A 71642-nucleotide genomic window follows, 5' to 3' on the forward strand; every position below is an offset into this window, starting at 1 on the left:
GTGAATACATACAGCTTATGAGTACATACAGTTGTGCCCAAATCCAGTGAATACATATAGATAGATTTTGTATGATTATTATGATGATAATTATTATTTTTTTATTATTGTTTTCACCTGCAAAAACATCATCTGCACAGCACTGGCAGCCCCTGTGGTCAGTTAGGCAGGCACATGTAAGGAGTGTAACAAACCACACACAGACCCATTCATGCATTTGGAAGTGATATCTCAAACCCAGACATGTAATGCAGGTTTTAGCTATTTATGGAATATCTGCTATTACTGAACGAGATAGCATGTCACAGACTGCAGCGCACTGTAATGTAATGAAAGGTTATGGTTGCATTTCTGATAGCAAAGACACAGGCAAATCCAACAGTATCTGTGCAAATCACATTTGTTGTTTGCTCGTCCCACAATAGGATTGATAGTATCTCTCCTTGGTCTCTCTCGCTATCATCCTCACTGTTTATTTCCCTCTCTCTCTGTGTCTCTCTCTTTCTCTCTCCTTCAGCTTTCTCTATCACAGATGGCTCTTCCTTATGGCACTTTTAACACCTCCACTGTGCATCTGATGCCAATTTCACACAGCAAATAAATCAGTTTCAGTGTAAAATCATTGTTGTTAATTAATCCCATTAGACAGCACAACCAGCAGTCCTTGTGGTTTGCAGTCCGTGTTTGATTTCTGTTGTGCCTTAACTGCACTGTGAAACTGTGTGACATTATTTCATTCTGCAGAAATGGGAGATATGCACTTGGAGAAGGCTCCTTTGATAGTCAGACTTTTCCACATTGATAATGAGGCTTAGATTCAGTGACGTGAATCTGAAATCAATAGCTGCTTTAGATTCATGCAAAAATCCTTTGTCCTTTCCCCAATCATCCCTATATAATGAGCCACCTGGGATCAAATACAAAATATTATACATATATAGTCTTTTAATTCACCATTACTTTCAACAGATGATACCCAGGCATACAGTACATTCAGTGGATTTCTGCTTGTTTGACAGTTCCCCTTGCTATATTTTACAGCATACTGTATACACTGGGCATAGGTCAGCATGAAACGGACGCACAGTGAGAACACACACGACTGCTGAAGCAGGTCCCAGATGCATGTGACTGGAGACAGTGGATATGTCAGATCCTAGATCTTGTGTTTGGTTCTGCATATATGATTTCAGCTCTGGGGTTGATGAGTTAGTTGTGAATGTCCAACATTAATGTTTGCTTCCACTGAATGTGAACTGTGCAGCAGTCTTTTCCTGACTTGAGATGGAAATGTACATAAATTCCTGCTTCCTGTGCATCTCACATGTGTATTAAATGCATTAGAGCAGGAACTCCTGGAGGGCCAGTGTGAATGCAGGCTTTCGCTTCCAAAATTCAATTAGCGTAGCTGTATGCACCGATTCTGGTGAACTCACAGATTAGACCACAGTAAAACGCTTCATACAGGGACACAAGAACAGTGTTCAGCTGTCAGTCAAGAGCAAATCTGGAAATGGAGCTGAAATGTCAGACCACATAAGTCATTTGGATTAATAAATTGGATATAAAATAATAAAGGGCAGTGATTAGCGTGAAACAGACTCGCCCAACCCCTGCCATAGATGGAATGGAGTGGATGCTGCAGAATTACCAGAAAACATTAGCTGGATAGAAATGGGAACTGTACAGCTGATAAAAAGGTCTTAATCTTTGCAGTGTGTTCCTCCAGTGTTACTCAGGATAGTGTGAGTATTCTGATAGGAGTTGTGTGTGCTTGTGTGCCCTCATACCCATGTTTGTATATTTTGACTGGCAGTACTGTATGTAGGTGTGCCTATGTGGAAGCGTTGTGTGTTCGTCTGAAGTGAATGGCACTGTTCTTTCTTTTGCTTGTTCTCTCAAGCACTCCACCCTTTAACCTCTACTATAGCTCATGTGTAATATACAATGTAATCACACGTGGCTTCTGGTGCTAGAGCGGGTGTTGCTAAGAGGGGCGTTGGGACCCTACAGTTGCCTTGATAGCAGGCTTCAGCAGGTGGAGACCACCAGACTCCTGAGCAGCCTCCCAGCACTGCAGCGTTTCAGCCACTTTCAGCCACCTACTCTTCTTATTCACATCCTCCGACTTGCTCCAGCAAGGGGGTGGGGGGTTGCTCAGAAAAGCTGGAGGAATCTGGATTCACTTCAGCATGCAGTCAGCAGCGATGTCTTGTTTGCCACTCTTGTGATGTGTGCAGTGGAATCTTGCTGAATATTAGCTTCACTATGGATTCACACTGGATTTCTATTGCTTTCAATTCCATCTCGGAAGATCAAAGGCAGACCTGACAGGGGAGCCTCTCCGGTGTTGTGTAGCAGCCATGTTTGAGGAGGTCTTTGCTCTGTGTCTGTTGTCTCTCCACTGAGTCCTGAAAGCCATGCAGGGTGCCCCCTGTCACACACCCCTGTCTGCTCTGCTCCTGTCGGATGTTGCCTGAGCAGTCTCTCATGCCCCCGCGGGGGCAGTGTGTGATCCGCGCGGGGTGTGGCGGGGCAGGTGTGCGAGGCGCCGGGTGGCACGCAGTGCCTAGCAGGGAAGCTGCTTATCAGGGGCGGACACTCCGGGCCGCACGGGCCGTTTCGTTAGCCCCGCTTCTTTTCAAAGGGCCAGCTGTCGCACGAGCAGCCCAACACGGGCGGGGCGGGGCGGGACAGGGGCGCTGCTTTATGCTTGTCGCCGCGGCTCCGTGGCTCCTGCTCTGCGGGGGAGCATCTATGGCGTGTTTGCAAAGCCGCTGTCTTCACCGTAATTACCTGTGAGGGTACTTCCGACCATAAAAGGCATTTCGGCGATCCCAGCCTCGGAGTACATCTTCACGTGGGAAACACAACCGGAGGCAACGTGCTACGGCATGAGCCCTAGTCCTGCTGGGTCCTGCAGGGTGACACAGACCCGCCTGGAGGCAGATACTAATCCTGAGCTCCTCTCTAGGCCAGGGCTCCCTTTGTATTTCATATCAGAAAAATAAGCACAAAGAAAAACATAATCCTTCTCATGCTGTGTGTGTGTGTGTGTGCGCGTATGTGTGTGTGTGCAAGCGAGCGTGTGCTTTTGTCTACCTGTTCAACCGCGGCCATTATGTGCTGACAGGTGAAACCTCAGCATCAGCACTTAATCTAAACCGCTTGCCCTGGGCAATATTTAAATCAGTCTGGGCTCTGAAACTGCTCTCAAGTGTTTATGTATTACCCTGGTTTGCATAATGATGTTGCAACACTGTGGATTATTTCTATAGAAGCTATAATTAAATGTTGCTTTTTATTATTTGCTGTAGAAGGTTCTCAGTAAATATTGATAAAATGCAGATGTTTGGCTGAGGGCCTCGTGGCTTATATATGCAGTGTACGGTATAGATTTGGGACTAGCTGAGATCAGCAGGGGATGAACAGTGGAGGGGAGTAACAGATTACATGTTATGAGTTCCTGTAATCATGCTGTATTTTCCACGACAATATTGTACATTTGATTTACGGGACATGATTCCATCTCACCAAGCTGAATGTAAAATAGAGCATTTGATAGTATGTGATGAAAGCCATGTGAATGATTTTTTTTATTTGAATTGTTTAATAGATTGCTCATTTCACTCTTTGCTGTGATATGGGGACAGAGATGGCACAAATGACATGCTGTGACTCAAACTACAAATCAGTTTAACTATAGTTAAATACTGTTGTGAGCTTTCAGTGAGGGTGATGTGAATGTAAGTTCACCCAGTTATGAAAGGTACGGTTAACTATAAATTATTGCGCAAGAAACTATTAACTCAAGTTAGTATGAAAATTATTATGAGCTTATGCGTTACGCTTTGTGGTTCATGAATTGGCATTAATGTAGTTAGTTAATGTATTTGTACATCATCAATGTATTTGTAATGATGTACAAATACATTAACAGAGCTGTACAAATATGTGGTAGTTAACAACTACATTATTGTTAACTTCTTAGTCGTAGTTAACGATGACATTATTGTAAAGTGTTACACACTTAGTTATTGTAACCCTTTTCATCATACATGCAGCCTTAAAAATGTGTGGACAAGAGCCAGAATCAGCACACTGGCAATGTTTCTCTGTCCATTTATCAGCTGCTGCTTTAGTGAGCTTCAATTGGTCTGGATTGAACTGGATTATACCTTTAACTACAATTATGCCTTTTTGGGACTCTGTACATCTTGGTTTTGCTATTTAGCCTAATTCTTTATCTCTTTGGACAGCTGCTTGTTCTGACAATAGTTACAGGCAGTGCCATGTGTGAATGCTATTGACCGAGTAAGATGCCAGATAGTCCTTGATTGGGTGAACCAGAGAAGCCCCTACACTGCCCCCAAAGTTAATATGCTAATGTTTATGTTCCATATGTGGAACTTATGTTTTTCTTCCCACGAGATGTCTTTGTGTGAAGGGGCCTGAGAACACTGTTGGTTTCTCACCAGCAGGTGGCGCTGTGTTGAAAGATGACAGCTCTCCCCTGGTGCCTGTGGCCGACGCTCCTCTTTGGCACTTTGGCATTTTCTCACAGAACCGAGCCCAGGCCTTGGGACGGCAGGAGGGGCGTGGCGCCGGTGTTCTCAGCCAATCGCGACGCTCACAGCAGCGCGTCACGTCACGGTCGGCACAGCAACGGGCTCGGTCACGCGCCGCCCGGGGATGACGGGATTGGTCGGGCGGGTCTGAGGCTGGACGAGGGCTGGGGTGGAGGGGGGATGGAAGGAACCTCACTGGCCTTCAGAATCCAGTCCCACGGGCCCAAGCACCGCCCCCTCAGGACTGAGCGCGCTCGGAAGAGCGGGAGACGCGGACACCATCCTCAGCGCAGGAAACAGGGCGGCCGCAGGAACAAGGCCCGACGTGCTAAAGGTGAGGCCTCAGGCTCAACCCCAAATATGCTCCTGCTCTCATGCCTTACGTCTGTGTATATCTGCCTCTTTTTATATCTTTTTCTCTTTTTGCATCTCTCTTTCTCTCAATCTCTATGTCTTCCACTACTCTCGCCATCTTTCAGTTAAATTCAGTTTAATTTCATTTTCAACTTTATGGAATAACAGACAATGGGTATTTTCGTGCCAGATGTACAGAAGTGTACAGATATGATTATAGTACATAGTACTGGTATAAAGCTGTTATGTGTTTAGTGATGTTTACAGTGCAAGCTCCGTGAGGGAACGCGACTTTGTGTTTATCTGCGTATCAGTCTCCTCTCCCCCAGTCGAAGTCAATCCAGTTCAATCCAGTCAAATTCAGTTAAATTCAGTTAAATTCATTTAAATTCAATTCAATTGGAAAACAAAAAAAAATTGATGAGCATTGTGTTACCGTGGCTGCATTTATGCTAAAAATGAAACATTTCTCTGTCTCTCCAGGCCAGTTCCGTTATCTGCAGCCATGGTTGGTGCAGCATGGGGATGAGTTTGAGGGGAAACCCTCCGGTGTGGCTCCATCAAAGAGCCCGGCCCAAGCCAGCCCACCTCCATCTCCCACTGACATGGAGTACACTACCAACCCCAGCCCCAACCCCAGCCCCAGCACATCCCTGCTGACCACGGCAAATACTGAGCGGCCTCCCACCTCCACTAATCCCCAGGTACCTGAAACAGGGATGGTGTCTACTCTCACAACAAGAGGAGTGTGTGAGCATGCTCAGACATGTTCAGCCCATCAAAAGGAACCCCACAGGAATGCTAGCTCATGATCATGATCTGAGTTGATAAGCGGTCACGTATCATCGGATAAGCAGACACATAATCTGGTGTGGACTTGTTTTCCCTGTCATTTTGTTTATTCTTTATGTACAGTAAACAACAGACAGAAGCCAGGTAATTCTAGCAATGAATCATTTACATGCCATATCCAAAATACGGCACCAGAACATAAAAATGTAACACTCACCCATTCACTGCAGTTATTGTGTACACTAGATGACCTAGTTACAGTAGCAATATCATGATTCTCAAAATGGGACCATCATGAATCTTTAGAAATGTTTTTGTCTTTGTGAGCTGGTCAGGACACACCATTCTCTTGTTTATGAGAATCTGGGGATAATAATGCAATCATTTAAGATAATCAGAGAAAATCAAGGAAGTGAATGAAACATGAGTTTTTAGTGCATTGAATAATTGGCATGTACTATTGAGCTTGCAGGAAAAGAGAATGAAAAGATCACTAGTCATCCTCCTGTGATTCCCCATACTCTGTCCTCATAAACCCATCTCCCCTGTGTCAAACATGCCTCTTCATCCCCCACACCTCTGTCAGTCCCTGTCCTGAAAGTGTCATCACCCATCAGTTTATCGAAACATTCTGCTCAGCATCCCCAGTCCCCATCAGCCCCAATCCATCGCTCTTCATTTCCCAGCTTCCCACAGTCAACCTATTCTTCCGCCGCTATATCGGTACAGAGTCCCAGCCCAGCCGGAAGGCTTTAATCAGCCTGCTTTATTTACCGCATCGCCCCGCAACCTGCCCGTGGGCCCACAACACACCTCACCGCTCGCTGGCTCACCCCATGCAGAAAATTACTCTGGGCTTCTGTCTGGGACTGAGAGCCGGTTGTCTGTGTGTGTGTGTGTGCACATATGCGTGTGTGTTTCGCAGTGGGAGGGTGGTGGGAGGGTTAAGCCCATGCCTTCCTATCTTCCTCTCTACCATCTGTCCCAGTCGTGTCCCAGTCCCCCCAAGCCCCCAGCCACTGGCTCTCACTAACCGTCTACAATTAATTTGGTACAGACATTGCACTGTACCCTGGGTGAATCACAGTGTTGTTACTCACTTTCGAGTCAAATATACACTCAGTGAGCACTTATTTTTTATTAAGTCTACTTCTGTAGCCTATCCACTTAGAGGTTTGACGTGTTGCATGTTCAGAGATTGTCTGCAGATTAAAGTGTGTGTGTTAAATGTGTTTGTGGATTAGAAATGGAGCAGGAGGAAGCAGCAACATGAGGTGATGCCCACTCTTGACATGACTCTCTTTGACTGGACTGACTACGAGGACATGAGACCAGCAGAAACATGGCCAACCTACAAAAGGAAAGGTGACACTGCCTCATACTAATCTCCAGGTTTACTGTACAATCAAATCAAACCTACCTTCATACAGTGTAGTACCTGAATTTCTAATTTAATAGTACATCCATTTTCACATAAAACACTGTATTCTTCCCTCTTTTAGAAACCTTAAGTTAAAAAACTGTTGTAACAATAAAATGCACTTATCAGTGGTTCACTTCCCTTTCTTCTTGCCCTTGCTTCTCCTGCCTTTCTACTTGGCTACTTTCTGCTTCTCCTTCCTTCTTTCCTTCCTTTCGTTTCCTTTCCTCCTCCTTTTCTTCTCCTCTTGCTTCTCTTTCTCGGTGCACATCTGCGGCCTAGGCAAGTGGCACGGTAAGAATCTGAGTGGTGGAAATACGACAGCGGATACGGACGCCGTAGAAGCATGCGACCACCACCTGGACTGCCTCTCAGGTCAGTCAGCCTCCCTTCACACTAACAGCCCAGTGGAACGATAACATGGATGCTGGGATACGTGTGACCAGAGGAGCTGATTGGTCCTGTGGTTTCTCTCCCTGGTTGTTCTGGCTCCGGCTCTCCTCCCACAGGATCCTGCTGTGACCTGAGGGACCATGAGTGCAGGCCTTACAATCGCGGGCTCAATAACAAATGCTACGATGACTGCATGTGTACCGAGGGTAAGTGCTTCTACACTGTATTCAAAATCAACAGGCAACAGGGCGGCGGGGTGCATCTAATGACCATCTTGATTTACTGGAGTAAGTTTTACTCAGCTTTGCCTCTTTTGGGGGGGGTTATCTATGCATTTCAGGGCTTCGCTGTTATGCCAAATTTCATCGCAAACGTCGGGTGACCAGGCGGAAGGGGCGGTGTGTGGAGCCTGAGTCAGCAAACAGTGACCAAGGGGCATTCATCACGGTGTGAAACAGCTGGGGGACCAAGGAAGAGTGCCATGTCACCCTCCCCCCTGCCCAAATATTAGAGGAGAAAAAGAGCTCACCCCCAGATATCTGCCCCAGTCTGTGTCCTGTACACACACCCAACAGAAACTCTACATACTCCACATGCATCGAATTGCGACCTGGCAAAGAAGCATTCATATGTCTTCTTCCTTTCAGATTGCTGCCCTATCATGTACTTATTCACTGAAATATGTTACAAGAATGGATTCACACGATTCGTTTTCGGAACTGTGCTTTTTACTGTTGTTTATAGATCTCCTTGTTCATATTGACCGTGCTGCAGTGTTTGTGATACTTCATTGACCTCAAATATTTAATTCCCACAGTGCCTTCGAGAGGGCCGATGTGTAGCATGGGGGTAGAGTAGGAACATCTACAGGAGCCTTGGGGGGGTCACGAGTAGGGGTTCATTGTGGGTACAGCAGGTGTCAAGTGGAGATTTTAATGGTACACAGTGAGATTACATCTATTGGGTCTTGTGTGTATACACAGCACCTAACCCCCATAAAACCAGCAGGTGCCAATACGTTATGGTGAAATGTTACTTAAAAATGTAACATTCTTTGAATGTATATTAGTAAATGTATTACAAAGTGTATTAGTTGTTTCCAATTTTGCATGAAATCTTATGTATATGTTGTTGATAATTGTTTTTATGACATTTCATGGCATGCATAAAAATGAAGGCATAGTTAAAAAAGTTTAAATTGTGCACATATTGTTTAATACACAGGTAAATGTGACATTTTAAAAAAGTATTACTTTTTACTATTTTAATATCAGTCACACACATAGGGTAGATGATCTGTTGGATTTTAAAGGGACGGTGGGGTATAGTAATATAGACATGGTCATAGCTCACTTGTAGAAAATTGTGTCATGGTCACAAATTATGATTTGTTAGAGTAATGTATTTGTGAATCTGATTTTATCATTAAAAATGATTCAATTGGTATGCTTTTATTTTTATCATTTACTTACATACAGTAAAGACAGCCTGTCACTGTCATTGCATTAGTAAACACAATTTTACAATGGCGTATAACCACATTGCTATGAAAAGAGATTAAATAGCTGTTAGCGATTGTTTCAAGAGTGATGATGTAATTTTTTTGATGATGCTGTCAATGTAGACACACTAGCCCATGGAATGCCACATCTTCTGAAAGCAGTATCTGCGTTTTACACTAATTCACGTGAGTTTTGCTAAAATAATTTTTTGCCATAATAAGCCAACTCACAAACTCACAATGATAACATAATTAACATTCATAATATTATTATGACAGTTGTAACAGAAACGGGATTAAAAAAGTGGGTTGATAATACATCCATACTTTGATGCAACGTGTTGCTATTCTGATCAAAAAAGAATTGTTGCCAAACTGCCTAATAATATTAAAAACCCTAGGGGTGATTTATGTTTTAATTTAGTCATGTTGAGCCAGCCAGCTAGAGCATAACCTCTTGTTTTCGCCTTTTCATACAATTATTTCATTCAAAGTGTATTTTTCTCCTGCATTTTGGCTCTATTTTCTGAGTACCACTGTGTGATGAAAATGTTTTTCTAATATGTGTGAAGAATAGTGATGAACCGATTTACAAGCTGTTACAATAGCTTACGTTAGTTCAGGTCTGAATATAATCACAGGAGATTTTTTTCACCCATTATCATTTATGGTGTATTGATCAGTTAAATGATTTTGTGAATTCTGGAGAAGGTATTGAATGTATGTCGGAGACTATAATGTTTTATACTTGTTTTATGCTGTTTTTAGTGGAAAAACTAACGATAAAGTTTGTGGCTGTAATGATAACAAGTTTCAACTGGTATTGAATATTATTCAGACTATTTCATGTATGACCTCCACTGTACCTGGTTTTGACAGTTGGCTGTATAGTTAACTGCCAAGATAAAAATTCCTTTCACTCTTCTGATGACTACAGCTAGCACCTCGGTTTGTTCCACTTACGTAATGAAAAGTACAGTACAGGGGCTGCTGCGCCCTGCTGAAACACCAGTATGGTATGTGGAGAAAATCACACTGTGTCACTGCTGCCTGTGCCCAGTTTCCCTTCAGATAAGAGCGTGAGTATCCATCGCATCATTGAGCTGTTGCACCTCATACCAGTGACCTCTTGTGGTCTGCCTTGGCTAGCTATGTAAAGTGTGACTGGAGCTGAGCTGGCGGACTGGAAAACTGTGATGAAGCCACACCTGGCAGCACACACTTCAGTGGAGAGTCCTTCTCTGCCCTCCCCTGAGCTGAAGGGAGGAGTTTGCAACCTGTCCTTTAGTACATTTGGAGTCCCAAGTTGGGAGAAGTGATTAACATATGGGTAGAAAATGGGTCATGTTGAGAAAAAAAAAAACATTAATAATTGTGGAACCTTTTTATTAAAAACTTTGCAAAGTAAAAGCAAACAACCTCATCCAGTTTCTATATAACTAGTACCTTGCATGTTAGATGTTCCGCTTTTACTAGTGCGACTGAAGCTAAATACTTTGCCGGAGGGTAAAATGGCTGTTCCTAACCTGGGATTAAATTCTGTAATCCTCAAACCACAAAAATATGGCCTGTTCCCAAACACAGCAATATATCAAAGAAAGTATATTAAATTTACAATCTGGCAACTGTGCACTTGACTGACTGCTATAAACCTCTTGATGTGTGACACTTTGTTTTTTGTTTTATGCTCCTGTGTAAATTAATGTTGCCATCTGGCATTCATATTAAAAATATGAATGCAAAATATGCAATATGAAGAATGTTTAAATCTGGGGTCTCCAACTGCTTCCCTGGAGGGTCGCAATCTGCTGGTTTTTGTGATTTCCTTTAAATCAGCCAAAAATTTAGGCCTTGGGAACATGGTGTACAGACTCTAGTCAATCAATCATCTTAAATTAAGCGCTTAAGTGCAGTAACGTATCCAAAGCAAGCAGACACTGGCCCCCAGGATTTGAGTTTGAGATCCCTGGTCTAAATTTTGACATGGAAAGACCAAACTATTTACATAGTATGAATATTTATAATCACAGTGGTCAGAATAGTATGATATGTATGCATAAGCAAGTAAATGTATATTTAACTCATAATAGCTGTCCATTCTTTAAAGTTTTGTTAAGGAGTCATACAAACCATAAACCATAGGATGTTATAATTAAAAACATTCCCCTCCTTGGCACTTTCATAGAATGTTTTATAACTGAGTAAAGAGGTCACTTCTGATGATGTTTGGGTCATGTGGGGCGGTGAGCTAAATAGTCACGTGGAGAGAGTCAAGCTGTTGTCACATGGTTTGTGTTTTCTGCTTGGATGGAGGGAGGGGTTGGAAACTTCACAAGGAAATAGGAGCACAGTTTTGTACTTTTTAATGTGACATTCTAAAAGCTAACGGGAACGACCTGCACTTTCCAGCTAATATGGAAATTCCAGCCATAAATTTGAAGGTAAGCGCGAATGTTTTCATGCCGAAGAAAGCAACTCAATTTGGCATTAGAATTTATCATTAAAGTGATGCTATGCATCATATAAGCAATCAACACTATGACAGCAACAGTGGAAAGAGCATATCAATGTCATTTAAGTGGCCGTAACAGTGTATCATGTGTCTTTCCTCATTGTAAGCTAACATGTTATCGTGTACATGGCGAGTTACCGATAACACTAACAAGACAAGGTATTAACAAGAGATGAGGACTGCCAATATTTCAAGATATTGTTATACAGAAATCTTCAGAGATAAGATGTCGTAGATCAGGTGTTTTATATTATTGGTATTTATTTAATAACGATACTGCTGGTTCCATTTTCCTTTAATTTCGAAATGGCTAACGTTACTGTAGAGTTGTTCCTCTATTGGATTGCAAAACCGTGACGGGAGGGTTTCTGTTCCCACAGGCCATAGTGCTGGTGCATTGGCTGCTGACCATCTGGTGAGTTGGTTTGGATAGTGTTTTCTCCACACACCTGAGGAATTTCTCGAGTTGACCAGAGCCTCTTTCAGCAGTGCAGTGAACTGCTGCTGGGGAGGGGGGGGAGGGGTGCTTTGTCTGCACTCAGTTGTGTACAGGGATATGTATAAAGCTCAAGAGATTTTTGACTGACCTAAACCCGTCTGAATACCATGCCATTTAATTTTGACAACAGGTTTTAATTGTCTGTGTGTGGGTGTGTGTGTGTTTCTGTGTTTCTCAGGGGCTATATGGCTTTCGCTTTCATGCCTGCCTCTTATGCGTGGGGGAACTTCACAGTCTTCGCTGTGGGCGTGTGGGCCATTGCCCAGAGGGACTCCATCGATGCTGTGCTAATGGTGAGTGCCCCACCCCACCTGCACGTGTCACACACCTGTAGCCTGTGTGGATGTTGTGAACAGATTACAGATGTGGAGAAAATGAGCCCTTTATTGCTATATTGATTAAAGGAATGTGTCATTCCATCACTTCCTGTTCCATCACTTGAATATAAAAGTGAGGTAACAAGCATCAAAAGGTCTCATTGCTGCCGTCTTTGCCAGGGGTTTTTGCTCAAAGTATTAAACCAATAATTGCCAATAAGTGCCAAAAATTTTGGAACCTATTTTGGGGAAATTATTTTGTTTGAATTCCATTGAATCATTAATAAAGCATACTACTTTACTTGTTGGAAAATAAAGCTTATGTCAATTGCTGTATTATGTTTTAGTTTACAGCATTTTTGTGAAGATTTATCAGGCTGTTCATTTGGGAACAGAGCTTAGTATCTCTCCCCCACTTGACCACTGAAGTCCTATATTTATCCCAAGGACATTCTTGCTCTTTCAAAGCCTTATTTAATTATGACTTTTCCACACTCTTTTTTTTTTTTGTCTCTGAAGCTGGGCCATTGGGGAACAGTTCAGCATTCCAGAACATTTCACCCATAGGCCTGATGGGAGATGAAGTCCAGTGTGTGATAAGTGTAGTTTTTCACCCTATGCCTCCCCATCCTTACCTTCCAGTTCCTGGTTGGAATGATGGTGACCATGCTGACGGACATGATTCACATCGGGATTTACTACCCGGCGGGCGAAGCCTTGCTGGACCGCGCCCGCGACACGTTCCGCTTCAGTGCAGGAATGGCCATCCTCAGTCTGCTGCTCAAACCCGTGTCCTGCTTCTTCGTCTATCAAATGTACCGCGAGAGGGGCGGGGACTACAATGTCAACTTCGGTGAGTGGATATCCCGAGGGAGGAACCGGGGGGTTAAATTTGGGATTCGATAAGCTGGGGGTGGGTGTTGGTTGGGTTTGCAGGTACCTGGGTGTACCTGGGTGTTCCCCATGTGTACCTGGGTTTGCAGGTACACATGGGGTAGGTGCACTGAACCCACATTCAGGCAGGTGATTGTAAGGGACAACAGGGCTGTATTTGCACACGTCATTCCATTATTGGTCTGATTGAATCCGCATATAAACTGAAGTAGTGGAGGAACCCCTTGGTTCTTTTTCATACACCTGCTCCTGCAGTCACAGTGACATGTCATGGATATATGAGGGTAATGGTTGAAGGTTTGAGAGGCGTAATGTTTTCACTTGCTGCCTGTGTTGCATTGCAGGGGGCTGTGGCAGGCCGCTTGCTTTCATGTGTGATAAAGGACAGAACTCATGCCGAGAGTCTCTCTGTTAAGCATGCACTCGTATCACAAAAGACCAAGCTAATCTAGTTAAAGAGACAGTCACAAGACGAGCACACTCAGAGGCGGGGAAACCACAGGGGAACATTCAAACTGCTAACTGAATGCTTTACTACTACAGCTAATACTAATCTTTTTTTAAATTAAAAAAATTTTTTTAAAATTTTTTTTTACAATTTGCTTGTGTTTGTCTTATCCACTGATGAAGGCTGATTGCCAAAACATTTTTTATTTTTGGCCGTTCATTTTTAAGACCAGAGAGTAATTACGTTGTTTCATTTCCAAGATTGCAACCCAGCAAACAATAAACATGTGAAGAATGTTCGGAAACATCCTGGTTAGATCCTCATTTTGTTTTGAGACAAAACAGTCCCCTAACACTCACAGAATACTTTTAGTCTTTAGTTTAAACAACTTCTGAGAGTCACAGGAAAATGTTCCAGGTATGTTGCATGTTGCAAATTAACTGATAACAGCCCTTAATTGTTATAATTTATTTACCAAGAAACATTATGGAGGATTCATGTGAACTAACATTTTAAGAATGCTCAGAATGTTAGTACTGATATGCCAGATTTATTGCACATTGCTACATTCATTGACACAATCAATGCCTTCCGCCGTTCAAATAGTTTTTAATTGGAACAGCAAATTTGAATCGTGTACATTTCCACTTATATGTTCAAAGGACAACCAGGAAGAATGAGACCAATGTACTTGTTGGGAACATTTTACTCTTTGTGGGCCTGTTCTTGGAACCAATAACTGTTATTTTTGTAAGTTCTGTTCATTATAGGGGGCTTGCTTTTTCTCTCTCAAGCCTCTTTACTCTGATAATCAAAACTAAGTGTTTTTCCAGCAGTTTGGTGATTACTTCCTCTTGTTCGACAGCTGATCTATGTTTTGGTGCATTAGACTAGTGCTTCTTACTATACACATAGGTGTTCGATGAGATGATGACATGCTTTGAGTTTTCAGTATGACTTTTCATTCAGGATAAATAAAAATATGATTCTGAATTACATTTTAGATTTTAAATGATTTTTGCATTTAGGCATTTAGCAAGTACTCTTACCCAAAGCATCTTACATAGATTACGTTTTTACACACGAAATTAATAGATAGAGCTGGATATTTTAGTTCAGGTTACAGTAAGTACCCAGTTAAATGGTACCCCAGCTGGGAATGTAATTCACAAGTATGGAGATACAAGTCCAGTTATGAGTGCTCAGTTTATATTTGGGAGAAAAATAAATGCCTTTGTTTTACCTGAGAGAGTGTTATAATGATGCACTGAGCTGCTTTTTTTGCATCAGGCTTTTTATTATCTTGACTCTGTAGTACAGGTTTGATGATTGTACCTTGTCTTGTCCCAGTTTCTGAATTTCCATAAACTCTCATACCCATTTGAGCATGTATTGGAGTGTTCACTCGTGCCCCTGGCTTGTCTCCCCCTCCTCTGTATCTGTGTCTTGACTCCCCTCTGTCTGTCATTTGACTGTATTGTCACCTGCCTCTTGTCTCTTGGTTGGCCACCTGTGTCCCTGTGTCCCTGTGTTTTCAACCCCAGACCTGGAGACATCGGTGGACAGCCGCTGCACCACGGACAGTTCAGACAGTGTCTTGCTTGGTCGTCGCTACTGAAACCCCCACTCCCTCCTTCCACTGCTCCTTTCCCTGATCTCTCCATTCATACTGCTGGCCTCAGATGACCCCTCCACCCCCAACCCCTCTCCTATCAGAACCCTCCATCCTGAATCTGAAACTGTCATCCTCGATCATTCCAGCACATTAAAATCACATTTTCCTGTGTTTGTACCTGTTTACTACATGTTGTGTCTATGGACTTCTTTTCCTAGTTGTTGCCCTGCTCATGTCGGCTGTCTCTGATACAGATTTTCTGTCCCTGTTTTGTATGTACTGCGTGATTGTATGTGCATCTATATATGTATGTTATTCTGTATATGAAAGTATTTTATCACTGTCTGATATGTCTGAGGAAAAGTCGTATTTATTTTATTTGTGACGAACATCACAGTATCAATTGCACATTTTCCCTCTTTCTTAATGTAATGTATGTTCTGTCATCTCATGGGACAGACATAACTGACATATTTAAATGCAATATTATGCAGTGCATAGGTGATGTACAGTAGATGGATTGTTTTTGCTCAGAAAATAGTGAAAGGAAAAATTATACAATGTGGTGCTCACTGAACAGATGCTTGTTTTTTTTATATTGTCTAGTATCGGTTGTCATACATTTAAGTATTACTGTGTGTTTATAATAAGAATAGTAATTTATTTAGAATATACATTTTTAAAAGGTTTATTTTTAATAAATTATATTCAGGAAAATCTTTCAGACTTCATCTAATCAAATCAAACCAAATTCAATGTATTTGAACAGTGCATTTTGCAAACATTTGACACAAAACCATTTACAATGGACCCTGGCCTAACCCCCCACATGAGCAAGCCTAGGGGAACTGTTGCAAGGAAAAACTGCCTGAGTGGGACAGACAGGAAGAAACCTTGGGAGGAACCAGAGATGACTAAATTAGTCAGTCGGTCAAAGTTCACTGATGTAGGTATATAATCAAGGTTAGGTCTGATTGTGGTTTTGGACCACAGCCCCAGCTAGCCGCTCTGCACATATGAATGGCCAGTTGATCTAAAAACACCCGCTCGAGGGCTTATGTGCTAACTTCTGAATTCCACCCTATTTAATATAGTAACATGAAAGCAAATAATTACATAATCCTGTGACTCGTACACACAGAATATGTACGAGTCATAAATAAAGCAAAGACATCAAAGGAAAGCTCTGAATGCCAGGTTATAATTCTTTATTGTTGCAATTCAGCATAACTGTGCCTGCACAAGCTCCGTTTCCCTCTACGATTGGTTTTCTGAGATTTGTAGTTTGTGAAGCCCATTGACATTGGTGCTTTCTCTTGTTTTGTGTGGGGGACAGAGTAGCTTTGCTCTACCATGCCATTGATAAGAACCATGAAGTGTCATTCTATCAACGTACAGAGGATTGCATCTAACTCACATGTTTGGTCATTATTATCTCCATAATTTAACATATGTTTCTAAAATATTTGTGCAATCTCTTTGTGAATGTTTGCATTCTGACAGCATTTCTCATCAGAATGGATCACTGTCGTAATCTGTGCCTTAATGTCCTTAAAATGCCCAAACTGATTTGCACAGGACATCTTTTGCCTTGACCCAGTGCTAGTAATGATTGTCAGAATATACAATGCACTCAGGTGTCACTGTTTATGACTAATAGCCATTGTTTTGAATCAAAAGGGATGGTGTTGATGTTCGAAACAATAGTGCATGGATCGAAATAATTCAGCAATTGCAGTGTATTCAAGATTTGCACTCACTGTTTTTCAGTAAAGAGGCAGCTTTTGATTCAAACATTTCAGCATCCTGCTTGATCAATAAAATCAAATTGATTAATTCAGTAACTGCACAATTCCCCTAATTGAACTAGTATGGTGAAACATTTCAGCTCATTTTTAATAAGGAATATTTATTGCTGAGCTTTTTGCTGCACCTTTGTTTCTTTTAGTGCCATTGATAAAATGCATCGAATGACCTTGATCTTGATTGATTTTGAAGATTAGTTCCCCCTCTTAGGATTATCAAGAAGCTTTGTTATGATGGTGCAGCAAGGATTCATTGATTAGTTGGACAAACGTGCGGCAGAGATGGTCTGATTGACCACCTTGTAAAATGTGTGTGTGTGTTTGAGGTGGTGACCCAATGTGGTTTGGCTACCATGATATCAGTTACCGTGACCTATCTGCAAGATATGGGCACCTTCTAGTGGGTTCTCTCAGCAGTCCTGTTCTTAGCTCTATGGAGCGCAGTTTGTCCTCATCTCTTTTGTTTATTTAGTCAGATCCGGTTTTCTGAGTGTATCATTTTCTTTAGCTCCGGGCTTGGTTTCACTTTCTGTTTTGCCCTTCTGTTAGATATGCCCTGGCAGGTCTCTTAGTTATTTTTATAGACCACTGACAGAAGATTCAGTGAGTAGGGGGAGCTCTTATTAAGCATTTTCTTCGATTTGTGTTTCCCCTGTCCCTTTCTATCACTGATTTGAGTGGTTATCCCTCTGGGTTAACTGAGTAAATATAATGTACAGCCCCTAGTGTGTTGACTATAGTCTGTGAACTTATCTCGTATCCAGAAAATAGCATTTGCTAAATGAAAGTACATCTGTTTATTCTAAAATAAGTACAGACATTCATTCAAATAGATTAAGAATGGTAAATGGTTGGCATTTATATAGCGCCTTTGTTCCAAAGCACTGTACAATTGATGCTTCTCATTCACCCATTCATACAAACACTCACACACCGACGCCAATTGGCTGCCATGCAAGGCGCCGACAGCTCGTCAGGAGCATTTGGGGGTTAGGTGTCTTGCTCAGGGACACTTCGACACAGCCCGGGCGGGGGATCGAACCGGCAATCCTCCAACTGCCAGACGACTGCTCTTACTGCCTGAGCCATGTAGCTCCAGTTGCACTAGAGAAAATGATAGGAAACACTCTTAGTAGTATAGCGATAGTTTGTGTCCGTATGATATTCATATGTGATCTGCTTAGTAAATATGTGGATGACTGTAGCAGTTCACTGACTGTGGTCTGTTTGCATGCAGGCTTCCCCACTGTCACCCGGAACCGAGACGCTTATCAGTCCATGGACCAGCAGGATCAGTCCAGCAGCCCGAGCACCACATACGACCCCAAAACTGGGCCACGTTCCTACTGAGAAAGACACGGAGGAGCATGTCAAGCCTAGTCAGGGCTAGCACATCCACACCACTATTTGTATCTCGGAGAAATCGTAAACATTCCCTTATTGTTGCACATTAGAATATCTGTTATGCATGTTCTGCCTGTTATGTTATCCCCTACTTTAGTTTTGTTTTCTTGTAGCGATTTGTTCCCTCTTTCCTCAGACTGTGGATATAGAGATCATGTTTGAGCTAGTTTAGGGCCTTTGGTGGGCAGGCCAAGGTGTCAGTTGGGGTGGTATGAGAAGGTGTTCTGTACATTCCCTGAAATCAGTGTCTTAGCTTAAGACTTTAAAAAGCCTCTTTTCTCTGAATTCATTCTGGCGCAAAGAATGGGTATATGTGTGCTTTATATGTGCTCAGAGCTCTGGCTAATGTGTCCGAAAAGCATCGGGGGTTCAGGTTGAATATACTATTTCAAACCCAAGGCAGTTGAAGACCAAAACAATTTTTTTTTTACTTCTCCGTGTTTATCACTTACACTGGATTGTGTTAATATTTATATTTGAGAGTTTAGTGTTAAAGTTAACTTGAACATCATAAATATAAAACAACACACTTTAAGTAGTGGGGTTGATCATAACTGTTCAGCTGAAGCAGTGATGCAGTGAAAAAATAGCTTGTCTTTGCCCTTTGGTATATCATAACTGTTGTGTCCTTTTTTCAGTGTGGTCAATGTTTGGGTTTCTGAGGAGGAAATGGTTTCTGATCATGCTGGTGAAACGTGCTGTGCTGTACACACCAAAATCTCCCCCATGTCCCAACTGTAGCATATGAGCCTGTACCATGCCCTTACTGTAGGATTAGGGAATGTGCTCCTACTGTAGCATATGAATATATCCTATTATCCAACTGCAGGATTTAGGAATACTTTTCATGGCCTTACTGTAGCGTATATTGCCCCCACTGCAGTGTTACCTCTGCCACACGCCTATCGTAGCAATTACAGACTCATTCTATGTTCTTAAGTCATAGGTTTTGCCATATGCTTATTATAGCACTTCCATGCCCCCAATGTAGCATAAAGGACTCTCATAAATCCCTATTGTAGCATTTACTAGGACTAGCATTTTCTATGCTAAACCTCTATTGTAGCATGTAGGAATCTCTGCTAATCCCCTCTTGTAGCATATAGGAATCTCTGCCATACAGCAACCTGCCACAGTCTTATTATAGCACTTACCATACCACTATTTGCAGACTGTATAAATCTTAAACATTCCCTTATTATTGCACAGAAGAATATGCCCCTAATATGTAGTGCTGTCTTTCTGTTGTAGGTATTTTTCATCTTGAAAATCTTTTTCCACTTTAGCCTCATGCTGCAGCTAGTTTATTTGTGAATATTTGTACATTGTCAACAGGGTTGTCAAGGGTTGTCAAGAGGAATGATATTATTGGCTGTTTAGCTGACTCAGCCCCCAATCTAACGTGGACATTGAGAAAAGTGAACATTAATTAATCTTTCAAACGCACACAGTTTGACAGAACAGATCAAAAAATTTGAATTACAACAGACAACTTGTGGTCTTATTTTAGCAGCAAAAGCTTTTTCAGCCATCTGCATGGAATTTGTCATCACTTTCCTTCTGTTTGTTCTGCTTCAGACCATAATATGGAGGGCACAGTCTCTTACTAAAGTGGCTGTGATCTTTATTAATCTATCTGCCCATTTTAAAACTAGATATCAGATTTATGTCATCGTTTTGCTTTGGTCTGTGTATTACATGTTTCTATGCTGCAGAGTAAGGGTAGTGCAGATTACTGTTTTGCTGTTTACTCATGTGTTACTGATGTGTGTGTTGCTAATACATTTACCCACATTTATATATTTACAGGTCTTTAATTGCTGCATGTGTAGAATCTACCTTGATAATCATTCATCCAAGAATCCTGGAAAACCTGCTGGGTTTTATTAGATTAATGACTGCATGTCATTGTGATTGTTGCTCAGCCCTGGACTGTAGTGGTTTAGGAATTAAATGGTGCTAAGGCTTGGGAAATCTACACTTAAACTAAAGCTATACCCAGGAAGCCACTGAGAAAATGGTCCTGGACTGGCTTTTGAAAAAAGCGGTCTGTGTTTGGCTCAGGGCCCAAAGTTAAAAGTTTAGAGTTTAAAGAGCTCACTGTCGGCCTCACTCACAGCACTACAAACCCTTAAAAAGACAATGGGAAAGGTATTCTGGGTGACTTCCGAAGAGCTGCATTTCTGTTGAGTTCCTTTAGTGGTGAGATGGCTGAAGGGCCACAGTGTCTGCAGGGCTTTCTATAGCAGGCCTGGGTACTAAAACCTGGGTAGTAGAAAAGCGATAACATTTTAGAAAGAACTTAAATATCTGCTGGGAGTCTGAGGTCTCTCTGAACGGCCTTTTTACTGCTTTTTTTGTCAGTTGGTGAATGGCTGTACGATGTCTTTAAAACTCATTCACACAATGAGAAATGCGAGGTGTGATTGTGCAAAGCCTGAAGCCATATGGAATGCCTGTGCAACCTTGCAGTGTGCTGGGTTAGTTCTCTTACCATTGGATGACTGTTTGATAGGTATGCCCTGCTAAAATGTATTTAATGTTTTCAGACTTGAAGAAGCCTACTTTTACTTCACAGCAGAACTGCGAATCACTGCTGATTTGCACTTACTGCTTCTGGCCTGCAGGGTTAAACTTGCCTGCTGGCTTATACATTATAAATATCTGTCTTTGTTTTGTTTTGTTTGTGTTGTTAGGGATGCAATTTAGAGAAGAGCAGCAGGTTTACCTGAACAGGCTATCACATACATGTTAATGCTGTGAAGATTTTGCACACTTTGTAATGATTCAATATGCTTAACTGCAATGCAACTGTTACTGTATTTGCCACTAACTGCTAACAGCACCTATGGTATGAAAACAAAATTCTGGACACTTGTTTTTTTACAGTCCCTGTGGGGATTTAAACCAATGAATGTATCAACGACACTGGATCACTGAGTAGCATTATTCCCAATGAAATGTTCGATGCTTTCATACGACATTTAACTGAAACTCCACCCATATGTCCCTGCCTGATTTGAAATAAACTAACCTGCTGGTTGAATTGGCATTCCGTTGTGTATCGCCATCCTGTTTTTCAAGGGCATTCTCTAGAGTCATGAGCCATTTAAGTAGAGTATTGATTGTTGTTGAGAGAAGGCCCCTAAGTGTCCTTTAGTGTGTAGGACAGATGTTCAGTAATGCACGCCGTGCGGTTTAGCCATTCGGTGCATGCGTATGCCCTTGGGAGGCTGCCTCCTCTGCTGCATACCTCATGTTCTGCAGATAGAAGCAGAATCTGCTGTCCTTCACTTTCTCACTTATCATTCACTATTTCCAGTGCTAGCCTGTCCATCTTCTTTTCGTTTCCACTCTCATCTTCTCTTAGCTTCTTCTCCTTTCTCCTCTTGCTCAAAATACTGAATTTAATCTGAGTTCTGGGGATGTGCCTTGCCTTCCTGTCTATCAAAGAAATCTGAGAGCTTTATGTTTTCAGCTCTAATGCAATCAGTGGGTTTGAGGTTTGTTCGAAGTTGACTAGTCTATATTATCTTGGTCTATTCTGTTAGGTGAGCAGTCTGTGCTATATTTGTATTGTGTTGTGATGTTTGTGAATTTTTTGTTCTCCACATAATTAACAGGGCTGATATTGAACAGTCATTGAAGACAGTTATCATCCTCTCTCAACCCCCACCCCCTCTCTGTGTGACATGTTTCTCAAATAAACCCTGCGGCGTGTTTAATGAGCATGGATTGAGGTCAAGAAGGAGAGGGCTGGCTACAGATCAGGTTGATTAATAACAAACACAAGGTCTCTTCCAGACTCATCTTCATCAGCTGTGCCACTGAGTCCTGGGTCCTACGGAAGTATTCTCATGCATGTCAAAACAGACTAGGTTATGAAATCTATACGTTACTCAACTCAACTCAACAGTGTGTTCTAAAAATGAATGCTATGCATGTACATTGATCCCCATAATGTTTGAGATGGATTTGTAATGAAACAATTCACATGTAGTTCAATTGTTTGTCCCAGCTCATCCAAGAGGCAGACTGAAAATTAGACAAAAAATGTTGTGTTGCACTCTCATGTATGTGCATATAGATATTATGTTGATACAGCAGTCATTGCAACATAGTCTACTTTTGTAGCAACTGTATCATTGCAACAATATGTATAGGGACTCTGCACTTTCAACACTGTGGTTACAGTCCAGGCCAACCAGCCCAAACCACCCCCTGTGAGGTCTGACAAAATAATTGATAATTTCATGCCACAGCCAGAGAGGAAGAGAAAAAGCAGTATATCAGCCTGAGGAACAACATTAAACCTGCTGGACGTGTTCCTGTTTTATGATAATTGCAGTTTCTGCGGTGAGTTTGAGAGGAACTGTCTGTGTGGTTAAAGTACCTGAGAAGCCCCTGGCTCTGGAATTAACACCTCCACTCCTCTCCACTGTCAGCACAGCCAGGACATTGACCTTTACAAGGACAGTGTTTAAATGAGGCGGGCTGGAGAGTCAGAGTTATAATTACCGCCCTAGGGGATGTCTTTCATTTAATTAAACCACAAAAGAGAGTGTGTGATAGATATTGAGAAGAGATATGTCCCTATGTACACTTGCTGAGCACTTTATTAGGAACATCTGTACACCTACTTATTCATGCGATTATCTAATTAGCTGATTGTGTGGCAGCAGTGCAATGCATAAAATCATGCAGACATGGGTCAGGAACTGTTGATGTTCACATCAACCATCGGGATGGAGAAAAAAATGTGATCTAATTGACTGTGGAATGATTGTTGATGCTAAACAAGGTGGTTTGAGTATCTTAGAAAATGCTTATCTCCTGGGATTTTCGCACACAACAGTCTCTAGAGTTTACAGAGAATGGAACAAAAAACATCCAGTGAGCAGCAGTTCTGCGGGTAAAAACGTGTTGTTAATGAGAGAGGCCAGAGAAGAAGGGCCAGACTGGTCAAAGCTAAAGGAAGGTGACAGTAACGCAAATAACCACACAATACAACAGTGGTATGCAGAAGAGCATCTCTGAACACACAACGCATCATAACTCTAAGTGGATAGGCTACAGCACTAGAAGTATAACAAATAAGTCTAGTATATCCACTTAAACTGGAGCCATTAGTAGAGAGAGCTAGTATGAATAAAACGGCGAATAAAAGCAACTGAATAGCCACAAGACTGCAAGAAACCAACCTTAATGTGGGTTTTTATTGAAGTAGCTTCCTGTATACTATGTAACCCAAATGAAACTAGGAACAGTTCAACTCAGGTCTATTCAAAGCTGACCAAATAAAAGAGAGTTTCCCATTGAGTAAAATAATGTACATAACTCGTACTGTGTACATACATCTACTGATGCCTCTGGACACATCTTCAGTGATGTTCCTGGAATCATCGGGTGTTTCGGGTCTTTCAACATCATACACCCTCCTCCAGGTGACCCAACCGGGGCTGATCAGACCCCGGCTTGTGTCCAGATGGCTAGCTACCATGACTCCATGGCTCTCCTCTTTTGAGCCACAGCCATCTTGAGGCTCTCTCTGCCGCATCGGTGGTACTGCGGATGGCTCTCCTCTTCCTCTCTCCCACGATTCCTAAGCTACTGAAGGCTCTGGCTAAAGAACGGGCTGCGAAACCCCTGCATCCGACCTCCACCGGTAGACACCTTGCTCTCCACCCAGCCTGCTGACAATCACTGACCAGTCCCGCGTACTTGGAGAGTTTCCTCTCAAAGGCTTCTTCCAAGCGATCTTCCCATGGGACCGTCAGCTCCAGCATCACCGCTTGCTTGGTGGACTCAGACACGAGGACAATGTCTGGCCGCAGGGTGGTAGCAGCAATGTGACTGGGGAACTTCAGCTGTCGTTCGAGGTCCACCAGCAGCTGCCAGTCTCTTGCAGAGGTCAGGATGCCAGCAGATGTTCTTCTGGCAGGGGTTGCCTGCTCCCCAGCTCTGACAAAGGCGATGGTTCTCTTGGAGGGTCGGAACTGCTTTGCCCACAGAAGTCCAGCGCTGATGGCTTCAGCAATGGTCTTAAGGACTTGGTCATGCCTCCAACGGTACCTTCCATCTCCAAGTGCCCTGGTACAGCAGCTGAGGATGTGTTCTAGGGTTCCTTGCTTGGAACACAAGGGGCACGCCGATGTCTCTGCTAAGCCCCATGTGTGCAGGTTTGACGGGCTTGGAAGCACGTCGTAGACTGCCTGGATGAGGAATTTGATGCGTTGAGGCTCGGCTCTCCAGAGCTCAGTCCAGGTCACTTTCCTCTCCATCGCATTCTCCCATCTTGTCCAAGCTCCCTGTTGTTTCATCCCCACTGCCCTGCAGGATCTTGTCTCCTCCTCTGCTGCTCTCACCTCCTCCTGGACAAGGCACCGCCTCTCCTTTCCCCTGGTGTTCAATTGAGGAGTTGGGAAGGACCCTAGCCCAGCTCGGCCCCGTGTGACCACTCCCACAAGGTTCCTGTGACGTAGCCTGGCCTCTGCTTCTTGGACAGCATCCTCTGCTCTCCACTTCCTGCCAGTCCTCACTTGGATCCCAGCGTTGGCCACCTTTGGGTCACTCGAGTCCCTATACTGCACCACTTCTCTAGCTCTCGTCACCTTGAATTCCTCCTCCAAGGATCTAAAGGGCAGCTGTAGCTTGTTGTTACGCCCATAGAGAGCGATGCTGCTCAGGCTCTTTGGTAACCCAAGCCATCTTCGGAGGTGTTTGCTGACCTTCCTCTCCAGGGTCTCAACCGCTGAGATTGGGAAGGCATAGACAAGGAGGGGCCACAGGATCCTGGGGAGAATGCCGTGCTGGTACACCCAGGCTTTAAACTTCCCCGGAAGGCCTGACTTGTCCACGGTTTTCAGCCAGCCATCCAACTCAGTGCAGGTGGACTAAATTGATGATGTGTCTCTCAGAGAGCTGTCAAAAATCTTGCCCAAGCTCTTGACTGGCTTCTCTGTGATGGTAGGGATGGCTTTGCCTGAGATGTTAAACCGGACCTTGTCCTCCACCCTCCCTTTCTTCAGCACCATAGATCTTGATTTGGCTGGTTTAAAATGCATCCGGGCCCACTCCACCAGCTTCACGAGACCCTTCAGAATCCACCGGCAGCCTGGGACTGATTCTGTCGTGACTGTGAGGTCATCCATGAATGCCCTGATGGGTGGCTGCCGTTGACCGGATTTTGATCGGGGCCCTCTGCACTCTGGCTCAGCAGACTTGATGAGCATGTTCATGGCGAGGGGGAACAGCGTCACAGAGATAGTACACCCTGTGATAATGCCAACCTCCACCTTATGCCAAGATGATGATGTTGCTCCTGAAGAAACCCTCATCCTGAAGTTGTTGTAGTAGTCAGCGATGAGGTCTCTACACCTGCTGGGGACATGATGTTTCATCAGAGTGAACTGGACCAGCTTGTGAGGAATGGAGCCGAATGCCTTCGCCAGGTCGAGCCATAACACTGACAGATTGCCTTTGTTCTCTCTGGCCTCCCGGATTAGCTGTGTCACCACACCGGTGTGTTCCATACAGCCTGGCATTCCTGCAATGCCACCCTTCTGGACTGATGTATCAATGTAGGTGTTCTTTACCAGGTAGGTGCTCAGCCGTCTGGAAATGGCACTGAAGAAGACCTTCGCCTCGACACACAGCAGGGAGATGATGCGGAACTGGTCTAGCTGGGTGGAGTTTTCCTCCTTCGGGATCCACACCCCTTCAGCCACTCGCCATTGTTCTGGGATCTTCCCCCTTCTCCAGAACACTCGCATGAGTTTGGGGCAGTTCTTGTACACTTTGTATGAAGTGCCACTTGGTCCTGGAGCAGAGCTAGCCCTCGCTTTGCGTACAACCTCTCTGACTTCCTTTAGCTGCAGCTCCGACTTGTCGAACTGCACTTCGGGTTCAGGGGGGTCTATAAGGATGTCGCACTCTCCCAACTCCTGCTCTCTCTCAGGATCGCTGTACGTCCGAGTGAGATATTGGTCTATGTCTTCCTGCGAGGAGGCAAGTTTCCCACTGCGCTTCTGCCCCAGAAGGTCCTTCATAAACTTGAAGGGGTTGGCGATAAAGGCGGCACGTTTACGTGCCCTCTCACGACGCCGCCTCCGATGCCACTCTGCTCGGCGGAGAATCGTGATCTTTTTCCTTAGGATGCTCATTAGCTGGGCCAGGCCAATGCGCTCCTCTTCTCCTGCCACCTTGTGCTGGGACTTAAGCGTTTTCATCTCCTGCCTGATGTTATGGATCTTAACAGCTCTTTGGTTCTTTGTGTAGGGTGTTCCGGAGCTTTTCTTCTCCTCTTCACCGAACCGTTCAGCCGCGATGCTGACAACGATTGGCTTCTCCCTTTGCCGTCGCCTCCAGAATTTGGTCGACATCGTCATCAAACTGCTTCCACAGTGAAGTCATGCTCGCTGCAGGCCATTTGATCCGCCTCCTGACAACACTTGGAGGTTCTGGGCACTGTGGGGTGACTCCGGGCCTGGCCCCTCCTGCGTCTCACCAGGTTGAACACCTGTGCGTTGTGTTGCTTCTGCTCCCATCGGACATTTCATCCTTGCTCGGTGGATCTTCAAGCCATGGATGTTCTTGCAGACTTTGCCGCATGTACACTGCTTGCTCATAGTCGTTTGTTCGTTGCCTGGGTCAGTTGCCGTTGTATCCGTCCGATTGGGGTGCTCATCCTCCCCCCCTCTCGGGCACCCCTGGGGGTATTTTTCCATTAAGTTCATCGTAGCTTGTTTGGGCGTCCTCCTCTCAGAGGACACAGATTGGGGTGCCAGCCCTTTCTGTCCCGGTTTAGCAGACGTACTAAATTATGTCTGCACAGACTTGTGGGACATTCAATAAATACAGAATGAGAAACATGGTAGCGAAAGAAGGAGCAAGAGAAAGAGTGTTGACTCTGTACAGTGTTGGCTTTAAGAAATAATATGGATGAAGGTAAGACATGGATACATATCCATTTTTAATTGTGTGTTCAGGAATGGAGAAATGAATAGTTGAGGATACAGTTCAGGATACAGGGGTGAGGAAGGCTTGTTAACCTCAGCACATTCATAAATACCTTCTTCACATACATACATACAGTCAGGTCCATAAATATTGGGACATCGACACAATTCTCCTCTTTTTTGGCCACCACAATGGATTTGAAATTAAACAAACAAGATATGCTTTAATTTGAGGGTATTTACATCCAAATCAGGTGAACGGTGAAGGAATTACAACAGTTTCTATATGTGCCTCCCACTTTTTAAGGGACCAAAAGTAATGGGACAATTGGCTGCTCAGCTGTTCCATAGCCAGGTGTGTGTTATTCCCTCATTATCTCATTTACAAGGAGCAGATAAAAGGTCTAGAGTTAATTTCAAGTGTGCTATTTGCATTTGGAATCTGTTGCTGTCAACTCTCAATATGAGATCCAAAGAGCTGTCACTATCAGTGAAGCAAGCCATCATTAGGCTGAAAAATCAAAACAAACCCATCAGAGAGATAGCAAAAACATTAGGTGTGGCCAAATCAACTATTTGGAACATTCTTAAAAAGAAAGAACGCAACGGTGAGCTCAGCAACACCAAAAGACCCGGAAGACCACGGAAAACAACTGTGGTGGATGACAGAAGAATTCATTCCCTGGTGAAGAAAAACCCCTTCACAACAGTTGGCCAGATCAAGAACACTCTCCAGGAGGTAGGTGTATGTGTGTCAAAGTCAACAATCAAGAGAAGACTTAACCAGAGTGAATACAGAGGGTTCACCACAACATGTAAACCGTTGGTGAGCCTCAAAAACAGGAAGACCAGATTAGAGTTTGCCAAACAACATCTAAAAAAGCCTTTACAGTTCTGGAACAACTTGTACCAGAATGATGGGAAGAGAAGAGTATGGAGAAGGAAAGGAACTGCGCATGATCCAAAACATACCACCTCATCAGTGAAGCATGGTGGTGGTAGTGTCATGGCGTGGTCCTGTATGGCTGCCAATGGAACTGGTTCCCTTGTATTTATTGATGATGTGACTGCTGACAAAAGCAGCAGGATGAATTCTGAAGTGTTTCGGGCAATATTATCTGCTCATATTCAGCCAAATGCTTCAGAACTCATTGGACGGCACTTCACAGTGCAGATGAACAATGACCCGAAGCATACTACGAAAGCAACCAAAGAGTTTTTTAAGGCAAAGAAGTGGAATGTTATGCAATGGCCAAGTCAGTCACCTGACCTGAATCCGATTGAACATGCATTTCACTTGCTGAAGACAAAACTGAAGGGAAAATGCCCCAAGAACAAGCAGGAACTGAAGACAGTTGTAGTAGAGGCCTAACAGAGCATCACCAGGGATGAAACCCAGCGTCTGGTGATGTCTATGCGTTCCAGACTTCAGGCTGTAATTGACTGCAAAGGATTTGCAACCAAGTATTAAAAAGTGAAAGTTTTATTTATGATTGTTAGTTTGTCCCATTACTTTTGGTCCCTTAAAAAGTGGGAGGCACATATACAAACTGTTGTAATTCCTACACCGTTCACCTGATTTGGATGTAAATACCCTCAAATTAAAGCTGAAAGTCTGCAGTTAAAGCACATCTTGTTCGTTTCATTTCAAATCCATTGTGGTGGTGTATAGAGCCAAAAAGATGAGAATTGTGTCCCAATATTTATGGACCTGACTGTACATACACTATTCTCCATTGCACTATGGATTTGGGAATGCATCATACACTACATCCAGTGTTGGTCCAACGTTGGTCAAGCTGAAACTCACCAGGAAAATTCCCACAGTGAAGTTTGATTAATTAATGTGTTCTTTTTTTTCATTGTGATGTATGTTCTTGTCTTGTTTGTGGAACTACATCCTCATTATCTCTACTTATTTGTAATGCACTTGCTTCGAGCCCCCCTTTGAGGCTAAGTAACACTAGCCTCCTGAGGGACTATGCTTATGAGCAAATATATAAAGAGTGATCATTATAGCCTTATATATTACCAATTGTTTTACATTAACATACAACCTAATTGGAATTATGAGAACAAATTGAACTCACAGATTGAGTTCTTTCACAATGACTACCATCCACCAGAGGGAGACAAATGCTTATCTCAATTACTTATTTGGCCGGAGCATCCTCTGAGGTTTTCAGGGCGTCGCACCGAGAAACCTCGCGATGTTTACCCAGTGAGAACGAACTTTCCAACATGGCAGGTAATAGGACAGTGTTAGAGGGGCGAGTTAGTATAAAATGCTTCATATTGGGATTCTGTGTTGTTTTAATTCCCATTATTTCGTCGGTGGCAGCACGCGTGGCCTTGGCATCAGATTACTTAACCGGCACATGGGGCAAAATAGCCATTGCTGTGTATCTGGTGGTGATTAACGGTTTAGTTCTTGTCCTGTACAAAGGACCAATTTATAAGGTAAGGATAAACACACGCGCTAACCGCATTCAGTTATGTACATAGTGTTTTTTACTGTTCTGTTATTTTCCTGACATCGACTGCGATATTTGGCACCTGTGGCTAACATAATGTATGTAGCTAGCACATTTAAAGCCAATCCTACTGACGTTGGGTATATCTAGTGACCCGGCATGGCTGTCTCCTCTATGGAAAACTCTGATATCTATTACTCGAAATAGGCTAGATCATGATAGTTCGAAAATCATACTTTCATTGTGTGGAAGATTCCATTGATTTTACGTTAAGTAGCTAACCGTCATAGTAGCACAGTCGGTATGAGCAGAGAATAAGTCATCCTCAGTCATTTATGTTGCTCCAGTCAACTGGATTAGCTAATTGGGACAATTCTTCAGTTAGCAGGTAGAATTAATTACAGAAATCTGCAGTCTGAGTTCATGGGTGGAAGAAACACTTGGCAGGACTTTTACTTTCTGACCCCTGGACTTCCCACCTCTGGAGCAGAAAGTTACTTACCTTGTCGACATTGCTGACTCTTAATGATAGCGTTTCTCTTTCTCCCACCCACTGCTCTTGTCTGCTCCTTCAGGTTGCTGTGCGGGCTTGCTTTCTTGGCTTTACCTTTGGTTGTGGTCTGCTTGTCAGTTTGACTCAGACAACATGGACACACTTTGGCTGGTAAACTATTGAAAATACCACTTTTATACATTTCACCTGCGCATTTCCCATTTAAATGAATGCATGCAGGGAGATCAAACTGTGACCTGCACCATTTAAAATGTAGGCTGTCCTTTCACCCCAGCCTGTACTTACTGTATGCTGGACTAGTACATTAAGTGACTCCATATCTTGAAACATGGTGTCAGACACTTACACTGTTTGTGTTTACTTGCAGGTACATGTGCTCCTTGTCCTTCTTCCACTACTCTGAATACTTGGTGACGGCCATGATTAACCCCCAAAGTCTGTCCTTGGACTCTTTTCTCCTCAACCACAGCCTGGAGTACACTGTGGCTGCCCTGTCCTCCTGGGTGGAGTTCACTGTGGAGATTCTTCTGTTCCCAGGTCTGACCTCTGTCCATTGTGGTGTTCAGTGTGTGCGTATCAATAGTTATGCCTTGTCCATTGATGCCCTATTAAATCTTATGTTAATCTTAATCACCTTGTTTTTGTTCCATTGGTGTCTGCTCTCAGTTTACTGAAATTGCTTTGGTTAGAGTTGTAAATTGCGTGTTAATGAATGTTCCCTAATAATGCTTCTTCTTTAGTTCTCTTCGACGGGAGTATAGTGTTTACGCTAGCTAAATACTGAGTTGGTTCAATTCTTACTTTTGTGGCAGTCAATTATCCAGTCATCTTCTTCCATCACTTGTATTACCTGTGGAGCTCCTCGAGGACCTTTACTAGGGCTAATCTTGCTCTCAATTTGTATTTTGCCCTTTGGTCACTTTATTTGTAAGCATAGCACTTCCACTGTTATGCAGATACACACATTAAAAATGGAGGTGATACAGGTGACTACTCTCATATATAAAATGAAATACTGGATATGTCAGAATGTCCTTAAACCAAATTCATATGACTAAAGTTCTGATACTGAGCCTAAATGAGCAGTTATGTTTTGATTTGCTCACCTGATTTACACCAGGAGCTTCCTGGCTCAAGGGCTTGTGGATTAAAGCTGTAATGCACTAGCACGGTCTTTGAAAGGAAGGGGTCCCTGGACAGCATCCTCTCTGCTCTTGGCTCAGGCGTTATCTGCACTTATGAAATGTGTCATTTATTTATTCTCATCAAAGTTTTGAAAAGCATATTTAAGACATCCCATTGCATTCTTGACATTAGTCCTCTTCCCCTTTGTCATAATATTGCTTGGTGTGTGCGTGTATGTGTGTAAGGGGAAGTGTGTGTGGAGTGACGTTGCACCTGTCTCTGTGCCTCAGGGCTGAAGCAGTGGCGCTGGGTAAGTCTGATGGGACTGCTGATGGTGGTGTGTGGGGAGTGCCTGAGAAAGTCGGCCATGCTGACCGCCGGCTCCAACTTCAACCACATCGTCCAGAACGAGAAGGCCCAGAGCCACGTGCTGGTGACCTCGGGCGTGTACTCCTGCTTCAGACACCCATCCTATGTGGGCTGGTTCTACTGGAGTATTGGCACGCAGGTACCTGGAAATACTGCAAAAGGAAAATGCACACAGATATGTTAATAATTCTACAGATGAACATACTATTGTGTTTTTACAAAGGCTTGTGCTTCATGGGACTCTTGCACCCACATATTAACATTCTGACATCAAGAGGTATTTGGTAGCCCAGGATATTGATTCTTAATGTGTCACTGGTCTCATTCTTTCCTCCCTTGGCTCAGTCTGGTCTCTGGCATTTAAAGCATTATTTTGTGGTTGTGTGTTTGTTTGCAGGTGGTGCTCTGTAACCCTGTGTGCGTGCTGGGCTACACGTTGGCCAGCTGGCGTTTCTTTCGGGAGCGCATTGAGGAAGAGGAGATGTCTCTCATTCTCTTTTTTGGAGAAGAGTACTTTGAGTACAAACGCAAGGTACCTACAGGCCTGCCCTTCATCCAGGGCATGTGTGTGGAACCCTGAACTGGCTATAGAGGCAGTGACAAAGACACAACATATTTAATGAAACATGCCAAAGCCTCCTCAGACTGGCTCTGAGTTAGCGGGAGCTGGCAGTCTGACACTGTGGCTCCGCCCCTTGGCTGCATGGAGTGCCCAGTGCCTGTGCCAGGCAACCAGAGACACTGATATGCTGAGCACTGTGGAGCTCCGCCCCCTGCCCCCAACAAGCACGCCCCCCAGCAAAAGTGCCCATACCTCTTCCTGTCTCTCGGCAAACCCTCAACCAACCACTCCATGTCTCCATGCTTGTTTACAGTTTTTATTCAATCCCTGTGGATCTCCTGATTTTCCTGTTTGTTTTCTTAGTGTTCAGTTACTGATGGGTAAGTCTGAGAGCAAGAGGGCTTTCTGTCACTAGAGAGGAACTTGTGCCTAATTGGATTTGAATTTCCAAAAAATGGTTTCATGTGGTGTCATGTATCGGATAGGCTGGATCTCAGTGGTCATAGAGTTGTGACAAATATATAATATATAAAATTTGCTGAAGGTTAGTTGGAGGTAGTGTATACATGCATAGATTACCAAGATTTTACCATAATTGTTCTGGCAAATGTTACCAGTAAATGGATCAGGAATGATTAGTGAAGATTATATGAATTTATATGATATTATATTAATTTCTTCTCCCCTGTGTTTGATGGACAAGTGGAACCTGGCTATAGCTAAGAAAATCTGTGTTTGTGGTCCAGACTCAAGGAGCCATTCGCTCTTTTTGCATGTAGCAGGAGCTCATTTTAAAATGCCTGTGAATACAAAGTTATTTTGCGTGTTTCAGTGGTGTAAATTCCAGATACATAGTGATTTGTGCAGATTTTTGCCACTTATGGTAAATAATGTGCTAATAATGAGCTCTGGGTCTGAATAATTGCGGCACAGCATTTTCTCAACATTTAAAAATGTTGAGAAAATGGAGGGCTACACAGCTGCAAAATTACGTCTGAAGAATCATTGCTGGATGTTATCATTCCAAAGTGTGAACCAAGCTCTCTAAGCTCTGCAGTGAAACATTTGAAGAGATTCTGATGCTGTGCACTAATGGCATCATTTGGGTCTTATTCCAGTTGCCTGAAATCATCACTTTTGACTGTCATTGCACTGAGGTTTGTGATGAGTGGAAGGCTGCATATGTAATGGCCAAGTTATGGCCATATACCGGGAACAATAGCTGGCCTGATATTGCTTGATTTTTGTTTTGTTGATTTGAATACCACACAGTGTGTTTGCATACTGCACTCAAACATGGATTGCCTTCACTTTCTTGAATCAATTTGTGAGAGCTTCCATGATCATTTTTGAGTGTAATTATTCACTACATTGGTGAAATGTGTTTAATTGTATTTTAATAAAGGTTATTGATTTAGGGAAGCGATACAGAAAAAAAACTTGTCTGAATGTTTTTGATGGACCTCGGTAAGTTTCGGGCGGTGCAAACCATCCAGTTTTAGAATTGAAGTCGTTCAGGAATTACGTGGATCTTTCAACTTATTCCTGATATGAAGAATTCATGACTGTCTATGCTTATTTACATCTGAACGTTCACAATATCCCAAATAGTTGCACTCAGGTCTGCACTCAATGGGCCTCATTTATCAAGAATCTGTGAAAATGTATGCGTGATCGGAATCAAAACGCACAGACGCAGCGGTTTTTTCGTATTCCGTGTGTGCATGTTGATAAATGCCAAGTAATTGTACTATATTATTCACAAAATATAGTCTTGCTATATCAAGTTCCATGCACTATGACGTTCACGTCATATTGGAATGACCAAAATTACATTACATTATTGGCATACGCTCTTATCCAGAGCGACGTACAGTTGATTATACTAAGCAGGAGACAATCCTTCCCTGGAGCAATGCAGGGTTAAGGTCCTTGCTCAAGGGCTGTGCGGATCTTATTGTGGCTACACCGGGATTAGAACCACCGACCTTGTGTGTCCCAGTCATTTACCTTAACCACTACGCTGCAGGCCCTCACGTCAACCTCTGACATTAAATGGGAGGCCACTTCTTTGCCATGATGTTTTCAGGGGTGAACTTATTTGTCATGTTTCTGTTCAAAAATGGAAAAGGAAAAATGGATTGTCCTGGTGGAGAAATATAAAGAGATGTGGCAAACGGATGTGGCAAACTAACATCTAGACATAGTTTGTTACAAATTAATATAGGCTACATAATCTATGTATGCACCACATAGGACTGGAATAAAAAACTAACGGTGTAAAATGTGGTGCGGTGGTGCTGTATAGCTACACATCGCGGAGTAAAGTTGGGGTAAGGAGTGGAATGTCAGGGTCGGGGAAGACTAAAGCCTGGGTAGATATTGCTGCTGTTGTAAACTCTCTCAAATTCCACATACTATGGAACAGATAAAACAAAAATGGTTTGACATTAAACTGGGGGCAATGTTATGAAATGATCGTTATCTGGAATTATCCAGGAGGGTGATGGCAATATGTTTTCACTGTCCTGTGCCAGTCCTAAAGAAGCTGATGAAGGAAAGCACTGGAACACGGTCTGGAATTGGACAGGACCGGCTTGCGGATGCCATGAGTTCTGGCTCCTCAAACTCAGAAGGAGGTGTCTGGGCAGTCGGAACCGTTTTCATACGGTCTGTGGCTGGAACCGACTCATGAGCCTGAATCTTTTCTCACAGGCTTTGCACGTCTGAGGCCATAAACTGACCTCCATCAGACCCAAAAGAAGATTTGGTTGTTGAAGTTGAGAGTATGCTCTGTTGTGTATTCCCCATTCCCCATCATTATATTAAAATGTTCTATGCTGTACATGGAGGATGACATGAGACGTGGTAGCAGATGACTTGTGGAAAAGCATATTGTAATACTGTTGCTAAATTCAATTTAGGCCTTGTTGCTTAATGATGCAGCCAATTTTACCCACATTTCCTGCCTGGTCAATTTGCTGTCCCTGCCTGAGTAATAGGTTTTTGATAAACTATCTGAATATTCCAGCTTCTAACTTTTTAATACTGATTTTTAGGACCAATGCCTTGTCTGGAACATCTAGAAGAGCCACATGTTAGAACTAAGGTTGTTCTTTTTGAGTACTGTACAGTTTGTGCAAAATGACTTTTTCTAATGACATTGATGTTAATTTACAGTCCCGCTCACCCAATTGCGATTTAATTGTCACCTCCCTTGTCAACTCCTCCCTGTCTTCCGGCTGTTTTCCGGCATCCTCCAAGAGGGCCCACATCACTCCGCTGCTAAAAAAGCCTACCCTGGATCCCTCCATCATCCAGAACTACCGCCCGGTATCTCTTCTTCCTTTCCTTTCTAAAACTATAGAACGAGCCGCTTCTACTCAACTTTCTTCCTTCTTTTCTAACAACAACCTGCTAGACCCCCATCAGTCTGGCTTCAGATCGGGCCACTCGACAGAGACTGCGCTCCTCTCCGTCAGTGAGTCACTTCATGCCGCACGAGCAGCCTCCCTCTCCTCTGTCCTCATTCTTCTAGATCTCTCTGCTGCCTTCGACACTGTGGATCACTCCATCCTCCTGTCTGCCCTGTCAGCAACGGGCATCTGTGGCACAGCCCTGGACTGGATTGAGTCCTACCTCTCTGGTCGCTCCTTCCAGGTTGCCTGGGCTGGTTCGGTATCGACACCTCGGCCCCTCGCCACAGGAGTTCCCCAGGGCTCAGTCCTTGGCCCGCTTCTTTTTTCTCTCTACACTCGCTCCCTTGGCCCTGTGATCACTGCACATGGGCTATCCTACCACTGCTATGCGGACGATACCCAACTCTTCGTCTCGTTCCCGCCGTCTGATACGCAGGTTTCAGCCCGTATCTCTGCTTGCCTGAGGGACATCCAGAGCTGGATGGACAACCACCATCTAAAGCTCAACCCAGGTAAAACTGAAATGATATTCATCCCTGCTAATACCTCTCCCCATCTGGATCTCTCCATTTCCCTCGGGGATACCACACTCACGCCGTCACCCAGTGCAAGGAACCTCGGCGTGGTGATGGACAGCAGACTGTCCCTTTCCGAGAACATTGCGGCGGTGACCCGGTCTTGCAGGTTCTTCCTATACAACATACGGAGAATCCGCCCCTTTCTCACCCCCTACTCGACCCAGCTCCTGGTCCAAGCGATGGTTCTGTCCCGCCTGGACTACTGCAATTCCCTCTTGGCTGGCCTCCCAGCGTCTGCCATCAGACCCCTCCAACTCATCCAGAATGCAGCAGCTCGTCTGGTCTTCAACCTTCCCAAATACTCACACGTCACCCCCCTGCTTACTTCCCTCCACTGGCTGCCTGTCATGGCTCGCATCAAATTCAAAACATTGGTGCTAGCCTTCCAAGCAGTTAAAGGGTCTTCCCCAGCTTATCTGCAAAAAATCATCAGACCCTACACCCCTGCCAGACCTCTTCGTTCAGCCTCCACAGGCCGCTTGGCACCTCCCCCTCTCAGAACCTCCACCTCACGCTCACGACTACTGTCTGTTCTGGCTCCACGGTGGTGGAACGAACTCCCCGTTGAGGTCAGAACTATAGAATCCCTCCCCACCTTCAAGCGCAAGCTGAAGACACACCTCTTCAAACAGCACCTCTCCCCATCCCTCCCTACCTCCCTGTGAACCTTAATTGTTGTCTCTGTGACTTGTGTATCAGTATTTTAGTTGGCTAGGTAAGCAGTGTTTGGATAGTTAACTTTGGTGACTTTTGCTCTGTTTGTTTGTTTGTTCAAAAAAAAAAAAAAAAAAAAAAAAAAATGGCCCTTGTCCTTATCTTTGTTGTACAGGTAGCAGTTGAAATTGTACTTACCTCTAGGGTCTTTCAGCGAACTTATCCCTGGTTATGGGTATGCACTTTGTTGTACGTCGCTCTGGATAAGAGCGTCTGCCAAATGCCAATAATGTAATGTAATGTAATGTAATATGCTTTCATAATTATTTAATTGCCTTATTGAGAAAAACAAAAACAAGACAAAAAAGTTAGACTATGATAAGTTGTTGCCATTTTACTGTTTGACAGTTGGAAGACTTGTGGTCAAATCATATTCCTGTTATTCGCTGTTGTAGTCAGCCAATCATATGGCATATAACTTAAGTGGATAGGCTACAGCAGCAGAAGATAAGTATAAAAAATAAGTACCTAATAAAGTGCTCACCGAGCACTTTATTATTGCATATTGACACATTTATTTTTCAGTTGTACTACCGTATTTTAAAGATTGCTTTCACAAATGTATGACCTAATTCTGGTCCATATTGTCACATTTGCCTCTTTGACAAATTCTTATGAACTCTTTATTAAAATATTAGGACGTTTTATAAAATATAACCGATAAGATTTTTACCCCTTTACGCATGAGATGCAATATATTTTTGACAGTCTTTACACGAGAAAAATATGCATTTTTATGTAGAGAAATAATTTAATTTAACTTTCGTTGTGTTTAATCCATCTCCCCTGAATCTTAATATGAAACCTCCGTTTAATCGCACCCAGATTCATGGATCACATCGATTAGCTGTGTCTGACCCAGCATCAACGCGCGTGCGCAGCTGTTGCTCTTCCTTTCTGCGAAAGGTGTTCGCTATGGCGCCACTGGTTAGTATTATCTTACCTCAATAATGCATGAAATTGGTCGGATAATGTTAATCGAAACCTGTTTTCAAACGGCTGTTGTCAATGTGTATAACCTCGGGGCCTAAACAGAAGAGCAGAAGGCTTGGTTTAATTCTGTGAGCATGTAATTACAGACGGTTATTAATATGAGATTCCAGTGAGGCCTGCTAGTTTAAAACCACGTTGTAGCTACGGCTAACTAGCTGGCTACGCCGCACGGTGCGTAATTTATGGGGTTACCAGGCGGGTTTCTTTGATCAGTTTGGTTAAGTAAATTCTCGTGTCCACATCTATAGTTCATATAAACGGTTTGTTCGATTGCGAGACAGGCTTGGGGTGAGGGCAGGTCGATAACGGTACGCGTTTAAATGTAGCACCTACCATTACCTTAGTAGCTAACTAACGTTAGCTTGAAACATTTGCTAGCTTCCATAACGTTAGCTTCCATTTGGCTGGTGAATGTTTGAGTGCCAGTTTCCATAGAGCGACTTTATTTTTTAGAACAACGTTACATGTAGACTTCATAACTGTTAATAAGATGGTAAAGTTAACTCGATTGCAAAGAACAAAGACTTTAACATGACTTAACTGGCTGGTTTTATTCGATAATGTATTGTAGCCAAGTTATCTTATGCATCATTCAAGCTAATATGGCTAACTAGCAGGACATTGATTGCTGCTTGCTGACTTGTTGATAAATACTGTCAGTTGGTAATAGTCTCCTGGTTAGGTTGTCAGGTATTGCTTGGTGAGACCTTACTATGTCTAACTATGCTAGCTAGCTGAGATGTTGAATTAAAAGTGATGCTTATAGGTCTGGTACCCTATTTGAAGTACTTTTGTGAAATGTCACTTCACTTCCATCACAATTGCAGAAAAAAACTGCCCCAAAAGGTGGCAAGAAGAAGAAGCAGGTCCTGAAATTCACTCTGGACTGTACGCATCCTGTGGAGGATGGCATTATGGATGCTGCCAACTTTGTAAGTGTGAACTCCTCTTCAGTCTCCCTTGAATCTGTGTATGTACTTAACAGATGCATTGATGTGCTCATTTGAAATGGCATTTGTTAACTCTGTAGCAGCAGTTGTGTGATGTGGTTAGAATGAGGTGGTGGGGTGACATTATGACAATGTTGTCACAGGAGCAGTTCCTGCAGGAGAGAATCAAGGTGAACGGTAGGGCAGGAAACCTGGGTGGGGGTGTGGTGACCATTGAAAGGAGCAAGAGCAAGATCACTGTCACCTCTGAAGTGCCCTTCTCCAAAAGGTAAGATGGCTGAACTTGTGCTCATGTGTGGAACGTATGTCTGTTTTATGACAAGTTTTGGATCGCATTATTTTCTCGGAAGATAATGACAGCATGTCTAGCAGCCAATTCACGGATGCCTGACTCTCTCTGGCCCTGTGACTACAGTGACCTGTTGCGTTCTGAGTGTGGGATTTTTGCCTTTGTTCCTTTTCTCACAGTGCAATTTTCAATCACTAACTGGATATACCAATTGAAAGCATCTCGGTTCTGTCTGTATAGCCTATTTTAACCTCCTAAGACCCGCACTCTTTTTTGGTATGCATTTTTAATTTCTCTTTGCTATTTGGGCTTATTGGGACCTTTTAAGTATAAAAACTAAGCATCATCTTTTGACATGATGTAGTTTTTGAGAAAAATGATGTCCACATATGTGGACTCTCGGTCTTAAGAATGAAGTATTATGGTTGTACAGCCCAAAATGTGGAGTCCGCGCATGTGTACGCCAGGTCTTAGGAGGTTAAGATGCCAGTACTTTAGCGACAACCGTTCCTTATTTTGTATAATGTGGGAGGCAAAAGAAGCATAAGGGGACCTCACCTTCTCTGCATTTTGGAAATCCACATACGGATCGAGGTGATGTCCTTTTCGCATCCCTTCTTATGCATAGTCCTTGAGTGCTATTGGCACAACTCTGATACTCATGTTGACAAACGCGAATGACTCCAAAGGCAATCAAAAGCCTCAAATCAACTAGATGCTCAAAGATTTGTTATATCTGCACTATGGAATCGAATGAATATCCATGACTAATCAAAAACGTCTGAGAAACCAACTGTCCAATTACTTTTGGTCTCCTGCACGGATCACTCGGTATGGCAGAAATTGCCCTCAAATTAAAGCTGAAAAAAAAAATGGTCTGCACTTTAACATCGGATTCATAATGTCATTTTAAATCCATTGCTGGAGTACTGAGGCAAAAAAAACTTTAATTATACCACTGTCTTAGTGTATGTAATTATGTATTTGGACAAGGGAAAAGCCGTGTGTATATAAACACCCTTAAGTCCACATTACTGCTGTTGGACAGAAATCACACTTGGCTTCATTCACATAATATTGCTGCTTCCTCCCCGGGCAGTCAGCTTTGGTTAGTATGTGAACTGGGTTGGATTGGTCACATTATCCCTGCCTTTGCATTTTTAATTAGCTAAATATTTTTTAAGCTGGCCTGGACAATGAACCATAACAATAATTACTGAATATTATTTTGAGTGCAATCGCAATCGTGCCGGCCATCCGACATCAGGGTTAGACAAAAAGAAAACGGATGATTGTTGCACTCAGTGATTTCATAATTATTGTTATGGATTATTGTCCAGCCCTGTGTGGATGGTCCCTCCATCTTGTGTATAGAGACACACATGCTTTCGAGTCCTATACATCTTAGTCTTATAAATCAGCCAGCCATTGAAATTGAATTCTGCCATTGCACACTGACTGCACATGCTTTCACGCATCATACAATTGAAACTCACTTAATTAGGAATATGTCTAGGTACAGTAGGATTGGCATTTAGGCAAAAGTCTTAAGTTTTACATGGAATTTAGAGCCATTCAAAATGTGCAGATGGCATTATATAGTCTATTTGTCATTACTATTGCTTAGGGCATAATTGTAACAAAAGAAAATGAATTGTTTTGAGTGCAAGTCAAGGGGATAATTTGAAATGTTTGTCGCAGCTTCCCCCTACAAAATGGCACTGCCTGCTTTATTTGCTTGCAATTTCCATTATTCATAGTTGACTTGTTACAAATGTTTACACACGAGTAGATGTTTGCTTGTTACTTCAGATGACAAATGAAAATAAAATTAGAGTTGTGTTCTGCATCAGGATATGTTAATTTATCAAAACTAGGATAGGCTTTATCTCCCCAAGTTTTTGTTGTAATTTTTACATCCGCCCCCCTCTCCTTGAGGGATAATAGTTTAATCCCAACTGGAAAAATGTTCTACACCAAGAAACTCTGGATTACACTGAATTGAAAAGCACTTGTATGGTAAAATCAAAAGCACGCAGCCAGGCTTTTCTATTGTAGACCAGAATCCAGGGACGTTTGATACGTGTTTTCTTTGCCTTCTTGTCTGCAGGTACCTGAAGTATCTCACTAAAAAGTACCTGAAAAAGAACAACCTGAGAGACTGGCTCCGCGTTGTGGCGAACACCAAGGAGAGCTACGAGCTCCGCTACTTCCAGATCAACCAGGATGAGGAGGAGGAGGAGGATGAGGACTAAATGTCCGTTTTGTATATTAAATAAATTCTTAGATTTATTTCACTGGATTTCCTGCTCATTTGTTTAGGCTGGAATGCTGTCTTGGGGGAAACTGATCTCTCTGGTGTTTATTCTATGTGACAAAATATGAGCAAGGCAACCCAGTTTAAGCTATTAGAAATGGGTATTAATAGGTCTTATCCCTCAAGTCATTGCAGGGATTTGATATTCGTTCCCGGAGTTTGTACTTCTGAGTGACCACAAAAGCAATGCTTGTCAGACCATAATTTCATTGATGGTCTACGTGCATTGCCCTTTGCATTGCAGGCCTTGCCAAACGCAGGCTAGCATACCAGTGTCAATGTGCTACTTCCACTTGGCGCTATCCTGTTTCTTGTAAACTTTGTACTGGCTCATGCTGTGCATTAGGAATCTTACTTCAGTTCTCTCTTTCTTCCATGTTAATTGCTGAAGTAAGGCCTACAGCATAGTTTGCGTAAACCTCTCAGTGGCAAGAGGACTAGTTTGGCGTCATGACTACTGCAGGGCAATTTCAAATATAGACTGATGGTGTGTGACGGTTAATCCAGACTGTTATAGTGCCCTTGAATGCGAATGTGTATGCAAGTGACGCGAGTGTATGGTTAATTGTTGACCTGCTGGTTAAATCTCTTAGGAAGTACTTGTATGAATACGTGAATCTGTTAATCTTGCTTATCTTAAAATCACTGCAGTAGTTATGTTGAATACAAATCTGCAACACAATAACAGCTCTGCACAAGTGAGAGTTCAACAGCTTTATACAATATGTATATCGGGTCCAGCGCTTCCAAAGCGGAGAACAATGCATTATACTTGGTTACAGCTTATATACACATTCTGTTGCTGGGGGGAGTGGGACAGTCCCTGTCTCCCTCCAGTCAGCAGCCAGCACATGCACCAAGAGAAACAATTCTAAGCTCTGTCAATCCAGTGTGGCCCCCTCCTTGCTACAGTTCAGTGGACATTTCCACTGGTAGACAGCTTCTCTCTGCACCTTAGTAGGAGTGGGCACATATTAATGCTTTGCACAAATTACGCAGTTATTGCCATATGAGCTATATTTCGTAAGCCAATTAAAATGTTCTTACAGTAGTAATAGTGCTTTTAATGAAGATCATGGTGTTGTGTTTTGTTATAAACCACTGTTTAAAAAAATACTTCAAATGTGTATTTATTGTACATGGATGTAGTACCATTAGCCCCCAATGATGTTATTTGCCTCTAGAAGTCTTGCCTCATACATACAAATTATCTGTGTGAATGAAACTGACTGTTCAGGAGCAGGTAGCAGTGGGTATTGGCGTTAAACCATAGTCCTTTCCTACAGTAATTGCCTGATTGCAGTCTGTCTGTGGCCCAAAAGATGGCAGTATGCACTAACATTCATTCAGACAGTATGTAGAGGCAGGCTTGTTGAGAATGCAATGGTAAATAATATTTGTAAATAAGTGCTGAGGAGGAATAATCTATGTTTGCTATTTTGGAATGACTATAATATTTTTAATGGCCGTGTTTGGCCGCAATACATACATGATGAATGGTACCCTTTCCGTCTGTTAAAATGGCAAGTTAATAGTATTTGTAAACCAAACCCTTATTTCTTGTTGCTGCCTTTAATTCTGTCAAACCCCAGGAACTTGCAAGAGATCTCATAAGAGTCCTCTGGCTGCTGTTTGAGCCTCTGCTCCATCAGAGGGCAACAGGGTCACCTGGCTGGAGAAAGGTGTGACCCTGTAGCAGACACTCCCCTCAGGCAGGGAAAATAGTCTAGGACAGCACTACTCAACTCCACGTCCTGCGGGCCGCAGTATCTGCAGGTATTTGCTTGTGGTATACACCACCTGATTTCAGTAATTAGCTTATCTGAAATATCTAAAATAATTACTGAAAGCAGGTGGTGTTGCGCATGGAAGGATGGTTGTTATGAATTAATCATGAACTTCATCCAGTCATCCGATGGAAGAAAAAAAAAACAAAAACAGATTTTACTATAGGGTGGCGCTTTCTATATACTGTAGGTTGTGAGGGCTGTTCCATTCCGTTTTGGTGTGTTCATCATCCTATCCTCCCTTGCAGAGTATCTGTTAAGTTTGTAGTTGGGGAAATATCTTGCTCGAGGGAAAAAGTCAAGCGAAGGGAATGTGTTAAAGTGGCTCTGCCTCCAATATTTCTATTTTTATGAGTCTAAATGCTAACATTTATTCCCAGCCAGGCTGCAATGCTAGACAAAGCATTCGTGTTGCATGAAATCATAAAGTGCCTTATGATAGCTTAATAAAGGTGTTGTAATTAAACACACACTCTGTTAATGTGTATTAATGGGGTAGTTACCAGAATGAAGAAAATTCTGCAGTAGGTTACAAATTGCATTGTTCCCATATCAATAGACTATGATGTAATCTTTCAATTCATGTTGACAGCTAGCACTTGCTAAATGGCACAGCAGCTGCCTAATTAATGCTGCAGTCCATTCATTTTGACAATTAAATCACTTGCCGAAGGAACAACATGCATTTAGAGCGTTTGGGACATAGCCCCCTCTATATCACGTACACTAAATGCAAGAAGATTTGAATTCACTTGTGTGCTTTTTGTGTGTAGATTAGTTATGTGCGGTCATCCATATATTTATTTAGAAGTCTACAAAAATGATTGCGTTATATTTTAAATGCATAATATAAAACAAACATTTGTGTAAACGTATATGCCTATATTATAGGCTATAAATTCATTTTTTACATTAATTGTCCATTAAAGCAAACGCATCCCTGTTAGCGATTATATTAATTTAAAAGCGAATGCATCGCAACATAATCACGGCCATGATTGCAGAAAGGTATAAAGCATAGATTTCATAGAACATGCCGTTCTCACTGATCCTCAACCAACGGCAGCTCTGCGGGAGCGTCCTTTCATGTTGGCACAGAAATAAAAGGCTTTGTAATCGCCCATTGAAGGTTTAAAAAAAATGACTGGACCTTGAAAGAGCCTCTCTATCCAAACCATTAAACTTTAAATTGAATAGGGGCAGTCTACCCTCATGGTGTGAATAGCTGAGATTTTCAATCGACCAGATACAGTTTACATGCAAGTTCTTAAAAATGGACAGTAATTGGTGATTGTCCGTAATTGTTGGTCAAGACCCAGTGATTTATTTGATTGAATTAGATTTATGAGCTTTCTTATGCATCAGTGGAAGAAAATGTCATCCACTGCTCAAAGGGACTCTTGGCAACTATTTCAGTGCCTCCCTTGACTGAGTCATCATCTGAAATCTGATGATTTGAACACAAACTATGAGCTGTGGAAATGGTGTATTATGAAAGAGTATATTACTCTTAAATGAATATAGAGAGACCTGTACTTGTACTACTTGTTTTACTTGTCTTACTCCTGTAGTAGCACAAATGAACACAGAAGGATCCTCAAACAGACATTTAAACTGTTCAATACAGACATTCTCATACTCCGGATCAATGGCACCAAAGTTGCATTAGAGTCTGGATCCTTTTTGTTTATGTCTAAAAATGGATTCCCTGCCCTTTTTACCTCCATTCTAATGTGCAAGGATTAAGTTCCTTATTTACCATTTATCTGTGGCTGTGCACAGCAGCTCAGCATGTTACATTGACAAACTAAAATCTGTCCTGTGTAGAGACGTCACGTGGTGCATGGTGCTGGGGTTCAGTTTTTCATTTGTGTCACATGAAAAGGTCCAGACGGTCAAAAGGTTTTCCTTTGAACTCAGAGCTCTGATTTGCTTTCACCCAGTAATTGTGCATGAAAATATTTCACTGTTTAGGCAATTCTTTTTTTTTTTTTGAAAGCAGGAGCCACAGAGGTTAATGTAATACAGTGTCATTTTATTTATTTTTGCATCATGCCAGTATCTCATTTATATAACATAATAAGGGGAAAATGTACCATTTTGCTATTGCAAAGGCTTTCATTTAATTGCAACAAAGAGGAAAATGTATTTTCCGTCCACTGCTAGAGAAAAAAACATTTAATGCAGAAAGTCAAACTAACACGACTTTCGGCATCTTTCATCCGGAGGCAGAGTGAGTTCTTCTAGTCCTGGAGATACATTTTTGTTGACATTTTCTATTGCTGTCTGGTAATAAATACAAAAATCAATTAAAATATGTCCAGTTGACTATTTTTCATTTGACTAAATATACATTAAAAAAAGATATAAATCACAAGAAAATGTCTTTGACCTTAATCTTGAGAGAACTCGGATGCCCCTCAGAATACAAGAGGAAGGGGAAAGGGATAGAAACAAGCCTAGGAAAGCAAGGCAAGGCCACATCTTGTACGTTTCACAAAGCAGAGCCTGTGGGAAGTATGACTTGGGATGAGGACGCGTCACCCTCATAATAAGTGGACCAACAATGAGCTATCGGGTGTGGATGTTTTTGAACCCTAGTTTTTACTCCCATTGCAAAACACAGCATTGGTCAAAGCAATGAGTCAAAGCAATGGTCATTTTTTTATTTTGTTAATTCTTTGTAGGGTAGAGAATGGTGGATAGTCTTGAAAGGGTTTAAAGGCATTCCTTTTGTTCTTATGCATTAGACATAGAATTGCTATTTCCTCCTTAGAATGGGATATTTATTGACAAGACATTTATACTGCAATTCAGAACCAGAACTATATTTCTATTTGTCTTGGTTCCACATATCATAAAAACCTGCCATTTTGCAATATTATAAACCCATCCATTATCCATGTGGAAACATACTGTACATTTCAACTGGTAATATCCTTGGCAGTTTAAAGGTGCATAAGGAAATGCACTGAAAAAATGTAAAATAAAAGCATTATAAAGCTTGCTTCTGAATGATCTTGGTTCTGAATATTCAAGTGTGAGTATTGATCTACCTTTTCCTGACTCACACTGACCATTTAAGGGCCAGCCATTCAGTTTAGGCAGTTGGTCCTTGAAACATCCTCTGAGTGGTGACAGTGGTTTAGCTCTAAAGAGGTTAGGAATCTATTAGAACTCCATTTTAGACCAACAATATCATCAAAAAAGAGAAAAGTCAACATACAATATATAACCTGAGGTGTTTTATTAACTTTTAAGTCAGTGAGATGACTTTCTGGTGTTATGCCACATACTTTATCATGAAAATGATAGTCTATTTATAACTGGCTTACTGAGCATTGGGGCACTACCCACTCCTATGCTGCTAAGCCTGAATGTCTGTCTGTTGGTTTGACATTATTGTTAGTTAATAATCAACAATAAAATACATGTAATAGGATAACTTCTAATCATGCTGGCAGTTTTTATTATACACCATAGTCACCACCACGCAATGTATGTGTAAGGAATAATCCACGAGGAGGTGGTCATTAGGCTACACGGTTGCCTAATGACCGCTTTGTGACAGGTGGTTCTTTGACCCTCTTTTAAGGGTCGTTAATATTTTTGGCCAATTCACCCTCCAAATAAAACTTTTTTGGCTGGCTCTAGCTAAGCCGTTAAGGTGGCTACTGTTTCAGTTGCCATGGTTACATGTTAGTTACATTCTGCTAAAAATAGAGAGGCTAGCTAGAAGACTAAGTCAAAAAACCCATGGGTATGAATGTGTTGGTACATCCCGTGAGACTGGCTATCCCAGGATAGATAACTCATCTTTGTTGTTGCATTTGGTACACAAACCTGACTGTATGCTAGTAACTACAATTATTCATTTATTTTTAAAAGCAATGATAGGCTGCATAGCGATAATTTGGCCTTGTAATTTGGTGTCTGTAGAAAGATTTAATGCTTAATTTGCGTATATGAAGTTGTTGTTATTGCTGTCTATGATAAAATCCACTAGCATAGCACTTAGCAGTATACCGGAAATGCCATTCAGCGGGACTTCCGTTTTATCTCCCTGTTGGTTTCTTATTAACAACTTCTTCTTCGTAATTCCCGTTCCACCAACTTATTAAACACCAAAATTGTCTTGGCCCACAAATTACATAAACATCACGCAATGTACCCAGCATAGCTAGCCAGCTTCTCTATATTGTGCTGGTGACAGCCAAAAAAAAGGAAAAGATTATAACTAATTGAGATTTGTCCGTTTACAAACAATCATTTCAGGACGTCACATAGGCTAGTAGCTAATGTACCGAAACATTAGAGAGCTTATGGCTATTAGCTCCTATCGCGTTATATCTATGTGAATTCAAAATAAGTAAATAAATATTGACGTTTATCCACCATAGATAAGATACACATAACAATTGTGTCATTTTATATTCTTCCTAATATTTTTGCAAAACAAGCTATGGGTTAAAGAAGGCATTCTAATAGTAACACTTGCTCGGCTTGCACTCCATTTTCCACATGTGGAAGCATCAGTTATCCATGGCGTTATAAAATGAGTCATGAATAATACATGTCTGATGCCAAAAGCCAATAAACTGTAGAATGTGAAAGTGGCTTTAGTTAATTGCTTTATCACAAGGGGGCACTAAATACGAAGCACTCTGCAGCACACACACACGCCAATTATAGGCCCAGTATACACATTTCTACCGCTTTTTTTGTGGGTATTCGGCCCGCTGGTATGAGGGTGCATCTCTCCTGAACACCGAGAAGAGTAAATGCAACCGCAGGAGCATTACTTTTCCATTACCATCCTGAAATTACAATCTGGCTGCGCGCACACAAAAAGAATCATGGCAAAGAAAATGAAGGTGCAAATTGGACATTTAATTGGAAAGCATCTCTGGCACAGGGGTCCTGTTTTTGGCGGTGTCCTAGGTGAGCAGATTTAGTTCCTAACAGACGGCATTCTCTATCTATGTAGTGGAAGATTTAAGAGGGAAAACAGCTCCGAATCTACAAACCAGGGATGGAGTTTCTAGTGAATCAAGGGTTTATATGCACACAGATACGGATGAGTTGGCCGTGGATTGAGCCTCTGAACTGTTTCTCCATCACATTTCCCCTAGAGGGCACTCTAGCTGCATGATAATGCGCACTGGGTTCCTGAACGCCGACCAATTTAAAACTGTAATTTCTGAACGCTTTCATTTGAACATAAAAACCCAGCAGTGCTGCAGAAACTTTGCAGACGCAATTGTTTATATTCTGTGAAATGGTGTGATTAGTGGAGCAGGCAAAATAAAAACACATAATTAACAACAGTAGAGTGTTTCAATTGATTACACATAAAAGTTAGAAAACCCCCCACATGGTTTGTTGAATTGAATTGTCTGTGTTTTACTGCCCATTTAGTCCCTGAGCACTACTGCTGTTGTGCTGGTATCAGCGGAAGACTGGGACTTACAGGAGATGGTGAAAGTGTAGTCGGAGAGACTGATGTTGAATATCAATGAATGCTTTTTTGACCCAACAGAACATACCCAACAAACATCCCTTGTGTGTGTGTGTGTGTGTGTGTGTGTGTGTGTGTGTGTATGCCTGAGTTAATTACATGCATGTGTATAGGTGTGTATGTGGGGATTGTGGATATGCAAGTTTTTCTCTCCAATGCCACTTCTCTGTGTCAATAGCACTATCAAATGATTGGCTTGAAAAAATGACATACTATTTTGACAACCGTGGAAACCGGACAACACTGGAAAAGCAATTGAACTGTATATTCACTAACACCTGATAAGAATTGTGAGCTGATTATCTCAGATAATTTTGGTGAATCTCCCAGAGTACCATGAAACAAATCTGTTTTGTTCACGTGAACTAGCGAATAAAAGTCGTCCATGGTCAGATCCCAAAAGTGCAAAGGTAATGTCAAGTTAATTAACATACTAGAGTGACTGTCTGTTAGGATTCATTTGCCGACATGTCCTCCATCAAGCTTCAAAGTAATTATTGCCACACTTCAAACAGTTATTTTCCCCTGATCTTGACTTTGGTTGTCCTTTAAGTTCTTGATGATCTGATCACAGTGCGGACCGCGTAAGAGTATGAGCATAGCGATGAAGCTCAAAACAGCTGGGGGTCTGGTGTTCTAGCTGATTGGAGCTATATCAAAGTTGCGTTCCCTTTCTGCTTCCCTCTGAACATTCTGACCGTGCATTGGGCTCCCCTTCGTAGTATGGTACATTTTTATATGCTGCTGGGTTGCTAATGCTGAAAATATAATAATAAATAGGGGAGGCTGATAGCATTGACGGCAGTGGCCTGATGGCGTCAAGCTTCTCAGCAGGCCTGAAGGGTGGGGTCATAACGGACCAGATGTCCTCACCTCAGTCTTTCTTGTTGGCAATATCACAATAGTTTTGGGAGGTTACCAGCTTACTCGTACATTGAAACTCTAGATAATAAAGAGGCTCTCTATTTGAGCTGCTGCCAGGTCCTTTTGTAGCTGCTGTCACATACCCTGGGAAGTCATTAAAATAATATAATTTCATGTTTGACACTTTCAGGCGGCACAAGCCCCAAATATTAGGGGCTTGTCACCACTTTAAAATTTAGCAGAATTAAATTAGGCTCTCTTATCTGAATGAAAGTAGTCTTCTCATACATTTAATTTTTCTGCTATTCACTGCCAGGCTTCCTCTCTTTTTGACTGCTGTTTGCTGGTTAGGATTTCAAACTCTTCTTCATAACCCATGCTTGCTATTTAGAGCAAGGGCGGCCTGTAGCGCAGTGGTTAAGGTACATTACTGGGAGCCGCAAGGTGAAAAGGTTTGCACTCTCCAGTGTCACCATAATTTAGTGATCTACAACCCCACTATGGTGGTGATTGTCTTTGAGAAGCTGTTTTATCCTGTTCATGAAAAGTATTTATATTTATTTATTTATTCTCCCTGTGCAAAAATCTGTTATATACTAGCGTATTTCTGTTGCATTCACTTGAATTAGACATGTCTTTCAAAAATAATAATTGAATGGTGCTGTGTATATCTGCTGGAATATTGTAGTGCAGAAAGGGAGCGATTGGCTCATCGATCTCCTCAAGGCTGACCACGGAGGGGCCATGGTCGATATAGACTTGCAGATTTAAGAAGCCCCCTATGTCATCCCCATTGTAAACAGAGGAGACATCATTATTTTACTTAGCTACATTGTTTATCTTTTGATTTAAGTTATGACAGTTCAGCTAACAATGGCAGTCCATGGATGTGCATTGATCCCCTCTTGTCCTCTGTTAATGTGTTCTGATGATTGACATGTGGATATTTTCCACTAACTGAAAGTACTGTTTTATCCAAGAATGTAGCTTATGTTGCGTTTGTCTGTTAGCACAGAGGATACCCTTACCCACAATGATTTTCAGTTGTCATGCCTTCTGTAACTTTTTATTGCTTCAGACCAGCAGAGGTACCAACAGACCAGAATCTGGGATTCAATTCCACAACCTGCCAGACCACAGTGCAGACCCAGGCTAAAAAATATCATAAAATGCCTATTTCCAAAAAACAAAAGCTCTAATTTGGAAACACTGCAGTCTACAGAAAGATAGTGTTTTGGTCCATTAATGCATCATCTGTACATGTGTTAAGGGCTTCAGACTCAGGCATATACAAAGCCAAGCCAGAAATTATTATCTTTAGCCCATTGTGAAACTTACTTACAGAAGTTGCTATGGGTAATATGCTATGCGAGTATGTTACAGAGAGAGAGAGAGAAATAGAAATGAGTGTTATTACGACTAGTATGCTATTAACACTAGTTGTACTGCATATATACTGCAATAATCATTGCTGCACTAACTGTTTCTCTTCGTTGCATTATTCTGTAATAACTTTAGCTTTAGCAATATGTAAATTACATGCACTCAGGCTGAAGTGCAGACAGCGAGCGGGTAATGGGGACCGTATTGGGGAGCAGAACCTTGGCGTGGTTTAATGGGTCAAACAGGACACATTAGGCCTGCCTAGTGGAGCCTTTTTCATAGGGCAATGAGGGTGGAGCGTAATAGGGTGCTCATAATGAGCGCGGCCGTATAGTGTATCAGGAGGAGGGAGGCAGGAAATTATGGATAGAGCTGAATGGATGTGTTTCCCTGCTGTGCTGGAGCTGATGTCAAGGTCCATCGCTTGAGAAGATTGTTTCTTGTACTTCTAATGCGACTACCAGTGGACTTAAACAATGCAGATATTTGAGGGAAGCTGTAATTAAACCCCAATCATAATTTCAGCAAGGGGCTCTCCGATGAAACTACCTCATCCATAACGGAGAAAACGCTCTGCGGCTAAGGCATGCCTCAGCTGACACATGACAATGATAAAGGAGCCTGATTGCACTTCTGCTTAGGCTTAAAGAGAAACATCACCTGGCGTTCCAATCAGAATAGCATTAAAAGCATATTCCACTCAGCCATTACTGCACCAAGCCTGCTGGGCAAATTAGTATCATGATACAAGCCAAATGCACCATTGGGTAATGGGCTCCAGTTTCCTGCAAGTGGTACTGTATTTTCGTCATGGATTTTGACGTGCCTGAGCCTTTTGGTAATGTTTTGACTCCCTGTGCGCCAAAGTGGGAGTCCCACTGCTGGGGGTGTGTCAGTCAAGATTGAGCAGCTCACTGCAATTTTGCTGTCTTTCTAGTCTGCATTACAGTACATGTTGCAGCCCAACATACCGACAAGCCTTTTGCCATTCTTTGAGGAAGCTACCAAGTGTTTTTATGGTAGCAGGGCTTACGATATGCCATCGTTAGATATCCAAAAAGCATTTGATAAGGTACCACATTACAGACTCATTATCAAAATTAAGATGGTAGGAGCTGGTTACAGGACAAAACACAAAGAGTATTTGAGAGTAAGAGTAAGAGTATCTTATCAAAGCAGGGTTTTGTGGGTAGTCTGGGAACACTGTTCATAAATTACCTTGACAGGGACATTGAAAGTACATCAGTTAAATTTGCAAATGATACAAAACTAGGAGGTTGAGCTAACAGTTTGGAATCTACTAGTACATGGCTCGACATGGGGTGACATGGCTCAGGCAGTCGGAGGGTTGCCGGTTCGATCCCCCGCCCGGGCTGTGTCGAAGTGTCCCTGAGCAAGACACCTAACCCCCAAATGCTCCTGATGAGCTGCCTTGCATGGCAGCCAATCGCCGTCGGTGTGTGAGTGTATGTATGAATGGGTGAATGTGAAGCATCAATTGTACAGCGCTTTGGATAAAGGTGCAATATAAATGCCAACCATTTACCATTCACCATTTACCATAGTAGTCTACTACATAATCCAAACCGGAAACCTGGCAAAATAAATTAAATATAACTAAATGTAAAATTCTACATATGGGAAATAAAAAAAGAAAAAAAAACACAAGGCAGGATTACATTATAGGTGGTACAAAATTGAAAAAAGGCAGTAACAGTTGATTCTTGTCACTATTGCTTCCCGGTATAAAATAAACACATATTTCAGGAATGCTCTTTCAATTGGAGGAATGCATTTTAAGTTGGATGAATGCAAAGTCATAAAAAATAAATTTAACTTTGTATCTGTACTTTAAAGATGTTTAGAATGGCAAGATTGTCTAAAAATGTATATCGGTATAGATATTGGTCGATGTTTCCACCAAATAATCAGAAGAATCAGCATTGGCCAGAGATTTTTATATCGGTGCATCCTCAGTATGTGTTTGTGTGTGTGTGTGTGTGTGTGTGAGTGGGTGGGTGGGATCGTTTGTTTGTTTGTGTGTGGGAGAGTGGGAGCAGTGACAGTACAGCTGTCCCTCCCTCCTGCTGAAGTCTAGATAAAGCCTTTGTCTAGATAAAGCCTATTCACACAATGTGATCACCCAAGATAGCCTAACACTGTTGAATTATCATTTCCACTACACATGCAGATCAGCACAGGGCTTTGCGGCGTAGTGACATCTGCTGGAAAGTCACAGGAATGTGGAAAACTAATGGCAGAGAGTCTAACTCTCCTCCTCATATGTGGGGAGAAAAAAGGAATGAGCCTGAATCACTCATAAATACTGTCTCCTAATGAAAATAACAGGCCCCAGTAAATAAAGGTCCCTCTGAGCAACCCACAGCAGGCAGAAATGAAGCTAAGACCTTGTGCTGTTTAATGGACTGCAGCCTCTCCACAGTTATTAAGATGTTCTACCTTGGAAGTTTCATCTTGCACAGCTCTTTCTGTGTTTTCTCCATATTTGTCAGTTCAATGACAGTCAAGAAGGTTGCTTTCTGAACCAGACTCATTACAGGGCTTGTGATGTATAATGTAATTGCTCTGTATAATGACTGCTAGAGTAAGGGCACATTGGATGCTGAATGCCTAATGTCCTTGGCTATTGAAGAAAAAGTCTGTTGCCTGTTCTTCCCCTTGTGTCCAGGAGGGGGCAGTACTGGCTTCATTAAAGTTGGCTCTGCTTGCTCCTCCTGTTTTATCGTACGACTTCATGGGCTGATCGTGTCAGCGGTGGCCAGGTTGCAAGGAAAAAGCCAAGACCTAGTGTTTGACAGCAGGAGTACAGACTTTGGACAGATTTAGAGGCCCTCTGCCCCAATCTTTTTGTTGCCATTCTCTTCATTTCAAATCTTTTCTCACCCTTATCCCTGGTCCATGTCTCTATATCTTTCCCCTCATCCAACTGCCCTCCCTTTCCCTTTTGTCTTACAACTCTTTTGTTTCCCGTCTCCATCTCTCTCTCTCTCTCGCATTCTGTACCTCTTACCCTTTCTGACTCTCTCCCCTTATTTTTCTACCTTTCAATCTGGTGTTCCTTTTCTCACTTGCTGTCAAGGCAGGGCCCTGTCTGCCTAAGAGCCAGACCCCATTCCACTCCAATTTAGCGGAGGACAGCAGCCCTCGACACTCTGTCCTGAGTAAGGTGAATCATCGCGATCGCCTCGCTGTGGGATTCTTTGGCAAAGACACGCACAACTCTCCGTAAAGGACTCAGAGTAATAATTGGAACCAGATGAAAAGACATGAAATGTATATCTTTTCATAGAAGTGCTGCCAAATGTGCTTTATTTAAATGTGTCATTGTGGACTCGGATTGCTGGCACAGGACTCGATTGGAGACCATTATATCAATGTTTATTATAATGCCATGGTTGTGCTCTTGATGTCTCACAGGGTGGGGAAGAAACAGCTGAACAGCATATTTCTGGGCCAAAACCAACCCACAAGAGGACTACTGGAACAAATCTGTGAATTCATCATTAATGCCTTTGTCAACCGCTGAGTTGTATTTTTGAATATATTTTTGCGCTAAACAGATACTCGCATCCAGAGCACCTCGTACATTTACAGCTAAACATACACAATCCATTTACTGTACATATTCCCATACTGTATTTATGTATCTCACAAGGCTAGAATCAGTTACAAAGACAGGACTGCACACCTGTGTCACACTAGTAATTTGAACCTGAAAGCTTCTGATGACAAGCCTGACTCACTCATCTTTGTTCCTTGCTGCTATCCTTCATGTAGAAACTCCTCACTGTGAATTGAACAAAAATACACGTATTTTCAAAGCAATACATCATCTTTTATCAGCGTGAAAATAGCAACTGTAGGAATATATCAAGTGAATTTCAATGCAACTGCAAATGCCACTTTGGGGTTCTATTACAATGCATCATACATGCGCATTAAGGCAAATAACTATTCATAGCAGTATTCTAATGCAGCACATGTACAAATTTAGGAAAGGTGAAACAATTCAACACCCTGAAAGAAGACTGATATCTAATTCTTTTTCATTTTTCAGCTCCATTTTTGTAATGTATCAACATTCTGAAAAATCTTTATTTCTGAAGCATGTCTGGCATTGCCCTCTACACTATTAAAACTCAACATTGGTAATGGATTTATCGCAGTAGTAAATTGTTAATACCACTGCCAAAACAGCCTGCACAACAACAATGGGGCTTCACAACCCTGGCTCTTTGCCTCTTTTACAAGCTTCTCATGTTAGGGATGTTTTTTTGCTGTTGTGATGAGCAAATAACTATCTGTACTTATGCCTATTAAGTGCAGGTCGGCAGGTCGGCACCTTATTTATTTAATTAAATAATATATTTATTTTTGTGTGCTGGCAACCCAAAGACCTAAAGCTTGTGTGTGAGTGTGTGTGTATGTGTGTGTGTGTGTGTATGTATGGATGTAACGCTATATTGTTGCAGTGAAATTCTAAGCACTTTTGTAAGTCACTCTGGAGAAGAACATCTGCTAAATGTAACTGAAAATGACTTTCCTCAAGTTGTTTATAGGGATTACAGTGCCCTCTATTGGTAATTCCACATTCACTTACTTTTGGCTCAACAACAGAATGATATGAGGATGATACGCATTGATACTATACACAATTGATGCTGATGTTTAGTTCCTTATTCATTCAATGTAATCAGAATAACAATTAATGGTCCTAAGCTACCTGGAAATACTGGATACCTGAATATGATCTGACTTATACTGGTGAAATATACATACATACATATTAAATCAGGCCTCAAAAGCTGGGTGAAACAACTTTAGGGATGCATCCATTAGGAGAGAGAAGGGTAAGTTGTCACACTGCTAATTTATTCAAAAGAGGCACAACCAATAATCTATGATGAGGATACTATACTATGGTGTTCCACAGTTGTTTGTTGTAGAAATTATTGATGGGAAATGGGGGGTAAAGGGGATGTTTTGATCATCATGAAGATTTTTGAAGGTTGCAGAGGTTTGACAATAATGGTGTACCAGCAATTGCGCTTGAGGGGCAAAACATTTCCCAGATCTGGCCCGGCTGTTTGTTTGATAAAGTTATATTTGGTTTTGAATTTTAAATGCAAAAATATTCAGAATTTTCAGAATCACTTGGTTGTGTTGAAAAATCCAATGTGACAACTTACTCCATATAGTGTGACAACTTATGTCTGTTCAGTAAGGCTGACATTGAAACTTTACAGCACTATAATGCTACTGATGGGGCAAGTTGTCACAAGTGCACACCCTCTAATAAATGGTCTATAACTCTGTACTGAAAAAAAGATATGAGGATGTAATGAATACAAAATATGAGCCTGAGACTTCATTCTTTCATTTGGTATGACATTTATTCCATTGTGATATATTGCACCCAAGAAATGGAAGAGAGAGTGAAAAGGGTGACAATATGCCCTGCTCCCCCCTGCATTTGTTTCATATACATTTTCAAATATTATAGTATTGTGTATAATATAATATAATATATAATATACACTGTATATAGTATATGCAAATAGCAGAGGGTCTCCCATGTGATGATATGTTTCTCTGTGGTCAGGTTTTTATGTTTTTTTCTGTCTTCATTTTGGCAACATATGGCAAGCTATGCCCCCTCTGAGTGTCAATACCCATGTCCCATGGCCACAGTTTCCCGGTGATTTCACTCTGTCTGGTGCCTGTATGCTGCATGCTCTTACATTCACGTAACGTGGAAAAATCAAAGCTCAGACGTGCCACTGATAACAAAGGTTTACTGTATAGACACATTTTTGGCATGAAAGTGTGAAGTATCTTTGAGGGGCTGGCTGGGGAAGTGGGGGTCGACAAGACTCTTTTGATGAGGGCCACAGGGGCCCCTTCATTGTTTGAAAGCACAGAATCTTCTTGCTGATTTCTGCAAAAATCCCCTTTGGCTCTGAAGCCTCCTGCTTCCAAGTGAACCTCACAGAACAGCCACAGAGCACCATGGGTAACCAACGAGAGAAGTCTGCAACTCAATCTGTTGAAGACGACAGCCATAGGCCATGGATTTATATATAACATAACTACTTAGACAAGTAGGAAAGGCGTGGTTACACGGGGAGGGAAAACTGAGTCTTCCTTGGGGAACTTATTGTAAAGGAGGGAGAGAAAGAGGCACATTACTCCACATATCTCTTCTGGCAAAGTGTCAACTCTTCCTCTCTTCCTCTCTCTCTCTCTCTCTCTCTCTCTCTCTCCCTCACTCTCTGATCCGTGGTACTATGGAACAGGCAAACGGGGGTTCAGCCACCTCTGCGTGAGACACTGAGTTGCATCTCTGTGCAGGTCATGGTGAGGGGAAACATCACTGTTTTGCATTTATCACAGGCGTTTCTCTCAGTTTAGAAGTGATTGCATAAACAGAGCATATACGTACACAGTGTGGCGTTGTGGCAGCAAAATGTATTTACTCAGCACACATTATGTTATTGTGTGCCTATTCCTGCAGCCTACTCCCTCTCCCTACCTCCCTTTGTCTCTCTCTCTCCCTCCCTCTCTTCATCTCTCTCTCTCTCCCTCCCTCCCTTCATCTCTCTCTCTCCTTCCATCCCTTTGTCTCTCTCTCTCTCACTCTCTCTCTCACACACACACACACACACACGCACTAGGCTGCAGATAAAGGGTTCAATATATGATATTTTTTCTACACAGTATCACATTTTTATTTGTATGTTAAAAGGCTGGGATTTGAATCTCTGACCCCTTCATCACCCCCTTCATATGTACACACAGTACATAGGTCTATGAAGTCCATAGATTTATGAATTTATGCATACCAATATCCAATATACACATTGGATTGGATGTGTGTCAGTTGGTTCAGTTGAAGGTGCTGTCACGACAGGACTGTCAACATTTTAAAAGTGACAGAATTAGTACATATTCCCTGATTTTAAATATGTATATATCTGCCAGTTGGAGAAGTCTTCATGAATAAACATTAGGATTTTTCTAATGAACAAATTCTGAACTGAAATAGCATCTGACAATGTAAATTTAAATAACTCCTTTAATTCATCTGTATCTTAACTGCATTCCACAGGATTGTTATGCTTGCTTACTGAACATGAAATTATCTATAAGATTTAAATTATTAGCTTTATTGAATTGGTACCTGCAAAACCACTGTGAACGTGTTGTAGCCTATTTTCTAGCACACTCTGAAATGCACACTGTTTACAGACACGTTTAAATGCAACATCAAACACAAAAAATGCTGACGGAGGCGGTGATTCAATAATAGGATGGGATTCAACTCAACAGACGTGGCTTGTGAAAAAATATCTTTAATTTGTTCATAAAGTCAAGTTTAAGAGGAAATGAAACACCCCTTAAATGATACTGAGGCTATTTTTAGTTTGCATCAATACTGCACTGGGAAAGTAAAGGTATGTTGAGGATAAATTGGGTTCTGATACATTCCTCATTCTTTTGCATTATTTAGCAAAACAGATGGACATGGCTACACGCTAAGGCTACTGTTTACTTATACACTGCAATTCACCTTTATTTGATTATTTTGTAACAGTAAAAAAGGTGTAAAATATGAATGAAGCAGACATAAAAAGGACATGCCAGTGTAGCAATCACATTACAAAGTTTTCTGCGGCACATTCTCTGACTGTTGATGCCCATTCACAGACCCCCCAGGACCATTAAAGCGGGATTAAGTTGTAGTGCTGAATATGATCACAGCAGAAACAGCTCAGACAAAACATCTCAAACCCTAGAATGCTTGTGAAGAGCATTACTGAGAGTAAGGACACAAATGAGGCATTTCCTGGCTTTTTAATTGCACCACACACTGTTACGGTATAAAAATAATAATTTAGATTGCCAATAACTGTGAGGTAAATGTGTGTCAGGGCCCAAATAAAGCTCCTCTCCTTGTTCTTTTTGGCTCTGTTTGTAGCTATGTAAAATATGAACTACATTAAATGTTGCTCAGACCCCCAGTGTATTCTTATTGGTTTGGAATGCAGAGAAATCATTCTGGGACAGGACACTTTACATTACATTGCATTAATAGCATTTGGCAGACGCTGTTATCCAGAGCGAGGTACTATTGATTAGACTAAGCAGGAGACAATATAGCAATGCAGGGTTAAGGGCCTTGCTCAAGGGCCCAACAGCTGTGCGGATCTTATTGTGGCTACACCGGATCTTATTGTGGCTCCACCCCACACTTCTACTGTACAACAGGAGGACCTTTTGAGAACAAGAAAATGTACTCTATTGATTGTATTTTCTTCACTCTCTGAATATCTCACCTGTGTTATGGGATGGAAATGAAAGTTGATGGCTGAACAATGGCAGTGATGCGGTGCTGAGATGGACAGAGTACATTTCCTTGTGGTTTGGTATTCCCATAGGTTCCTGAGGAAACATGCTAGTTTGCACTGTTGGGGCATGTTCCAGGGGCAGATTAAGTCCACTCAGTTTTGTCCAAACTCAAACATGGCAGCCATGAACTGAGAGCTTCTTTACATTGTGTGATTTTATGTTGAACTTGCGACTGTACTCAAGTACGGTCGATGTAATAATGTGTACTTGGATAATTATGGTACATGGCAGCAGTGAGAATATGCGCATTAAGTTGGATATGTCCCAGCCACAGCTTTCAAGTAAACAACCCTCAAGTTCGTTTATATATCAGTCTAGATTAAATAGATGATGGATAATGTCTAAATGACCACTAGCACGCATACACGAATCCTCCCATCGATGCATCCATTTAACACGATTTCCCACCCCCTGTACCATTATAGTACAGTAAAGTTTGAATGTCAGCCGTACTGAGCAGACACATTCTGGAGCCTCCATTTTGAACGGTCCATTAAACAGAGTAATAGTGGTTGTGTTATTAATGAGAAAACCTTGGCCGGTCGCTCTTTGACTCCACAAGGCCTGAATTCATTATCCTTATTCATTAGTGCTGTCGGTATTACACATAGGGAGATTGCATGCCCTCGCTCCTCAAAGCATCACAACACTGTTTACCTACATTTCCCAGGCAATGAATGGCAAACAGGCTGGGGGGGATTGACTAGGGAGAATTGGCTACAGGAGTGGCAGTATCACTGTACCCTTGACTAACCTAAATTGTTTCAGGGAAATATCTGGTGTCTGGAATGGATGCTATGCTAAAAATAACACAAGCAATGTAAATTGCCCTGGATAAGGTCCTCTGCTCAGTAAATAAATCACAGAACAGTAAATCAATAAGGAAAATTACCTATGAGTTGAAAGATTGAAGGACAGCCTTATTTGTGTCCTGACCAGCACAGACTTTCACTCCTGCCCTGCGTATAATCCTTAACTGAAATCATATTCTGCATTAGCCTTACACAGGCACTGTAGGGGTAACACTATAGGAGCCAGGCCACCATTGACCAATAGCACAATTCCCTGATTAAATAATAAGTTGATGATGAAACCCAGAGTAAAATCAGTAAAGAAAACAAATAGGCAAGAGGCCAAATGACCAAGAAATACAGCATCTTCCCTGTGACCAAGATTTCCTCCATATCCCTCAGACATCTTCGGCAGCATAGGGTCATTAGGCTCCTGACGTGCTGTGTAATTAGGCAGTAGGTTGTGGCGGCAGAGGTTTTGGACATGATCATGGTCTCAAAGGGAAGTCGTAGGCATTGAAAGCAACTCTAGCCCCCAGGCTAAGAAAGCTCATTAACTCTTTTGTATTGTCAAAGGGGCCAGTGTTGCGCCAGTTAATCGAACTAGGCTTGTAACCCAAATGTCACAGGTCTGGTTCCCTGCTGGGGCCACTGCAGTCATACCCTTGAGCAAGGTATTTAACTTCAACTGCTTTTGAGAAATATTTAGCTGTCTACATAATAAAATGCATAAAACTGTAAGCTGTGTTGTTTGTTGGATGAAGGTGTCTGGCAGGGAAATAAACGGCCAGCTGTCATAACACAAACAAAACATTTGCAAACAAAGCAAAGGCAATGTTCTTCTTTAAGAACAGTAAGAGATAAGGCACTTCTGGTCCCCAGGAGGCTGGTTGGATTTTACAAACATATGTTCTAGTTCTCTTTAAATGATCAGACCATTAGCTGTCCTCATCATGACAACCAAACCGCTGAAAAATGTGAATGTGAATTTCAGTGGAAGGGGCTATCAACATAATAATATGACTAATTATTAACCCCTCAAGTATCGCCCCTTTTCTTGACACAAGCTTAAAAATGACATGCCCAAAATAAAATAGTTACTGATCTGAACCATTTTGACAACAGGCATTCTGAAAGGTACACCATTGGGGTTTGTTTTCCAAGAGTCAGAATTGCTCTAAATATACCTTAACCAAAGTTACAGAGGCTGAAACACTGTGAAAGTGGAAGTTTTTTTCTCACTGAAAATATTTTCTGTTTTTGACTGGTTACAAATTATTGTAGCTGTGACTGGTGCACTTACACAGTGGAGCCATACTGGACAAATCCCCTTTCAAATTTCACCAAAAATGTGCATTCTGCATTGTTTTTTCTAATCTATGTCTTGGCAGTTTTCCAAAAAGGACATTTGGAAGCTAGATTATATTATGAGGTGTAAAGTGCTGTATTTTGATTACTAAACTATGCAAAACATTTTATCCTGAAAAACTGGCTCCTGACTCCCTCTCCTTGCAGCTATCCTCAGACAGCAACAGCTCGAGAAGATCATAAAAAATAAGTATAATAATCACAGTACCATCTTGTATACTAATATATTAATTGAGGTCAATTGATTGAAGTTTTTGTCAAATACCCAACCCCCATCAACAAGCCATTCACATGCTATTTATTATTCAAAAGCAGGCTGGCTCCTTATTTGTAAGCATACTGAATAATAATGAAACTTTTTGAGAATGTTTGTAGATGCTCACCAATATAAAATGGGGTTATGTCACTGAAAATGCCCTCTATTGTGTTGTCAACAGGGGCAAAATAAATTTTTTGTTGTAAAACGTCAACCTTTTTGACATAAAATCTCAATAACTGTCTTTGCTGAAGCACAACAGATTCTGCGTGTATTGAAAATGCTACAGTTTTGTTAAGCAGGCGAAAAAATGCTGTCTTGTTTTATGCAAGCCTAACAAATGATACACCGTTGGAATGTCATTAGCTAGAATGCTTTTTAGTCATCACTTCAATAACATGCCCGTAGTTGGTTCTTTGATGAGCTGAAGTTTCTCACACTCGGATGGGCGTAACAAATTTTCTCTGCAACTAAAATACTGTTCAGAGACGGTTGTACTTTGGCTAATTGTGTTCAAGAGAGCCTATACAAAACATAGATAATAGCATTTATATGTACAAGTACTTTTGCAGAATTATACAATGGCGAGACAGACAACAATGATAATTCCTCCAGAGAAATTCTCAGTAAACAATGGACATTATATCAACATTTCTCTGAGTTAGTAGATTATTATGCATTTGGTCCGCTTTAAATTTGCCGTGAAAAGGACACTGACATTACTTTATTTCTTGTAGCATGCGGATTTCCAAAATACAGAGAAGGTGAGGTCCCCCACACTTGTTTTACCACCCACATGTTACAAAATAAGGAACTGTTGCTAAAGCAATGGCATGTTAAAAGTAGGTTATACAGATAGAACAGTTTTAAGGCTTTATCGCTTTCCAATGGTATATCCTGTTCCCATAGTGATGATGCAGGCTGAATGAATGCAAAAAATAAAATAAAAATCAGGCTATGTTTGTTAAAGGGAGAGTTATTTTGATGTGATTTGGATGCAGCCAATGGTACACGTCCTTCTACACATTTCATGCAAATAGCTGTTCTGCCCGATGCCTGCAGTGGGCTTATACGTTGCTTGCCGCAATGCAATTATCAGACACAACATAGCGGCGGACCTATGCCTACACACTGCTTGCTAATAAATATGTAATTGCTGCTAGACTCTGTAGAAATGTTAAAGTGTTTGTGGAGCTTGTGCTGGGTGAGGGAACATGTTTTATTGATTTAGATTTTGTGCAAAGCTTTATCAGAGGGATAAGTGATTGAGTTTAATGAGTGAAATTAAGCTGAATCAAAATCCTTTTTCTCTTCCTTCCTTCTCTTTAAAGATCATGTTCCCTTATTGAAGTTACAAGACCATTAAAGAACCGTCAGCCTAACGTTGCACCTCCAAATTGACGCTGTGTGCAGCCGCTCTTGTCCTGTAAAGCAAAGTATATTTGTAAGTGCATCGCGTTTCAGTTCAAACTAAACTAATTAGCCCTTAACACTGCCAGCACGACTGGGAGCCCAAGAATGTGAGCAAAATTATAAGAACGGACAACAACAGCAAAAGCCCAAATACTGTACCTGTGTTTCTGTAATCACTATTATTTTCCCTGCACTGTTGTTGTTATGGAAACAATATATTTGGTCAAGCTGCATTCATGTACTGCATGAGAGACACTGAAAAAGACTTGAAATCTGCTGCTTATTTGGCTATGTGGGTCCTGTTGGGAACTATTGTGTGCTGAGCGGCTTTTTTCAGTCAGAGCCTGTTTATCATACAGTCTATGGATGTTACTACATTCATGGTCACTACATTACAGTTCCTCAGTATCAGAAACTACTGAGAATCTATTGACATTTTCCTTCAGTTGTTTTGAAAATGTGTCAATTAGAAAGTAATTAAAATAATTGAATGAAACAGTTGAAGAGGTGAATATGAATTATAGATGATTCTGAATGTGCACAGCAAGGATCAGTGGTTCTGACTGAGGTTACCTATTTAACTTATTCCCACTCTTTTTGAAAACATTGAGAAATTGTTGCCGTATCGTCACAGAAAACCTATGCTTTGTAGAGGATATTGGAAGACTTCAGCGCTTTTCATTTCCTGTGTGCTAATGTTTGTCTTCCTAAATGGTAGCAAAGTGGAACCATTTATCTGGTGGAATATCTGGGAAAGGTGCAACCTCTTCAGGCTGCACCTTTCCCTCTCTACCTCACTACTATGATTAGCCATGTGTATGCCATATATTATAATAGCACTTATGTTTACTTATTGTAGTATTCGGGGTATGTTAGTTGGTAAGTTGATTCACTCTTCAAGGATTCAAGATCACTAGGACTCTCCTCTAGGGTCCTCAATGCACTTGTCCCCTGAGTTTGATTTGCTCTGGATAAGAGCGTCCGCTAAATGACTGCTAATGTAATGCAATGTAATGTAATGTAAGGGGGGCGACATGGCTCAGGCAGTAAGAGCAGTCGTCGGTCAGTCGGAGGGTTGCCGGTTCGATCCCCCTTCCGGGCTGTGTCGAAGTGTCCCTGAGCAAGACACCCAACCCCCAAATGCTCCTGGCGAGCTGGTCGGGGCCTTGCATGGCAGCCAATCGCCGTCGGTGTGTGAGTGTGTGTATGAATGGGTGAATGGAGAAGCACCAATTGTACAGCGCTTTGGATAAAGGCGCTATATAAATGCCTGCCATTTGCCATTCACCATTTAATGGTGGCCATTCCCTCTCATGACAATGTGTGCTTGGGTGTATCTGTGTGTTGTGAACCTAAGTGCATGTTACAAGACGACAGGACATACAGTAATACAGTAAATATTTCAATATTATCTATTTATACAGCTAGGTATTGAACGATTACTTTGTAACTGTTGTCAGGGGAGGGAATGTGACACACAATGTGGGTTCATTCCAGTTATATATTTCCGCTCCTTGTATCTCTTCCTTGCATCCTAGCTCCTTACTTTCACCCAACGAAGGATGCAAGGAAGCAATGCCAATCAATTTCTGGCTCACGTGAGGAGATACAGATGGATAAAATAAACTATGGGAATTAACCTCATAAACACCCACCCCTAATCATTTTTCATTTTCTTAAATATAAGCCATTTTTGGAATCTCTTCCCAACAGCTTCCATGGAGCACCATTATGAGGCAGCGTTGAGTTACTCTTTAGCTGGGCTATGCAAAAATGCAGAGATCAGTCCAGCCTCCCAAGAAGATGTAGGCTCTCTCAGATCAAATGGCAAAACGTAGGGGAGAGCCAGACTAAAAGGGTTTCAGTCGGGCAAAGGGGGATAAAATCAATTTGCGGCATCTGGAGGCTGATAGGTGGAAGTGGATTTTCAGCGATAATGTGGTTATGGCAACTCACGCTGCTGTGGGCGGGCAGTGCCAAATTACCGCGGCAAACCCAGAGGAGGGATTTTATAAAGTGATCATGCAATTACCTTAATGACCGAGGGACATCCAAGTTGGAATCAATATTCCCACATTTGATTAAGCCCTGCGACTTGATAGCCTGGAACTGTTATGGTTGTTGTGGGCGATGGTTAATGTAGGCTTCCTTCAGAATGTGTCATCTTATCAGCAGGACAGGCTGGGCATCAACAGCTCACAGCAAGCATTTCCCCCTTTGTCTCCAACTCACACTTATTTCTGGCACCTTAAAGTGTAACATATACTGTAAACTAGAAAACGTACCTAATCATTCCCCACTGTGCCTGCTGAAACCAGATATAATGGTTAACATGATCTGTGTTTTTGGTGAACTGCATTCTTACTATTGGTCTCACCGTAACCTTGCCTGTGAAATGCACATACGTGAGTGCATATTTATGCTTGCATTTATGTGTCTATATGCGTGCATGTGTATTGGAGAGAGCTGGAAACACAGAATGTGGATTTATAGAGTGAATTACTGGAAGCTCAAAAAGCTGCAGTTTAAGACAGATGTAGCATTAAACTGAGCGACTTAAAAAGGCCTCTACGGGGCGGGCAGTGATTAGAAGCTTAACGCATTGGTTGCCTTCTCTAGCCCTGCTCTGTGCCCCTGTCTGCTACAGCCAATGGAACTGAAGGCTGTCTAACACTGAGCGGCCATACATCTCTCTCCCTCTCTGCACTTGACAATTTGACTTGGCAGCCTCGTAGCATGCTGCGAGTTCTCAGAATGCATGCTGTCATTTACAATCCAATGCCTCAGGTGGTATTGTTATTATTATTATTATTATTATTATTATTATTATTATTATTCATTCTTCTACTTCTAGGTTGCAACTCAAAAAGTGTGGAGCACAGAGCTAAATCAAGAAAAAAGTATTTGTCCAAAACATTATGGAGCTCACTGTATATTTGAACAACCAGGACCAATCAACAGAACACAATAGATTTTGTTTTGTTGGATTTTCCCTCCTGTTTCTTTTACAAAACATGAAGAACAAAGCAAAACAATGTTCATGCTCAAGAGTTATTCATATGGTATCAGGATTTCATCATGTTTTCTTTGAAATTCTGTATGCCAAGGGGTTGGACTGCAGGAGTGTCTTTCATTTTATGTTTTTGTGAAGAATCTTATCAGCTTGTTGACAAAAGAGAAGCTATTTGTCTTCCTGTAGGAGATTAGGCAAATGTTTTCCTGATCCAAGGTCAGCAGCAAATATATTGATATGAATGAGACACATGCTCACTACTGGACAGATATCTGTCCTTATCTGTAATCCAAATGAAACACAAGCAGTGGGATGTTGGGCCAATACCACTACTCTAGGATTTTGGAGGACCAAATGCCTGTTTAAAGAGCATGTCTGAGTGGAAACTGGCATGGTCTTCTGCTGCTGTAGGCCATTCACTCAAAGATTTGATGTGTTTTGTGTTCAGAGATGACCTCCTGCACACCACTGTTGTAAACAGCAGTTATATGAGCATTTGTTTTTTGTTTATCCCACCAATCCCTGTGAACTCTAGAGACGAGCGTGTGAAAATCCCAGGAGGGCAGCTGTTTCTGAGATGCTGCAGCCACCGTGTCTGGAGCATAAATCATACCACAGCCAAAGTCACTTAGATCGTGCATCTTACTTGGTCGAACAAATAACTAAATCTCTTCACTATGTCTGCATGGTTTATATACCACATGCTTTCTATTTTAAAGGTGCAGGCCATTTGCATTAATGAGCAGGTGTAACTAATAAAGTAGTCGGTGGACAGTGCTTAATATGCCCTTAAAGGCAGGAGTTGCAGAGGGTGGTGATGAGGGGTAGGCCCAGGGCATGATACAAAGATAGCCTGTATTCTCAGGAGGGTACCTGTGGCTGCTGTACCCTTAAGCAAAGTATTTAACCTCAACTGCTTCAGGACATACTGTAGTAAGCCGCAGTATTAATGGAACTAGTTCAGGGAAATGGTAAGCCGTGCCAGATAAGGTAATACAAAATGTGAAAGAAAGTAACAAAACAGATAAGGCAAAGGAACCTTGGTCTGCGAGTTATAATATTAGTTGTGACAGAGCAAGCTGAAGTCTGTTCTGTGTTCTGAGTCATATTCTGAGTCATATTTTGACAGGTAATGATGCAGTACGGTGTAAGAAAGCTGTTTCAGAAGGTTTGACTCTAACTTTTATGAATATGAAATACAAATTGAAAGATCGCAATAAACAAGTCCTTCCCAATGCATTTGGCCTTTCTAAATTCAAAAACCAAATGAAAGACCTATGAAAGTCTCCATCTGTGCTTTTGAAAACGATTATATGTCTCACAGAAGCAACGCTCCTTCTTCTTTCTGCGCTTGGTGAGAAACAGATGCCTGAGAGAGCGTTCTCCCAGTACTCTCCGCAGAGAGTTTGCCTCTCGCTGTCCCCCGGCGTACATGCACGCGAACGCAAACACAAACACAAACACAAACACAAACACACGGACCGCAAGGAGCGAGGACCGCGCGGTGCTCTGAACACACGCCGCCTTCCCACGGCCAAACTTCTGCGTCTCCACCGAGCCTTTACTTTGCAAATTGCCCGCCCCAGTCCCAAGGGAGGGCGCTCGGTAAATAATGAATAGGGGGTAGCTGGTGAAAGAAGAGCACATTTCCAAGAGCTCCCGTGATCTGAGGCATGCTTGTTCATCTGTTTCTATCTGCAGCCCTCGCCTGGAAATCAGAGGGACCCCCCCTCACGGGCGGACGGGCTGGGGACAGGTGTTGGAGTTAGGCCTGAAGTCAGCCTGATTTCCCTGACTGGATCGGCTCAGGGTTCTCGTTCCGTCATTCCGGATGACATGGTCTTTGCTGGCAGATTGCTTTTGTCAGCTGAACCCCAGCCTGAAATTCAGAGTGCAAGTCTGTCCAAAATACACGGGGCCTGTTGAAAGCACACTTGCACTTGCCTGCTTACCCATCAGACCTACCAACCTATCAAACCCCCCCCATGCCCATCTCAACTGCCCACATCAGCCACCAGTCCCTACATCGCAGTATGAGGCGATGGTTTTAAAGCAAACCCGAACAGCATCCAGCACCAAGGAAAACTTTGGCTGGAATCACACTGTCTGCTGTACAGCAGCCAAACAGATTCCTTTGAAGAGTATGTCAACAAAAATATCAAATGTCTAAAAGACTGTTTTCTGTTTACAGCAATCATGGAATTTCTCTCACAGAAATACTTACAGTGCTCAGACAGTAAATGCACCCTGACGGGAGAGGTCATAACAGTTGGAAACTCATGGTTTCAGAGTCTCTAAAAGTAATTGTTACTTTTCCTTGGGCAATGTGACAGAAGAAAAAAAGGTTTACCTTCACCATGACTTCACCACTCCATTGCACCTCTAACATATGATCTGTAACAGTATGCAGCACCTGTATGGCACACAGCAACACAATTTAGAGCACAGGTGTCAAACTCCAGTCCTGGAGGGCTACAGTGTCTGCTGGTTTTTTGTGTGTTACAGCACGAGAGATACATTTCAAAGTCTTTCATTGGCTAAAGAGTCCACATACCTTGTTCTCAAGGCCTTAATTGGCTGCTGATTGAAAGGAAACCACAAATACCAGCAGACACTGCGGCCCTACAGGACTGGAGTTTGACACCCCTGATTTAGAGGATACAGCACAGGGCAGTGTACTTCATAATGGGAATGGAACAACGCAAGCTATGCCATTGCATGCCACCACATCAAATTACCATTTCTCCACAAACTTCTTAAGAAATATTACAAAAATATCAGTCACAATTCAGACAATTCTGCCATAGCTAATCTTTAGATCACAACATAAATGATCTTGCTAACTATTTTTTAATCTTAAACCAGAGACCCTCAAACCTGAGGGTACAGATTGGCAAACCAAATTCATGGATTACAAAACCGAGAGTAGGGATTTCCGAGTTTAAATATAAATTTTTACCTGCTTTTTTACATGCAAAGTTTGATTCAGTTTTTTTGGTCTCCATCAGCATTTGTTCTTAACTTTGATAGTTAAAGGTAAACATTACTTTTCATTAACACAGTTTAGAATGTTAAGCAATCACCAAAATCATCTTGCAAAACTATGCTTATGAAAAAAGAAGACAAATCTGTATTTATACTGAACCCAAATTGGAACATAAATAATGAAATTTCAGCTGTTATTTAATTCAGTTCCGCTCCCACCTGTCCCTGTTTCACGGTGTCCTACCAGCAGAGGGCAGTGTGCGCTCTGCCTTCCACCACACCACAGAGCTGCATTGCTCCCGCCTGAGAGCGGGTTTTCAGAGGAACAATTCCTTTACATTTTATGGGCTAATTACTGGAACGCTGTGACTTCAGACAACAGAGAAAGCCAGGCAGACCGACACGGAGTCAGAATCTCCTACAACTCTCCCTGGTTCTGTTCCTTCTCTCCCAGGAAAGCTCACAGGCCAGGAGTATAAACATTTTTCCAGCCGAACACCGAGGGTACACGTTTAAGTTTGCGTATCGTCTACCCTTCAGCCCCGAATCACGCGTCGAATGTGGCATCGGTTACGAGGGAGAAACACATTTCCCTTGATTGCGTTCTCTGCTCCCGTGTTGTGGGGAAAAGCTGCTCACGCTCTGTCCATTCCTCTCGGCTAATTACGCCGTCGGCCTGATCCCACCGCGCAGAGCCCAGCCGGTCCTCTCGAGTTAAGCGGTGGGGAGCCCAAATAGCCTCTGTTTCTAGCGTCCACACCTGAACTAATCTGTCTGAGCTCCCGTTTCCCCCGTCCCTCAGTGGCGTGTACAGACTGGTCAGACGCTCGGACGTGCTTCGAATCCGCCAACGGTCTCCGCGGCTCGGCCCAAAATGATCCTTTCCCGACATCCCTTCCCTGTAGTGCCCGGGTTTTTGTATGAGGAACAAACTCCTTAAGGGATGGAACACAAGGCAAAAATCTCAGACAATACAACCTTTGCTGCGCACGGATCATTCATCCCTGAGAGACAGGTGGTGAAAACCTCCTTCATTTAAATGCTATTTCCCTTTGTGTTGCCTCCTCCGTGTTGGCTTTGGCGGGGGTGCATTGAAAGAGATGTAAACCCAGTGAATGTCATGCCATGGTCCCTTGACTCCTTGCGCTGGCCAGGAATCTTGGCCTGGAGATGTTCAAACACACCGGGGATAGCATTCTTTGCATTTCCTGAGTGCTAACTCCCCCCAGTTGTGTTGTTTCAGGACATATCCATGCGGTTTGTAAATGAAAGGCCATGTAAGCTCTCATATCTGTGCTGAAAGAGAGAGGGAGAGAGAAGGAAAGAGAAAGGTATATGGAGAGACATGGAGAGACAAAGAGAGAGCAGTATGGCAGCCATATCATCAGCACTGTGAAGTTGGCATTGTGTTAACCAGACAAATGACAGTGTTGAAATTAGGGAGAGGTGGAAGAGAAATCACTGAAACACACAATGCCCAATGAATAAAAGCATCCTCTGACTTAAATGGTACAGTACATACTGTAGAGTAACCTTTGCCAAGCGATGTACGCTTGGATATAATACAAACAATCAGACCATCTACTCGGTGTTCAATTCAACTAAGCACTTGTCCTGTGTTTCAATATCAAATAACCTTGGCTATTTGAAAAGACACTTTTATCTGTCTTTAAATACAAATTTAAGGCTTGTACCATTCAGAGAGAAAAAAATTCTCTAATGAGAATTTTTTTGTAGATAGCAGGACATTGAATCCATTGAGACTCATTTCCCTGCTAGTCTGGGGGGATTTGGCACTGTGTGAACAAAAAAATCTTATGTGAACTATAAAAAAATAAAAAAATAATTTACATTAGGTTAAATTACATAAAAATCACACAGCAGATGCTCTTATCCACATCCATATGGCTCTTAAAAGATAAGCATTTGATGAAGACCATTTTTGCTACATTGACTACACTAATATTGACATATTTTACCCTAGGCTTTTACAAGATGAAAAAAACATTGAACCACAGACCATTCAGATGTTTAATGAACACCAACCTCCT

The 71642-nt window shown here is 42.2% G+C and overlaps 4 protein-coding genes and 1 pseudogene across 5 annotated transcripts; 4 read left to right on the forward strand and 1 right to left on the reverse strand.

The window, feature by feature from the left end:
• Positions 1–4748: 4748 nt before the first annotated feature.
• LOC133109446 (draxin-A-like) lies at positions 4749–8971 on the forward strand. The gene is made up of 6 exons (XM_061218768.1): positions 4749–4902; positions 5406–5626; positions 6959–7079; positions 7417–7509; positions 7644–7733; positions 7868–8971. Exons 1-6 carry the CDS (start codon positions 4749–4751, stop codon positions 7978–7980), a joined length of 792 nt encoding a protein of 263 aa, XP_061074752.1. The 3' UTR covers positions 7981–8971.
• Positions 8972–11325: 2354 nt separating this feature from the next.
• On the forward strand, positions 11326–21574 carry LOC133109322 (type-1 angiotensin II receptor-associated protein-like). 2 transcript variants are annotated; one of them, XM_061218602.1, is made up of 5 exons: positions 11326–11469; positions 11921–11955; positions 12218–12332; positions 12999–13209; positions 18356–21574. In XM_061218602.1, the coding sequence occupies exons 1-5, from the start codon at positions 11443–11445 to the stop codon at positions 18466–18468; spliced, it is 501 nt and encodes a 166-aa protein (XP_061074586.1). In that variant the 5' UTR covers positions 11326–11442; the 3' UTR covers positions 18469–21574. The 2 variants fall into 2 exon arrangements, with proteins under 2 accessions (XP_061074586.1, XP_061074587.1); XM_061218603.1 differs by lacking the exon at positions 18356–21574 and adding an exon at positions 15243–15958.
• Positions 21575–23948: 2374 nt separating this feature from the next.
• LOC133109448 (uncharacterized) lies at positions 23949–27257 on the reverse strand (annotated as a pseudogene).
• A 2428-nt stretch (positions 27258–29685) lies between these two features.
• On the forward strand, positions 29686–33956 carry LOC133110430 (protein-S-isoprenylcysteine O-methyltransferase-like). Its single transcript, XM_061220527.1, has 5 exons — positions 29686–29939; positions 30529–30617; positions 30835–31004; positions 31883–32100; positions 32359–33956. The coding sequence occupies exons 1-5, from the start codon at positions 29721–29723 to the stop codon at positions 32539–32541; spliced, it is 879 nt and encodes a 292-aa protein (XP_061076511.1). The 5' UTR covers positions 29686–29720; the 3' UTR covers positions 32542–33956.
• A 4084-nt stretch (positions 33957–38040) lies between these two features.
• rpl22 (ribosomal protein L22) lies at positions 38041–41763 on the forward strand. Its single transcript, XM_061219937.1, has 4 exons — positions 38041–38161; positions 39055–39159; positions 39321–39445; positions 41577–41763. The coding sequence occupies exons 1-4, from the start codon at positions 38150–38152 to the stop codon at positions 41719–41721; spliced, it is 387 nt and encodes a 128-aa protein (XP_061075921.1). The 5' UTR covers positions 38041–38149; the 3' UTR covers positions 41722–41763.
• Positions 41764–71642: the final 29879 nt, after the last annotated feature.

The sequence above is a fragment of the Conger conger genome, chromosome 14, assembly GCF_963514075.1.
Source record: "Conger conger chromosome 14, fConCon1.1, whole genome shotgun sequence".
In the NCBI taxonomy this organism is placed as follows: Eukaryota; Metazoa; Chordata; class Actinopteri; order Anguilliformes; family Congridae; genus Conger; species Conger conger.

Coding starts and splice junctions, on each gene's coding strand:
- LOC133109446 (XM_061218768.1), top strand. CDS start 4,749: ATGGAAGGAACCTCACTGGCCTTCAGAATCCAGTCCCACGGGCCCAAG. Junction 4,903..5,405: donor CAAGGCCCGACGTGCTAAAG/GTGAGGCCTCAG, acceptor CTGTCTCTCCAG/GCCAGTTCCGTTATCTGCAG. Junction 5,627..6,958: donor CCACCTCCACTAATCCCCAG/GTACCTGAAACA, acceptor TTTGTGGATTAG/AAATGGAGCAGGAGGAAGCA.
- LOC133109322 (XM_061218602.1), top strand. CDS start 11,443: ATGGAAATTCCAGCCATAAATTTGAAG. Junction 11,470..11,920: donor TTCCAGCCATAAATTTGAAG/GTAAGCGCGAAT, acceptor CTGTTCCCACAG/GCCATAGTGCTGGTGCATTG. Junction 11,956..12,217: donor CATTGGCTGCTGACCATCTG/GTGAGTTGGTTT, acceptor TGTGTTTCTCAG/GGGCTATATGGCTTTCGCTT.
- LOC133110430 (XM_061220527.1), top strand. CDS start 29,721: ATGGCAGGTAATAGGACAGTGTTAGAGGGGCGAGTTAGTATAAAATGC. Junction 31,005..31,882: donor GGAGATTCTTCTGTTCCCAG/GTCTGACCTCTG, acceptor TCTGTGCCTCAG/GGCTGAAGCAGTGGCGCTGG. Junction 32,101..32,358: donor ACTGGAGTATTGGCACGCAG/GTACCTGGAAAT, acceptor GTTTGTTTGCAG/GTGGTGCTCTGTAACCCTGT.
- rpl22 (XM_061219937.1), top strand. Junction 39,160..39,320: donor TTATGGATGCTGCCAACTTT/GTAAGTGTGAAC, acceptor ATGTTGTCACAG/GAGCAGTTCCTGCAGGAGAG. Junction 39,446..41,576: donor GAAGTGCCCTTCTCCAAAAG/GTAAGATGGCTG, acceptor TCTTGTCTGCAG/GTACCTGAAGTATCTCACTA.